General features: G+C 32.8%; 3 protein-coding genes, 1 long non-coding RNA gene and 1 pseudogene across 12 annotated transcripts; 1 reads left to right on the plus strand and 4 right to left on the minus strand.

Moving 5' to 3' along the window:
* The first annotated feature begins 16,233 nt into the window (after window positions 1-16,233).
* LOC141700921 (uncharacterized) lies at window positions 16,234-16,836 on the plus strand. The gene has a single exon (XM_074504571.1). It carries the CDS (start codon window positions 16,234-16,236, stop codon window positions 16,834-16,836), a length of 603 nt encoding a protein of 200 aa, XP_074360672.1.
* A 5,258-nt stretch (window positions 16,837-22,094) lies between these two features.
* On the minus strand, window positions 22,095-24,532 carry LOC141700922 (NADP-dependent malic enzyme-like). Its single transcript, XM_074504572.1, has 9 exons — window positions 24,506-24,532; window positions 24,095-24,187; window positions 23,890-24,009; window positions 23,158-23,247; window positions 22,963-23,040; window positions 22,771-22,845; window positions 22,581-22,671; window positions 22,262-22,390; window positions 22,095-22,180 (listed from the first exon to the last, which is right to left on the minus strand). The coding sequence occupies exons 1-9, from the start codon at window positions 24,530-24,532 to the stop codon at window positions 22,095-22,097; spliced, it is 789 nt and encodes a 262-aa protein (XP_074360673.1).
* A 310-nt stretch (window positions 24,533-24,842) lies between these two features.
* LOC141700923 (serine/threonine-protein phosphatase PP1 isozyme 4-like) lies at window positions 24,843-25,853 on the minus strand (annotated as a pseudogene).
* Window positions 25,854-29,799: 3,946 nt separating this feature from the next.
* On the minus strand, window positions 29,800-32,032 carry LOC141700925 (uncharacterized). Of its 2 annotated transcripts, XR_012566595.1 has the most exons (5): window positions 31,878-32,032; window positions 30,717-30,798; window positions 30,492-30,550; window positions 30,208-30,281; window positions 29,800-30,120 (listed from the first exon to the last, which is right to left on the minus strand). It is a non-coding gene; the product is annotated as an uncharacterized LOC141700925 (long non-coding RNA). The 2 variants fall into 2 exon arrangements; XR_012566594.1 differs by lacking the exon at window positions 30,492-30,550.
* Window positions 32,033-35,629: 3,597 nt separating this feature from the next.
* On the minus strand, window positions 35,630-39,600 carry LOC141700926 (uncharacterized). 8 transcript variants are annotated; one of them, XR_012566599.1, is made up of 8 exons: window positions 39,339-39,600; window positions 38,176-38,993; window positions 37,982-38,041; window positions 37,774-37,876; window positions 37,557-37,631; window positions 36,310-36,430; window positions 36,115-36,226; window positions 35,630-36,035 (listed from the first exon to the last, which is right to left on the minus strand). XR_012566599.1 is itself a non-coding variant. In XM_074504574.1 (6 exons), the coding sequence occupies exons 2-6, from the start codon at window positions 38,642-38,644 to the stop codon at window positions 36,412-36,414; spliced, it is 726 nt and encodes a 241-aa protein (XP_074360675.1). In that variant the 5' UTR covers window positions 38,645-38,993; window positions 39,339-39,600; the 3' UTR covers window positions 35,630-36,411. The 8 variants fall into 8 exon arrangements, 3 of the variants coding, with proteins under 3 accessions (XP_074360675.1, XP_074360676.1, XP_074360677.1); XR_012566598.1 differs by lacking the exon at window positions 36,115-36,226; XR_012566596.1 differs by having other exon boundaries at window positions 35,630-36,226.
* Window positions 39,601-72,089: the final 32,489 nt, after the last annotated feature.

A 72,089-nucleotide genomic window follows, 5' to 3' on the forward strand; every position in this document is an offset into this window, starting at 1 on the left:
ATGGATCTTGTTGTACGACTTTGGTGTCCTCTAACTTTAAATTTCTAGCTTCTATACCAATGTTACCTGCTAAAGCCATCAACGCTAACACTATTACAAACCCAAAACTTGCCATGGAAAGGAGTTTTTTATACGTATATGTGACTCGCTGAGGAATACATTGTTGGTCAGTCGGGTATTTATAGATAGAAATAATTTAGTAGATAATGAATCGATAGAGATTTTAAAAAAGCATTAAATTTATAGATAATCATTAACATTAATGTATTGTAATTACGAAGAGGGGTGTATTCAATGAAGATTTTAAAAGATTTTATTTGATTCTTAAAATCAAGAGTTATTCAACTGGGATTTTAAAAATTCGTTTAAAATCTGATGGTATTCGAAAGTCTGTGGATGTTTTTTTATTTGAAAATGTTGTGGATTTTGATGAATTTGCAAGTACATTTTTAATATTTTGATATATCTATAAAATATATGAGATTTTGAAGAATTTCTAAAAAAACTTCACAAAAATATCAAGACTCTGTAAGATTTTTCAATCAACTCCGTCAAAATCCAAGAACAATAATAATCAACGAAAATCTTTTAATTTCTATGGATTATTATCGATCCTTTAAATTTGAAATAAATACACCCCCCGTAATGGATTGGACCGACATTCTGAACTATATACATTTTTTCATTAGTTCATTCCATATATTATGAAAATCCAATTAAAATTTTATTTTATTTTTTTAAAGAATCTTGTTACATCGATTTGAGGATTGAAAATTCACAAGTAAATTATTGATAATATCTTGGAAAAAGATGTTATCTTGTCCAAGAAAGAGATTACTAAATAAAATATTCTATCTACATATCTAGATACGACAAATAATGGGTTCATTAGGGGTGAACAAAAAATCGACCAAACTGCAAAATCGACCCAACACGCCCACACCCCGAAGTTTCGGGCGAACGAGCTGAACTATCCAAAATCCGAAGTTTAATTAGGTAATTTGTTTAACCCAAATATAATGGACTGAGTTAGGATTTAACAAATTTTAACCATTTCCAAACCCAACCCAACCCAAACATGATTTATAAAATTGGCTAATTAATTATAGTTCGTACATTAGTTATGGCTTCATTACCATTTTAATATGTCCGCATCAAGATTTGAAATATGAGTTATCATATGGGGCTGCATCAATAGTCAATAACATGTGAAAGATTTTATATATAATCTTAACAGACACACGCTAAGATATTAGAGAGGGTTCATGCAGAAACAACTACATTTTTAGAGTCTAATTTCTATTTCATTTGGCCTTCATTTAGTATAAGTATTCCCGACAAGATATATTACCACAAGGTTAGGGACTGCAAAAGGGAGTTGTTTTATTAAGTCGTTACACTGAATCAGAAAATATAATTATCTTCTACATTTTAATGTTTAAAGTAGTTATCACGACTTTAATTGACCTGCTTAATATTTCAGTAAATTGTGCTTAGTAGTTCAGAAAAATTGTATGCCCTAAAGTGTTCCCAAATGTGGATCTTTGTAGCACTTTCAACGCCTTTTAACTCATTTTCCTGTTTTTTATTTTTGCTTAAATATTTTCCTTTATGTAATTTGTTATGTCTAAATATTCATAAAGCTTATATTAGACATGCATGTTTGGGGTAACCTATATGTCAGTCTCCATCATGATTCATATTTAGATTACATGTTTAAAGCCCCTAATAGGTAATGTTTACAAGGCACCGAAACACACAATAAAGACAACAATTAATGTTCTCGTATAATAATTATATTATGAATTATGATGTTATTGATGACCATAGGTTCCCTTAACGAATAGTTTTTTATATATAATTATTTAACCGGTTTAGACTGACCAAAACCAATCCAAACCGATGTATAACGGGTAAGGTTCAGTTACATATTTATTTTCATTAGTTGGGTTGAAGTTTCCAAACCGATTTAATCGGGTGAAGTTGTAAAAACACCTTTAACCGGATCAACCCGACCCATCAACAACCCTACCTTATATAGTTCCCTTGAAATTATAATTTTTTTTATACATTTTTTGTGGAATTTTGGTAAATAAAACAATTTGTTTTTGAATCTTTTACACTTATTTCAAACTCAGACTACCAGTACATGAGTATGAGGTGAGGTACATAATTCAAATCTATATCCATAGATCTCTATGTATCTATATATGTCTATATCTATTTATATCTACATAATTTCAATTTATATCTACATATGTATCTATACATCTATATCGAGGAAGATCACGTGTAGGCGGTGGTGGCCTCCTGTTTTAAGTTGTGCATGACAGATGTGACAGAAAATTCGATCAAACTGTCGATATAGCAACAACTAAATAAAACTAATTTAGAACTGTGCAACAAATTTCTTAAATATTACTTGATTCTTTAATTTTATATGAATTAAATTTTTTAGCATTAAATAAGTGATTTTAATTAATATAGAGTTTTAATTGAAAAAATTAATTGGTTAGTTTTTATAATTAAAACCAGTGTTCTAAAATTGGAAATCGACATTGTTCGGTGGAGTTACTTTTCAGTGATTAATCGAATAATCAGTGATTAATAGGACCAATTAATTGGAGCATTAATTAGAAATATCTTAATAAATTAATTAATAATGTATTTCTAATTAAATTTTATTAACCTTTCATAAAGGTTATGAAAAATAATATCACGTATCATTAGTTCATATTTGTTTTTTAAGTGCTTTATACATTTTTTGATAGTTCATTTATGCATCATAATTAATACTAAATATTTAGTAGTTTGAAAGTTAGTAATTGATATAAAATTCATCACATGTTAAAATTAGGATAAATAAGGGTAATTTAATTGTAGAAACTTGCCGAATTATTAGAGATTAAAATTTAGGGGCATACGATATTTAGGGGCATACAATAGTTAATATAAGTCAATATATTATTATTAAATATTAAATATTATTTTGGATTTCAAATTTTCTTAATTCTTTTTTTACTAATTTTCACCATTTGACCGAATTGACCGATTTTGACCCGAATTGACCAATTATTGACAAAATCAATCGAATTTTGACCTTTTTTTAGAAAAACGCACTTTCATCTAATTTAAAATTAATGAAGACGAAACCCAGCTGAACTCCGATTAATCGGCCGATTAATCGGTTAATCGGCTGATTTTTAGAACACTGATTACAACATTATTATCTTATTTTAGAAAATAGAATTGTTCTGTTATCTTTGAAAAGGAAGATATTTGTTTAGAAAATAGAATTTCCTTTCCTACACCACCATCTACAGCAAACAAGTATGTAAACTACTTTTATGTCTCTTAAAATACAATTGAAAAGATCTACATGTCTAGCGAATAACATGCACACTCCAATACCTTCGTGCCAATATATCTTTTGTTTTATTAATCATACACTTAATAGGTATTTGTCACGTTAGAGTTATAGAATAATATTTTTAATCATATTTTTCTTTTTATATAAGTTGATTTAGTTACCTATATATTTTAAAATATATTAAGTTACTACTAAAATTATAATACTAATTGATATTTTACATATATAATAACTATTTTACAAAAAGGATAGATGAGTTAACATATAACATGTATTTAATTAACGATGTAATACTTTTTTAAGTAAATGTTATACGGAGTATTATAATTTACGATATCACATATAAGAAATAATTAATAAAATCCAATGATCAAGAATACAATTATATGTAAACAAAATCAAATTTATATTATCTAATGATCATGTATACACTTATACGAAAAATAAAATATATAATACGTAATTTTTCAATATTAATACAATATTTTTGTTAAGTACTATTCGATTAAAATCACCAATACAAGACATAAATTATTGGTATGTATATGATATAAGATTATATATAATGATTAATTACTCAAATAAAAATATATTATATGTTACCCATAAAACATCATATATTCTTACATATAGATTACGATGGTGATATATATTCCCTCCATCCCGCTCAACTCTTTAAATTTCAAAGAGAGTGTCTAACACACATTTTAAGGGACGTATAAAGTATAGTTCCGTTACTCATTTTTTTATATAATTTTCCTTTTCTGAATAAAAATTTAATCATACAATTGTTATTTAAAAAAATTGTAAAAATAATTTAAGGAATAATAATTTATATGCACCTTAAAATGCGTGTCAGACACTCTTTCCGAAATGTAGAGAAATGAGAGGGACGTAAGGAGTATAAAAAACTTTTCAGGAAAAATAGCTTTAGAGTTGAATGCCTAGTTCTTGAGATGATAGCACTCTGGAACATACAATTAAGAAGTCACTGAAATAAGGGTGTTGGCACTTCGTGGGACAATTTTATTATATAAGGTCTCAAACAACATATATTGAAAATATAAACGTAACTTAAAGAGATGTTTAGAGAAATGTAATGGAGTGCGACATTTCTTCTTCCCGTAAACTCTTAATTTTAAAAAAAACCTACAAACACATGTTTAATTAGCATTTACACAAATTCTATGTCAATACTATACAAGGAATACGTACCGAACAACCATTTTCATATACACATAAGTTTAAATTACGTTGATTAATGACCGTACAAATTATATATATATATATACTTGTTAAGTAGTCACATCGTGAAATTTTGTAATGAATACCCACAAGGTACGTTAACAAAGCAACACACGATGATATATACACATTGAATTTGTTAACTACACGTCATTACAATGAATTTAACAAACTTGTACTGACATTTTACACGAGAATGCTGAAGTTAGACCGAGACATTATCCATTCCATATATAACAAGGTTCGATCAGCATATAAAAATAGATGGCAGTTCTATACAAATTACAATAAACATCGTATCTTTAGCTCAAAAATCATGTACAACCAAAATAGTTCCAGTCACCTGAATCATCAAAGTCTGCAAAAAAAAATTAAAAATATGACACAACATACCATCACTCAATAATATATACGATCATTGAGTATAACCGATATTTGCAAGCTGAATTTTTAAAAAATACAGACACTGTATGTTGAAACATTATTAAAAAATATCAAGTGCCTCGTACGGGTTATTTTATTATTTTAAAATAATGTTTTGGGTAGGAATCGAACTCGGTCTTGTAATTACTCTACAATACATCATACCACCAAGCCACCTAACCATATAGGTTGTTGATCATACATATATTAGATATATTTGTGTGTTTTTGAATTAATAAATGTTTCATATTATATATTTTGAGTCTAAGAAATAACTTTTAATCATCTTTTCATGTTTTTCTTATTATATTTGCTACCTTGTATTATATTGTTATATAGTATAAATTAGTACTGTATGATATGTAACTAGCCTACATATTTTTAAATCATTTAGCTTAGTGAAATGGTGTTAACAATAAATATTTGTTATATATAGAAAATTGTTATATTTTAATTAGATATTTAGAAATTTATGATGAAACAAAATTAAAATGGATACATATACAATAGAAAATAATTATAGAAATTATACTATTTGAAAGTATATGTAATTTAATTATAAGAGAATAAAATATTATGTTATACATGTTCTCATCGAACCAACAAACAAATATGCTTTATATTAACATACTTTATCAAAGCTACATAATTTACACTAACATTTTATCATGAGTACTATGCTTATAATTTTACCCCATCGTGTGACTAATAATAACCCAACATGGGGCTAATATGAGACATTTTAATTGGCGTGAAATGACAAATTTAGCCTCATATTTATTATTTATTAAAAAATATTGATAACGAGAATCGATATTTAGTCTACCGATTGGTTTGTGCAACTTCCTACCCTTGTGCCATTGAAGCACGTTTTTTTCAAGACACATAATATGTGACATTAATGGATGAATATGTGAAATTTGATAATTTAAACTTATTATTTTTTTCTCAAATTATTATTTTTACATTTACTAATTTTGATGATATTATATTGTATTATGAATTAGTGACATTTCATATATAATCTACTTATATATTTTTAAATTATCTAAATTAGTAAAATAATACAATACTAACACATTTTATTCACCTGTAAATTCATGATACATTTCAATCCGTGTAAACTGACAAATTTACCTTCATATTTTTTATTTATAAAAAAAAATATTGATCATGAGAGTTGAACTTGGGTCTACCAATTGGTTTTTGCAGTTTACTACTGCTGTGTTATTGAAGTATATATGTCTTTGTCGAGACACATATATGTGACATTAATGGATAAATATATGAAATATGATTATTGAAACTTAATAATTTTCTTATGAAATTTTTATTTTTACATTTAAAAATTTTGATGATATTATATTATTTTATGAATTTGTGATGTATCATATATAATCTATATTCACAATTTTTAATTATTTAATTTAGTGAAATAATACTAAATTAGTCTTTATAATATGTCACTGCCAGGATTAATGCTTGGTTCGGTAAAATTAGAAGCGATTTATTTATGGGTAAGTATTACGCATTTAACCAATTTTATTGCAACATCAATGACTTTTTGAGGTAAAACATACTTGTGGAAATGAGTACATGGGAATGTATAAAAATTTCTACCAAGAACTAATGCACCTTCAAGATAAAACAAGTAAGTCAGATTAGACTATAAAATATCACATATTAGCTGAAAGTACAACCTACATTTCCAAAACTGTTTAATCAGTAAAAATTATCATGGATGCATTAATACATGTACATAAGTGAAACCTTGATGGACATAATGAATCAACATCACTGGCTTAGTACTCCTCACCATATTCAAATACACATTTCTCCAGGGGTAAAATTTTGTAACTTAAAAGAAAACTTTGCTTATTAGAATTGGATACTAAAATTTTCTTTGCTTATAGTTGTGTCATTTTTCGTTAACGTACTATCGAGTTTAAATCTTATTCTTGATAAGTTAAAAATATGAATTCGTAAACAATGTCAAAAAATATAATTACACTGATTTACAAATATTGTACACAATCTCGTACACTAACATGCAACAAAAAGATTATATACAAAAAGAATGAATAAATCTTACACACCACAAATATTCAGTATCAAGATTACTCATTTGCTAACCAAAAATACCTGAATTATGTATAGCTTTTATCATTAATAAAGTAACTACATAGCTAAAGTACAACATTATAATCAGAAATGATGAACATCTAATATTTAAAATATTAGAAGATATACAAAACTTGACTTGTGCCTCGCACGGGGTTTCATACTAGTATATTACTAATATACAATCACTATGCTGAAGGTTTTACCGTAAAAATAAATATATATGACTAATATACGCACATTCTGAAAAGTAATTTTTAATCTTAATTGAATACCCTATGATTTACTAGGATTAATAATCTAAATTGAATACTGCAAATTTTAAATAGGATTGTTTAAAATCCATTATCAATAACTCTTTATTTCTAGAATCAATAAAAAACCATTAAAATCTCAAACCAATACACCTATATAAATAACAGATAAAGGCTACACATAAATGTAACATATTAATATATCAATAGGATTTGTTCAAATAGTATTAAGCCTTAAAATGAAAACTAGAAACTCATCTACACCCTTGGATACACCCTCCCATATATAATCTCAATTTTTCTCCTCCGTTCTTAATTTAATTTTTTTCGTAAAACGGTAATTTTTTTTAAAATTCGACTTCACTATATTCTTTTGCATCTCCAAATGATCGATTATTATAAGGGAGTTTCTACTGGAGTAGGACCCTATATTAATAATCGACGATATCCGGAAGGGTGATGTGTACAGGTTATTGATCATTGAACATCACCGATTAACAAACTATTAAAATGTAACTAATGACAAATTACGATTTGATGGTGATCCTGGTAGAGGTGGGTTAGTGATTAACCCGTGAGAAGGTCCAGCTGGACCCTGAGGATTATAATCACCTTTGGGGGTATCACTATAATAAAAATGGTCATTTTATACCAGCTGTTTGGTAGCGAATGTTCTATATTTGGTAGGAAAAAGGGTCAATTCTTTGAGAATTGCTACTTAATAGAAATTGATGGTTATTTTTTTTAATAGCCCCACTTCCAATTGGCTGCCCGTCCAGCGTGCCAAACGGCCAGCCACGTCATCTCTCATGTCATCTGCCACGCCACGTAAACGTTGACCCTAGTTGTTGAGTTGGTATGTGGGACTCACTCACGTGTCCAATCACGTGGCAGTTGACCCAGTCAAGGTCTATTTCCTACTATAATTGGTATCTTTCGATTGATTATTTCCTTCCAGAATTGGTAGGTTTTTATTAAGAAATGGTAGGTTTCATGCCAGAAGGTATAAAAATGGGTATTTTCTACAGACCATTCCATACCACCATTTAGCTTTAATGCGGTATGAAATAGCTTGAATCTGGTAGGAAATTTCCTGTATATGGTGGTAAATGCTGAACTGTTTTTTTTAATTTTTTTTTATATAATGTAGAAAAAATTGCATCTAAATTAATATCTATATGATAAGCATACAACAATGACTAAAATTAAAAATTTCATCTTTATTAAAAGTTAAATTTACATGTTCATAGTAATCGTCCAATGAGAAAACTAGGTGTGAGGGTATCGTCTGGAAAATTACCGGAGTTTAAGACATTTTAAAATATAAAATTTTAAGGGTAAATCTGTAAATATAAACACGACCCTCCTGTATTTACAAAAATACCCCAATGATACACTTAATTTCTTGTAACCTCATGCATGTCTCATGAGGTCATCCTCGAAACCAACAATCCCTTATTCAATATTAAAAATAATAATTCAATACAACAATTAATAGATGTTTTAAAGTTTAGACTAATCATCTCAAGTTCTTATCATCATTGAATCATTTGCCTTCATTCTTTGTAATTTCTTCATTTTCATCATTATTTTTTCCATTTTCTTGGCCTCAAGTCAATAAAATCTATATAAGAAGAGTAAATAAATTTTAATAGTCATTAACACACACAAACAATTAATACATGTAGTAAAAAACAAAAAATTAATTACATAAAATTACATAAACCAAAAAAGATTAAAAATATGTTAAGAACATTGAAATGCATACATGTATAAAAGATGGTTAAAATAAAGCAGATAAAGATATTTACGAAATGAGAGAAGAAGAATATCAAGGAAGTGTGATATGAAATTTTGGTAGAGTAGATGAAAATGAAAATGAAAAGAGTAAGATAGGAGTTTATAGGTTCAAGTCACATATTTCCTACCAATGTAGGTATGTTATGGGTTCGCCCGCATTTTTTAAATTTTTTGGTTTGGTTTTGGCTTCATATATGAAATTTTTATTTTTGGTTTTGGCAACATGTTTCAAATTTTTGTGAAATTATGGTTAATTTCCTACCAAAACTCGTAGGTTTTGAGTTGCGCCAAATATTTAAATTTTTTTATTTTGGCTCCATGGTTGAAAATTTTGGTATTGGCTTCATGTTTGAAATTTTCTTGAACTAAGTTTTATATCCTGCCAATATTAGTAGGTAATAGGGTTTAACGATTTTTAAATTTTTTTTTGTCAGTGCATATTTCAAAAATAAATATTAATATAATTTTCAGTGTGTGGCATTTTCCTACCATACTGGGCCCTTTTCCTACCAATGTTGGCAATATAAGGAAAATAACAACCATCTTTTTTTAGCATTACACACCAATACATGTAGGTACTGAACACATTTTATAAATTTATTAGAAAAACATAAGAGCTTTATTTTTAAAAAATATAATATATATGCCATGTTCATATACAAAATCAATATATCTAATCATCCATACTTGGATTATTGAAAAAAAAAATTAAAAAATGAAAATGTGTAACCCTAAAAAACCTTAAACTATAATGTAAAACCTAATCCAAACTTAGGAAAATGTCCCTCTTTTTTTGTGAACGATTTTACTTATTTTTAATGTATTTCTTATCCAAATTTTTTTGTTTGTTTCCTTTCACTACAAAATGGCATTTCAGTTTTTAAGTTATAATTTATGTGAAAGTTCTTATATTTATTTTTCTGTAATTATTATATTTTATATAAATAAAAGAATAACATGATAATGTAAATAAAAATCAACTACTTTATATCATACCCTACTAAAATGAATTGATATTTATGTTTACGGAGCTTGATCAAGTAATAAATGAATTTGTTAAAAAATAAAATTTAATTATTATTTTCCATGTGTATCCTCTTTAGAGATTTAGAAAAATTCCGAAACCTGAAATCCGATCAGGAAAAAAGCCTGAAAATCTCTATCCGGAAAAAAGTCCGACTCGGCCCGTGAGCCTTGAATGGGCCTCCATATTTCTCAAAAATCCGGTCAGACCCGAAGCCCGAAAAGGCCGGATCCAAAAAAGCCCAGATCTAAAATAACCCGGATAAAAGCCCGGTTTGGCCCAGATAAAAGTACGGGCTTCTTGAAAAGCCCGATTAGAAAAACCGTTTTTATATAAACTGTTAAAATATACAATACTTTTTATGATTTTAAAAATTTTATATTATAATTTTAGAAGAAATTAAGGTATATATGATTATTTATATATTATATTAAAAAATAATTATTTATTTCAGTGTCTAAACTACTCTATTTGATATATCAAAATATTATTTTCTCCGGTATTTAAACTATTCATATTTTGATTTATAAAATTTTAAAATATATTTTTAATATATAAATAAAAAAGCCTGGACAAAGCCCGGTTCGACACGTTCCGGTCCGGCCCGTGGGCCTAAAATGGCCTTATATTTCTTAGAAAACTCGACCCGATCCATTTTAAAAAAACGGGTTTTTTAAATTCCGGATAATTTCCGGCCCGATGGGCTTTTTGGGCAACTGTAATCCTTTTTCCTCCAATATTGGGCTCTTTTCCTATCAAATATGGTACGATATACCCTATTAAGAAATGGACAACCAACCTTATTTTTGGGTTTTTCCACCAATATTTGTACGAGTTGTGCATTTTTTTATAAATTTATTTTAAAAACATATATGATATTTCACTTACACATACAAAATCAATATATCTAACCATCTGTTCTGTTAAAAAATTAAAAGAATGAAACGTGTAACCCTAAAGAACCCCTAAACAATCCCTAGACTATGAGTATAAAACTTAATTCAAACTTCGAACAATGTCATTAATTCGTTTTCTGAATGATCGTACTTATTTAAAAATATTTTATTATCCAATTTTTTTTCCTTAGTTTCCTTCAATACAAAATGACATTTCACTTATTAAGTTATTATTTATTAAAAATTTCTTATATTTATTATTTTTTTCATATTAATTATAATTTATCTAAATGAAATGAAAACATGGGAATGTAATTATTAATCTACTAATTTTTATCGTATACTGCTAAAATGAATAGATCTTTACGCCCATGAAGTTTGATCAACAAAAATATAACAAGCAATCAATAGAAAACATGAAAACAAATATTTTTTTGTTTATTATCATTTTTCCTACCAATTTTGGTAGGTAGTAAGTGGGAGATGGTAGTTTTCACAACCCTAATGGTAGGAATTGAACATGCATGATATGTTTTGAGTGGCTAACAAATGTTATAAATATTTTAAATTAACTTTTAGACAATAAAAATATTTAATATATTAGAAAAAATATTGTTGCACTACACCATAGATTGGTTATAGAAATACTCACTTCAAAATCTGTCTGTAAATTGTTACTATATGTTAAGTAGTTTTGACAAATTTATAGCTACTGTAATTTTATATAAAATTGTTACAGAAAAGTACATTTTTGACAAAAAATCTAAAAGTTTGCAAGGACTTTGTAAAATCTTTACAATGAAATTCAAAAATTTGGATCCAAAATTTCCCGGGTATAAAGAAGCAAACTTTCCAATTATTTTACATGACTCCAAAACAAGCCCATACCTTAATTATTATAATAAGATTGTATCATCACATTATTTGAAGTAAAAAACACCAGCAATACAGTTTACGCTTGGAGGCGACAAACAAAGGCGACCACTCGAAGATTCAATCTTGGAGATTCAAGTTCGAAGATCAAAGATTTGAACTCGAAAAACACTCATGTTGGGACAGTATTCAAACTCGAAAGTAAAAATTTGAACTTTATAATCGATTTTTTTCCACAAATCGATTTTTATTTGTAAAAAGATTTGTTTCAATTTGGGTTTATTTTTTAATTAGTGGTGAAATTTAAAAACAATTTATAGGTTAATTAGGGATTTTCAAGTGAGATTCTAAATTAGGTATTTAAAATTTATGGCTTCGATTGTGATTTTGTCCAAATTTTAAAATTGAGAAATTATAAAATTAGGGCTTGATTGTGTTCCTAGTAATTAGGTCTTAGTTTGTATGATTGTGATTCTAAGCCTTAATTTTGAGTTTGTGTTCTTGTAAATTTTATATGTCGTGTTCGTATTTGGAATTTTTAAATTTATATGTTATACTCCTCTTTGCTGCATAACCTCCGTTATGATTTAAAAATTTTGAGTCTGATTGCGTTTGCTACATACTCTTTCAAGAATTTGTTAGACTCTGGACTGATTACCTTTCCAGACTTCTTCCACAACCTTTGTTGAGCTTCTCTCGTCAGCTTTATAGTCTTCTTCTCATGTTCTTATCGTATTTCTGTTTTTAGTTTTATGATTTTACTCATGAGTTATTGTTGAGCTTCTTTTTTGCAGCCTCAGCTGAAGCTAATTGATCTTTGAGCATCTTCAGCTCCTCTTGTGCTTGCTCCAATTGAGTTTCCGAACCTGCAATGCAGGTACCCAGTTTCTTTTAATTTACAGGAAGACGATCAGAGTGAGAACCTTTTGGGTGTTGGGTATAACTACACTATGCACAAGAATGGAAAAATTAAGAACAGGTAAGCAACTAATTAACGAAACAAAACACGAAGGAAGAAATAAGATATAATTAAAGACTGAATTAACAAAGAGAAGATAGAATCACTTAGCCTTTGAGAAGCATCGACTATTTTTGAAAAGATTATTACCCCACCTACGCTGCGTTGGGTTGTAGAAATATCACTTCTAAGATAAAACAACATAGAGCACTTCGTTCACAGTCATGCAATGCTCAACAACAACCATTACCTCAGTTCGCCCAGAAAACCTATGCAAAGATCGGTATAATATGAAGGAGAGAAAAAGAGAGAAGGTGCAACACTATTATTAATAAAATCACCCAAAACAGGTTCAATGTTTATAAAAAATAAACCATCAAACAAGTAACCCTTGCCAAAAATGTACCAGTGTGAGTAATCAATACTTTATTACATTTCTAAGAAAGTTCAAAGCCATTCTTAACTAAACAACTTTCAATTATTATATTATTACGAATAGAGGAAACTTGATGCACTCTAGTAAGAGATATAATCCACCCAAAATCAAACTTCAGGTTCACGATTCCTACTCCTAGCACTTGTGCAATATTTTCCATCGTCACTATCACTCCATGACTCTAATAATAAGATACAAACAAATTATTATCAGCATAAATATACACGGTAGCTCCATTATCAATCAACCATTCATGCGATAAATAAGTGAAAAGTAGTACAGGGTCGTAAGTAACATACCCATTATCGGTGTAAGAGGCAATAATCTCACCGACAACCATGTTAGCTATCTGCCCACTTGTGGTTCCATGTCCATGTATTTGCTTAAGCTACCACTCCAGCTTTCTTAGCTTTCTTAACATGACAGTCCTTGCTCCAATGACCAACCTGTCCACAAGACCAACATGGTTTGTTTGCCTTTGGTTTATTAGCCTTGGTTTTGTCAGCTTTAGTGTTAGCCTTCTTAGTGACTACCTTTCTTTTCTGTTCTACAGTCACTACATTCACCTCCGAGCTTCCATGTTCAATAGGCATAACATGTCCTTGTTTGGACTTGTGCTGCTTTTGCACATAGATGTTCAACATCAAGTTAGTCCATGTGATCTCTCCTCTCTATATTTTCAGGGAGAGATCAAACTCTTCCCAGGACTTGGGGTGCTTTTCAATCATTATCATTACTCGAAAATTTTCAGGGAAGACCATCCTAGACTCAGCCAAATCATAAACCAACATCTCAAACTCATGAACCTGCTCAATCATTGATTTTATATCCACCAACTTGAAGTTAAGAAACCTAGCCATATAATACTTCTCAAGACCTTGAGAATCAGTATTGTGGGTTTGGTTCAGCTTATCCCACAAGATTTTAACTGTATAGGCATTTGATGAGTAAACATCGAATAAGATGTTCGCCAAAGCTGCCAATATGGCTAACCTAGGCACTCCATCATTCTTATCCCATAAAGCATAAGTCTTAACAGATTTAGCATTCTCTTGATCCACAATAGTAGGATCATACTATACTACAGGCCATAGACCCTTTACCGTTACCCAGAGCTTTGACTTTTTTTATCAGCGAGAAAAAGAAGCTCCATCACTGAATATATCAGGCATACCCGATAAATCAATATGCTGGGAAAAATGGTACGTAGTCCAATCAATGGTGGAAACAGTACCACCTGAACCAGAACCAGTCTCAACAGTCTTAAAAAGCAGAAACAAGATATAATTAGAGACTGAATTGACAAAGAGATGATATATTCACTTATCTCTAACAGAAGCTTTAACAAATTATGAAAGAACTAATAACATTTGAGTCGCCTGACCTTCGAGAAGCCTAGACTATTCTTGAAAAGATTACTGCCCCACTTACGCTGTGCTGAGTTGCGGCAATATCGCTTCTAGGATAAAACAACATGGAGTACTTCATTCACAGTCACGTAATGCTCAATAGTGACCTGTACCTCAGTTCGCCCAAAAAACCGATGCAAAGATCTGTATAATACAGATGAGAGGAAAAAGAGGAATTGCATATAAGGTTTTCACAAGTTTATGAGTTGTGTATTTTCTATTTGTCTTATCAAATATTTTGTTTTGTATATTAAATAAAACTAAAACGTAAGTGCATATATTGTATTAATTAAAACAAATATTTTGACCTATTTAACATTTAATAGAATATATCAGAATCGTAACTCCCAGAATCAGAGTTTGTTAAACTCTGATCAGTGAGTTGTGTATTTTCTATATCTCTTATCAAACATTTTGTTTTTTATATTAAACAAAACTAAAATGTAATTGCATATATTACATTAACTAAAATAAATTTAATAGAATATATTAGAATTGTAACAGTTAGAAGCGAATGTGTGTGCGCGCGAGGCACACAATAACACCATGGACACCTATGTGCCTTAGCAGTTGTAATGGCACATGGTACTATATAAAGTACTCAACCTTACATTATCCTATCAATGTGGGATAAACCCATATAACCATTTTCAAGCTACAAAATTAATCTCAATTTCAGTATGGATTAGACTAAAAAATAACTTAGATCCAAACATGAAAGTTTAAGTTTTCATTACAACAAACAACTTCAAACATTTTGTTTTAGGTAATTACATCAAGAACAAACCTAAAATGTAGCTTAAACCTTCCCATTTTCTAACATTGAGGACCGATGATCCTTAAGCCTAGGGCTCCCACCAGAGGATAAAACTATGCTTTCACTTGATGAGATGGAACTTTGCAATCAGTCACTAGCGTTGGAATCTTTTGAGGAACGTCTGAAGGCATGTTATGCACAAAGATATCAGACAACATTTGTGTGAGTAATGCTAAAATTAACAAAAAGACATGCATTCTGGTGATGACTAAAGAGAAGAAGGCTATTAATTGTCAAGGGCAATGTAGACATTTTATGTTTGTAACTAAGGGTAGTTAAGACATTTCAATGTAATAGTTGGTTAGAAAGTTTGTTACAGAGTTTTGCTAGCTGGCTGTTTTCTATATCAGTTCAATCTGTACTCATTAACAGGGACTGGAAGAGTGACTCTAAGATCTAAATGTAGAAAACTTGTTGATTGAACAATCAATTGCTTTGCATTTCTTTATGGTATCAGAGCTATGATTGATTGTTCTTAAGATCAAAAGCTTTCACAACACAGATTTGTGTCATAGTTCATGAAAGTTTGACGATTGTGTAATCGATAAACGATTGTTGATTGAATCACGAATTGAGTGAGATTTCACAAATTCTGGTGATCACAGATATGGCATCGGGAAGCAGATTCTCGTTTGAAGATATGCAAAATCCGTTGTTTCTTCAACCGAGTGATGGACCGAACTCCATTAATGTCACGAAGCTTCAAGGTTCTAGTGATTATCGAGCGTGGAGACGATCTATGGAGATTCAGCTTGCATCGAAGCGAAAATTAGGCTTTGTTCAAGGAACAGAGGTTCGAAGCTTGACAGATGCAACAGAAGCAATCCAGTGGGAGACTTGCAATAATATGGTAATTTCTTGGTTACATAACAATATCTCCGATTCAATCAATAAATCAATACTGTTTGTTAATTCTGCAAGTGAAATCTGGAAAGTACTTGAAAAACGTTTTCAATTGAACAATGGATCTCGTAAATACAAGCTTGCTAGGGATTTATTTCATATTCAACAAGATCACAGATCATTAGTTGAATATTACACTGAAATAAGCACTGTATGGGAAGAATTGGAAGCTATGAACACTATGCCTGTTTTAACTAACATTACACCTGAAGTAGCTGCGTTTGTTAAGGCATTAGACACTCAGAAACAAGAAGCTAGATTATTTCAGTTTCTAAATGGTCTGGATGAAGATTATAATGCCCAATGAAGTCAGATTCTGATGATGTCTGTGTTGCCTAGTGTAGAAATGGCTTGTTCTGCTATTCAGCAAGAAGAGTCTCAGCGTGATAATTCACATGTGTTCAAACCTGAAATAGCAGCTATGTACTATAGAGGACCTACTTATAATAACACTAAGATTGGTGAGTGCTCAGAGTGTGGTAAGCGAGGTCATTCTAAGGAAAGGTGTTGGAGTATTATTGGATATCCAAAGTGGTACAATAAGAATAAACCTGCACAATCTCAGAAATTTACTAAGAATAACTTGCAGTCTGGTGTCAAGATGGCACACAGTGTGCAAGCTGCTGTGTGTGATTCTAATTCTGAAGATTTAAGAATTTCTGCCAAGCAACTTGAACAGCTCCTGAAAATGTTACCATCTATTCAGATCTCAAATCAGTCTAGTTCATCTAATGCATTAGATATGTCTGAAGAGGATAGTCCTTTCTCTGGAATGGTATATTGCAATACTGTACAAATGGATACAAGAGAGTGGATTGTGGACTCTGGAGCTACAGATCACATGACAAATTCTTTCACTATACTTAGTAATGTGATGCTAGCTCCATCACAATGTACTATCAAACTACCTACTGGTATTGTGGCAATTATAACTCACATTGGTGAAGTCTTGTTGAAGAATGGTTTGGTGCTGAAAGGTGTTCTGTATGTTCCTACATTCAATCGTAATTTACTGTCCATACACAAGTTAGCTAAAGATAATGATTGTGAAATTCAGTTTTCTCCAGATAAGTGTGTCATCAAATCTGGTAAAACTGGGGACATCAGAGGCATTGGAAAATTAAGAAATGGGCTGTATTTTCTAGAAGATACTGATGATCATGCTCAATCTATAGCAGTGAATAGTTCAAGCAAGGTGCCTGATAGTGTTCTCTGGCACAATAGGCTTGGTCATGCTCCATTGACTAAACTGGCTACTATTCCACAGATTAGGTCAGCTATAACAGTCTTACAATTACCTGAATGTGTTACTTGTCCACTTGCTAAATTCACAAAGTTGCCACTGTCTTTAAGCACTTCACATGCTAAAATATCTTTTGAGTTGATACATGCTGATACCTGGGGTCCCTATAAAACCTCAACCAGACAGAAGTTTAAATATTTCTTGACACTGGTGGATGATCATAGCAGAATGATTTGGGTTTATTTGCTACAGTTTAAATCTGATTTTTTGATTACTTTCAAGAGTTTTTGTCAATATGCAAATAACCATTTCAACTTGACTGTGAAAATATTGAGAACAGACAATGCTTTGGAGTTTCAAGATAAGAATTGTCAACTGTTCTATACTGCTACTGGGATTGTACATCAAACTACTTGTGTTTACAAACCACAACAAAATGCTCGTGTAGAAAGAAGGCACAGATATATCTTAGAAATGTCAAGAGCTCTAAAGTTTCAGTCTGGATTGGATGTTAAGTACTGGGGTGACTGTGTACTCACTTCTGTTTATATTATCAATAGGCTACCTTCTTCTGTGCATGCAACACAGTCTCTCTATGAATGTCTAAATAAAAGGCCACCAGCTTATGAGGATCTTAGAGCATTTGGATGTTTGGCTTATGCATCTAATACTGGATCTTCAGCAGACAAATTTGCAGCAAGGGGTATACCTTCTGTCTTTTTTGGTTATCCACCTCATATCAAAGGCTACAGGTTACTCAGTCTTCTTGATAACACTGTTTTCATTTCAAGAGATGTGATTTTTAAGGAACATATTTTTCCTTTGAATGTTAACTCAAAGATAGCTGTTCCATATATGTCTCCTTTGCCTGTGATCATGCCTGATACTAACATGTCAAAGGGATCTTGTAATGATGATCTTGACTTGTTTTACCCCATGTATCATACAACAACTTTTACTACTGATGAGGACAATTCTAATAACACAGGATCTGATAACATAGAGTCTGATTTAGTTGATAATGTTCCACTAAGACATTCAACCAGAATCAGAAAACCACCTCAATGGCTTTAAAATTATCAATCTTCTGTAGTTGCAACTGCTAATTCAGCTATTGCAGTAATTGATCAAGTCATAGATGGAAATTTTTCTTGTTTTCTTGCTGCTCTGGAAACTAACTCCGATCCGGTTAGCTTTAAACAAGCAGTAAAACATCACCATTAGGTAGATGCAATGAATACTGAATTGGAAGCTTTAGAAAGAAATGGTACCTGGGTTATTACAGATTTACCTCCAGCAAAACAGGCCATTGGATGCAAGTGGTTATACAAAACCAAGTTTAAGGCTGATGGTTCTGTAGACAGATTTAAAAGCAGACTTGTAATTCTAGGTTGCAAGCAGATCTTTGGAGTGGATTATGGAGAGACTTTTGCCCCTGTTGCCAAAATAGCTACTGTCAGGACTTTATTATCAGTTGCTGCTATTCAAGGCTGGAATGTTATTCAAATGGATGTGACTAATGCTTTTTTACATGGTGATTTGTCTGAGGAGCTTTATATGGAGTTTCCTCAAGGTTATACAGGATTTGGTTCAAGAATAGGCTATGCATCTCAGGGGGAGCAGTCTGTGACAAGGATGCAAGTGTCAACTCCTAAAACACTAGTTTGTAAACTCATTAAAAGTTTGTATGGACTCAAACAGGCTCCAAGATGCTGGTTCAACAAATTGTCAGTCACATTAAAGGAGGATGGTTATGAACAATCAAGAGCTGATTATAGCCTATTCACCAAGGTACTGGGATCAGTGATTACTGTAGTACTAGTATATGTTGATGATTTGCTGATTGCAGGAAATTCAGATGAAAATATCAATTTGCTGAAATCAGTATTATCCAACACATTTCATATGAAGGATTTGGGAGAAGTTAAATATTTTCTGGGTTTGGAGGTTAGTAGATCGGAAGCTGGATTTTTTGTCTCACAGAAGAAGTACGTACTTGATCTATTAAAGGAATATCACATTGGAACAACAGTAAGTAAAATTTCTATGGAAACTCATAATAAACTGCTGCCAGATAAAGGTGAACCTCTTCAGAATCCTCAACCTTATCAAAGGTTGCTTGGTAAGCTGATCTATCTAACAGTGACAAGACCAAATATAGTATTTGTTGTTCATATTCTTGCTCAGTTTATGCAAAAGCCTACATCTGATCATATGCAAGCTGCAAAGAAACTTCTGAAATATCTAGCCTTCAATCCTAGTCAGGGCATTCTACTAGCAAGTGCATCAGCAGCTTGCTTGACAGCTTACTGTGACTCAGATTGGGCTAGTTGTAGTTTTTCTAGAAGATCTACATCAGGTTACTGCATTATGCTGGGAAAATCTCCAATTTCTTGGAAAACAAAGAAGCAATCTGTAGTTGCCAGGTCTAGTGCAGAGGCTGAGTATAGAGCAATGGCATTGGCTTGTTGTGAAGTGACCTGGTTAATAGCATTACTCAGTGATATGGGAATTAAAAATATGCCTGCACTACAAGAAAAAAGTCCATAGACATCGCTTTTTGACCGATGTCTATGCTGTTTTCCAACTGATGTTGATGTCGGTGATGTCTATTCTAGACATCGGTGAATACCCGATATCTATACTCGATTAGACATCGATTTTAGTTAAAAAAACAGATGTCTATGTGTTGATTATTTACATAAAATGCTATAAATAAATTAATTAATAACTAAATTACACCTAATTAAACATGTTAAACATATCATGAGCTATCTTTTTTGTCACAAAACATCGATTTTCATGAAAAACACTGATATCTATGTGATGATTTTTTACAAAAAATGCTATAACAAAATTATTTAATAACTAAATTACAACTATTAAAATATATTAAACATATATTGAGCTATGTTTTTTATCACAAAAACATCGATAATTTTGATAGAGGTGATGTAAAATGACATATTAAACATCGGTTTCTTTAATGAAAGGTGATGTCTAATTTAGCGTATAGATATCAGTGTTTTCTAGAATGAAGTGATGTCTATGTATCATTTAGACTTGAACATGTTAGTCTTTAACATCAGTTGTTTGCCTAAAACTGATGTACATTGTGTTTTTTGACATCAGTTTTGTTTGGTTAAAAGTGATGTTTATAATGTTACTTGACATCAGTTTTATCTTAAACAAAGTGATTTCTATGTTTCATTTAGACTTGAACCTGGATTTCTTTGACATCGGTTTTTTACCTTAAAGTGATGTATATTATCTTTTTTGACATCAGCTTTTCTGAATTGAAAATGATGTGTAAGAAGTTTATAGACCAAATTGTGTAAAGTTTTACATCACTAATTGTGTAATTATTGTCTGAGAACGTCAACCAAAATAGTAAAACATATGATCTGAAATCTAAACTATTACATTCTCGCTTCTAAACATATGCAGCACGGAAGGTTGATAAAAGTTGTGGTTACTGCTGCCTAATTGAAGTTGGTGAAATCCTTGATAGCTTTGGGAGGAAGAATCGACATCTGGTATTTCTTGTTTACACCAGAGCCTTTGGTGATCAGCGTACGGGTAGTGCATAGTAATTGGAGACTTCGTTTACTGGAATGCGATAGTAGGCCAGTTAGTATGGTGGGAACCATAGCAGCAATGTCATACGCTTCTGCTGTTTCTTCCTGAGTGCCTATTAAATAGTCATGGTGAAAACTGAATGAGATCGTGAGAGAGTATTCTTAATTAGACCACACACACATTCTCCCTAATATAAATGCATTTCTGATAAGCATGATTCAATCAATACAGGGGATAAGAACTAAAGGATTATTATTCATGGAGCTCTAAACGATTGAAAGAATGCAACACACATGTAAAATTTCTTTATTACAAAATATTCTCCCTATTTATGCAACAACTTTTTAAATTCCAACAGTCTCCTCCTTAAAGAACACATATCTTAACTTACTACTTTGAGCAAAGAAAAGCACACGTTGTTCTGCTAAGAAAGGTCTTTATTACTGAATATTCTCTCCATTTACACCTTTTTAAATTCCTAAAGTTTCCTCATTAAACAACACATATATCAGCTTACTCTTTTGAGCAAAGGACCAATACAGATAGACAAAAAAAAGGCAAACCGTACCCGTTCTTTTGCTCAGGAAGGTCTTCTACAAATTCTTGCTTCCACGAACTAACATCCATTGATTATTCCAAATTCACAAACAGAAGCTCCCTTAACACAGAGGAAAACCAAACATCATGATCATGAGGAACTTTATTAGTTATAAGAGGCTAAGAGCCATAGGTTAATTGACAGTTCACCGGTAAATACGATAGTTGGGACTATACATGCAGCTTTCAGCAAACTTGACCAGATCTTCTGGAGGAAGACGTGTTGCCAAGCCTGTGAGACATCAAATTTGTTATGTTTTAGGATGACAAATAGATGTATAATAGATAAATCTATGATACAAAAGATACTAACCAAGATCATATGCTTTAGCAACAACTTTAGCTACAATGTTAGCGGATATTGTTCTGATATTAGAAAATGGTGGGAATGTCATTCCCTTATCATAGTGTTCATGTGTTACTTGACAGGCCAAAACTTCAGCTGTTTAAAAAAATTCACAGATAATAAGCTTTTACGCACTCAGCTGACATAGTATGCTTCTAGTTATCAAACAATTATGGTTCATACTTAGCAATTTATAGTTCAGTAGTCAGCATTATTAATAGGAAGAATTATGGTATATTTAGAACATGTAATTCCATGGTCCTATAAATGGAGTGTCAGTACTTACAAGCTGCAAGAAGCATTTCATCGTGCATGCGGATTGCACCAGACATAACCAAACCAAGTCCAAGTCCAGGAAAGATATATGCGTTATTTGCCTTTAAAACAAAGAGAACCCAAACATCTCAGTCATTTATGCTTATATAATTTTTTCTAACTAATACTGATATAAAATGTACAAGATAAATTTATAGAACCTGGCCAGGAATGAAAAGTTGGTCATTGTATTTCATAGGGTCAAATGGACTTCCACTGGCAAACACTGTGCGGCCCTGTATTAAGGAATAAGGTTTTGTTGGTTCAATGAGTTTCTTTGAAGTAAATAACATTAACTAATGTTGGATACATATCAATATATCATGGAGGGAAGAAAAACATCTTTTGTTTACCTCAGACCAGTTATAAGCTTCTTGAGCAGTGCACTCAGCTTGAGAGGTTAGGTTTGAGAGAGCCATAATAAGAGGTTTCTGCATTTCGTCGGCTCATAAACTTATATACATGTATATAAAAATATGTTATATTATTTAGCAAAAAAAAAAAAAAAATATGTTATATTGAGATACATTCCAAGGGGGAGGAAGGACCTTATTGAAAGAAGCCATAGCCTCTACAATTTCTTTAGTGAATGTCTTCCCCTGTCCTGATGTTCCAATCAAGACTGTTGGCTTAATAGCCTACAGTAACTCGAAACCAAATTAGAGATCAGAAATCAAACAAGAGACCAGGACGACAATCTTTGATAACTGACTGCAGGGAATACTACGAGTCTACTGTGTACAAGAACAGTTGAATTGTTATTTCAGTTTATTGAACTTCATTTATATGTGTGTTCATGGTTTTACTGGTTCTCATTTATTTATTGGTTCTTACTTGATCAAAACCCACCTTTTTAAATATTTTGCCTTTTCTGTGAGTAAGCAAATCAGGGCTCTAAAATCATTTTTAAGATTATTATCTTGAATCAGATTAGATTTAAGGAAAAAATAAGAAAACTAGATATAAGTAATTATAAAGAGGCCTAAGCGACAGATGTGTTAAAAAACAACAGTCAGCAAGATTGTTGTTTAACAACAGTCTTTTGTATGCTCACTATAAAATTTTAATAACCATCTTTTGTCTTGTTCTATTTACAAGTTATATTGCAACTCCTCTTCATTCTTTAACAACCAATTTACTGAATCTTCACATAAGATAGATAAGGAAGCTTTGCATTAACAACCATGCTAGATTAGCCAAACCTAAAGTCTACTAAAACTAATTTACACGTATGCAAGTAGACAAATAATTTAAAGGGAAGGGGCGAACCCACAACATACCAAAACTTTCATTACTTGTCGATCCCCTCCTTTAAGAGAATCAAGATACTGGAACCTCTCATATTTCCTGTTGATTACTGCCAAGCACCAATGTGCTTCTTTGTGGATAGGGACAAATATCTGAAATTAATAATGATGATAAGAAATATTGTCAGCATCCCAACTATAATAGGGTAACAATAATTAACACACACACACAAATTACTCTTTCACATTCAATGAGACTGTATCCCAACTTCCTTTGAGTAGTCCATCTTCTGACTGATTTATAATCATAGCCACTTCCCCCACCTATCAACTGAGATCACATATAAAAAAAATTATCAAAACAAATAGGACGCGTAGAGCAGAAAGAAAGATCCAACACCAAAAGAAAAATATATCAGTCAACTCTAGCAGGAACCTTAATTAAATAGGAAATAAAACAAGTAATATTTATATAGGAATAAATTAATAGTCATTATATAAAGAAGTAGCAATACTGCAATCAAGTCAATAAACTATGAGAATTTTGGCAGCATGACACCAACTTAGCCGTCTAAAACTTAAGTCTAACTGACTTTTACTAATTGTTGACGTTTGAAACACCAGGACAGGGGACTATATGTGTAAATACAATAGTCAGAATTCCATCGCTTCTCATTCGGATGATGGTTCTTGAAGAAAGACCCTTTATATAAATATAAAGAAGCAAAGCAAATACTACAAGAAGTGACAAATAAACTAAGTTAATAATAGTAGCAGGTCTTGCCAATTGTGGTAGTTGCAATACATTGAAGTTCAAATCATACTTAATAATCTAACTTGTTTTATAGTTTAAGATATGAATAGTACTTCTTTATAAGTTTTAAAGGTGAACCAGTCTAACCAACAAGGTCTAAACTACCACAAACCTGCTAATGGCAAATTGGCAATATACCCAGAAAGGAAAGGCAAGAAAAAGTATATACCAGTTACATTTTTGTGGACATTAAAAAATTATTCTTTTTTTCAGTTGGATTCAGTACTTGGAAAGAGCACATCATATTTCCATCAACGCTCATCATTGCACCAGCATTATCAAATTCACCGCAATAGTTGGGAGCGGAAAATATGGTAACAAGCTGTCTTTCAGCAAAGAATTCATAACCATCCTCCACAACCTGCACAAGCATAACGTCAAGTCATCAACTCCGGTGCAAATTAATTGTTGAAAAAGAGAAAATTATTGGTTTTACCTGATGAGCACGACAAACAAGGTCCAAGTCATGCTTCGCTAAGAACTCTGACATCTTATCAGGGCCAAAGGTGAATGATACTCCTCTATCATTCAATCCCCATCCCTTGACATCATTATTGGGATCTGACCAAAGTAAATCATAGAGCAAACCTGTGTCAGGTATAGCAGTTGGACGTGGCAAGTTTTTGATGTGATCCAAATTGTTAAGATCAGGGGACAGACCACCATACATGCACAATATCTTATCATCAACAACAGCAGCCACAGGAAGACAGTTGAAATAGTCAGTAAAGGTTTTCCATAGTTTAACATTGAATCGGCGCTTACATTCATCATAAAATTCATATATTCTATTGATAGAGGCGCATTCATGGTTTCCCCTAAGAAGAAAAAAGTTATTCGAATACTTAATTTTATAAGCAAGCAAGAGCCATATCGTTTCTAAACTTTATTTTCCACGGTCCACATAATCCCCTAAAAACAGATAATTTGATTGAGGAGGAAAGTCACCATATTCAAAGAGTCGTAACAAATCATTATACTGCCCATGGATGTCACCTGAAATGCAAACGAGTGTACATTATATATTTCAGCAAGCACAAATCTTAGTATTAAGTGAACCATAGCAGTCTTGTGTAGCAGAAAATTTAAAAAAATATAAACAAAAAAGCCAGACATTGAAGTGTAAAGTGTAAAAAGCTTCACCTTTTATCCAAATCAAAGGTACAAGCCTTAAATTGCACATATTACATATAACATTTTTACAGTTATTGCTACAATTCAATTTGATGTTGTAGAGCTAAATCAAGAGATGAAATCTATAACAAGCACCAAGCACCAAATCAAAACATTTAAAACCTATTCATATCCGTAATAAAATAATAGATCAACATTTATAACGAGCAAAATAAGATAAACAACACTAAATCAAATCACAAATCACAACTAAAGCAAAAAAAAAGAGGATTGAAGTTAAAAAATACCATGTAATCAGTAGAGATGAAACGATCGTTAACTTTACACAATTTACAAAAATAAAAAAAAAACAAAAATACAAATGAACAACCAAAAACACCCAAATTACCTAAAGCTCTAAATCTTTTTCTCAGATTAGGTCTTGTATATAACAAGAAGAAAAGTATGAGCAACAAGTTTAGACACTAAATTAATAAAAAAATAAGGGTTTCGAATTAGAAAAAACCCCAATTTACAAAATTAGGGTTTTGAATTCAAAAATCCTCAACTTTTAAAACTGGTCTTCATGCAGAGAAGACCAGTTCGATTCAAGTAGATACAACACTTACCGAAGTAGAGAGGTTAACTGAAAGAGGTTTAACGGAGAGATCGGGAGCGGAGAGAGGTTCAGAGAGAAAGAGGTTCCACAGACAGGTTCGAGACAGAGAGGTTCGAGAGAGAGAGAGGTTCGAGAGATTGTGATGGTGAGATGATGGCCGGAGTTCAGAGAGATTGTGAGGGGAGAGAGGTTTGATCGAGAGAGAGAGGTTCGAGAGAGAGGGAGGTTCGAGAGAGTGAGAGAGACTGCTTTTTAATTTTTAGTTTTGATTTTTTAGTTTTTTGTTTTGATTTTGTATCTGAAGATTAATTTGGTGGAACCAAAATTTGGTTAAGGGGGGAGAATTTTGGGATGGGGGGAATTTAGAACTAAAACTGAATGAAAATTTGACTAAGGGGGGAAAGAAAAGGTGGGCGTGAAATTATTTTTTTTTAGTGAATTTTAGACATCGGTTTAATTATAACCGATGTCTACAAAGAACAAAGATATCACAAAAATACGGGGTGATGTCAATATTTCTTTTAACATCAGTGGCAAAGTTAACCGATGTCTAATGTGTGATGTCTATTGACATTATTCTTGTAGTGCTGCTACTGTTCTTAACTGTGATAATCAAGCAGCTTTGGCTATTGCTGCAAATCCTGTGCTACATGAAAGGACCAAACATGTGGAGATTGACTGTCATCATGTGAAAGACAGAGTTGCATATGGGGAAATAGAAACTCATCATGTTCCGTCATATGCTCAAGTAGCAGATATGTTTACTAAACAACTATCAGCAAAACAACACTCTTATTTGTTGCACAAGCTTGGAGCTTCATCTATGAATCCCATCAAGCTTGAGGGGGAGTAAAGAGAAGAAGGCTGTTAACTGTCAAGGGCAATGTAGACATTTTATGTTTGTAACTAAGGGTAGTTAAGACATTTCAATGTAATAGTTGCTTAGAAAGTTTGTTACAGAGTTTTGCTAGCTGGCTGTTTTCTATATCAGTTCAATCTGTACTCATTAACAGGGACTGGAAGAGTGACTCTGAGATCTAAATATAGAAAACTTGTTGATTGAACAATCAATTGCTTTGCATTTCTTTACCTGGACCATGTTGAACATAGTTTAATAGGTCAATTCATGATCTTTTTATGTTGGTTGACTTTTGTTAATCTGTTAAGCTCTAGAATGACTTGCATGAAGATGGAAACTGATAAGAAAGAAGGTAGAGGAAGGCGATGCAACAAGGCGATGGAAACTGATAGTTTAGAATGATCTTTTGATGCTGCAGAAGGCGATGATGAAAAAGTCAAAAAGAAAGAAGAAGAATATAGTGCTAGTGGTGATTACCATCAGGTAGAGGAATGCTGGAGTGCACTTTTAAATAATTCAACAAGTGTATATATTGTGTATATACTTCTTGTACATGATTAATTTTTTAGAAAGTGGACTAATTTCTACGATCCTCTGCTTTTTAGAAAGCAAATAAAATTGTGCGATGCCAAGTGAAATCCAATAGTTCTGTCGTCTCAGCTGATAAACTTATTGTTCAGATAAATGTTATGTTGAATAAAGATTCTTTAGCAATTGGCATTACAGAAAAAAGGGAAAAAAGAAAAGTAGCAATTAGTAATTTTTTTGCAAAAATATATTTGCATTAAACTTTAGGTTCGTGTGAATAATTAATTGTTTATTGTTACAATATGACTGAACCTGACATCTATTTTTCTATTTAGAATGTTTCTTACATGCCTTGGGAGTTAACTTATGCAGTCAAATGTACAGGGGGAAGTTTGTGAGTTGAGTTCATTCATTGACTGCTTTTGCAGACTCCACTAGTGCTCACACCTCTAGTCGACAAGGTCCTTGATGCTCACATCATTGCCCAGCATTTGGCAATAAGGTATACATGATTTGATATCCAATTCCATGAACAAATCATTCGTTGGAATCTTAATACCATTAAAATAAGATTTCCCGCCATTAATTAAGAATTAAAAAAAATACAATCGCAGGTCAGGATAAAAGAAACTACTTCCGCTGCAGACCTATTCTCATAAGGTAGTTTTGTGTTCTTGTAGTCGGATAATAATTCTACAATATATTATTAGTTGTATAATAATTCGACAACATGTTGTAAAATATTGTAATTTTTGTTTTTATCCATGCTGTAATAGTCAGTTATGCTTGTTTGTGATATTGCAATTTTTTTAAGGATATAGTTTTCGGGGAACAGTATTTGAGCAGACTTGCAGATGCTACCCCGTATCCTTTATTGACAAGGTTGAGAGATATACTTGACTTGGTCTACTAAAGTACTTGATCTGAAAAAATTATAAAGTAAATCTAACACTGTGTTCAGTAGTATAAATATGATCCTCCTCCTTTTCTTTTTTATTGATACAATAAAAAAGTGATAAAAGTGAGTAAACAATCTATATCTTGTATTTTTCTCTCATGATTTATGTAATAGACTGACTATCTTTACTTTTTATTTCAGTTATAATGTATCCTTCAACTCTTGATCGCCTTGGTTAGTTGATTATTTTTATATTTGTTCAAGAATTATTTCTTTGCTGCTCTTTACTCTAAAAAATTGTATACTAATCTGCGTTAGGTTCTAATATGATCTGATGAATACTGTAGCATCTCTGCATATTGACTATCCAATGTTGTTTGAGTTGCGGAATGCTACAACTGGGAGAATTTTTCATTCGGGGTTTTGAAATTAAATTAGCCAGTTTGCAACAAATCCAATTCTCTATTTGAATGCCCACTCTCTCTGTACTCCAGCGCATTATCTGTTTCAAATGACGAGGTGCTAACATATGCAAGTTGGTGTTCTCATCTTTAAGAGAATGAAAAACATATTTCAAGTTGGAACTGAAGCACGTTCTATCAATGGCTTGTTGAGCTTTGGTTACTTTGAGTGCTAGGACGCTATATTTGAAGTCTCACTACACCATATAATGCATATAGCAACAACGAAAATATATTGCCTTAAAGGCTATTTATGTTGCAGTAGAATATATGGCAACAAATATGCAAAATTTTGGCGTTGCATCGGGTGGTGATGCAATAGAGGTCCTATAACAACATTTTAAGCCATGTATAGCAACACCAAAATATTATTGCAATAAATCATATATAGCAACATAACGTATTTTACACCAACGCAGTTAAATTATTGCAATAAATGTTTTTGTCGACTAAATAACCACCTTTGGTTCAATTGCAATGAAATTTAAGGTCAAATTTAACCAATATTGCAACAATTATGAACACAATTGCAACATTACTTTTTAAAAAAAATAGTAGGATCTAATTGTAAATAGACTAAGCCAGACATATTTTATGCCACAAAACCAAACATTAATGTCATTTATTAAATATTAGAATACACCATTTACAAAAATTCAAAAGTAACACAATGTCATCATTTAATACAAACTATAAAACAAATACAAAGTCAAGATAAAATGACCAAGTTCCCTGCCTAATTACTCGTAACAAACGTAAAGTACATCCTTTTAGCTATCTGCCAACAAGTACTGTGGCGATAACTCTATATTTAACAAACATAACTATCTTAGCTATACATTGACTTTTTCTTCAAAATTAAAGAAACTTATTATGCCGCCTATTTATTATTTCTTCTTCATATTGCTGCTTTTCACGCAATTTAGCTGCAAGAACATGAAAATGTGTTGGCCGGTTGGTTCCCTGTTAATGCTACAAAGTAGAAAAATAAGTCTGAGAATATCCTTCAATCTGCTACAAATGAACTTCATCCTATAACACTTAAAAATTTGAATTTACTTGAATGTCCGCATGGCTGCAGAGATAGAAGCTGAATTCAGTGAGATGACATAGTTTGCAATCAACCACAGCCCCTGTAATTTAGTATAAAAGAAAATAAAATCGAATTAATATCCTAAAATGCATAAATAAAATAGTCATCTCCTGGTGCATAAGTAATTGAAAAGGGATGCCTGTTTTTGTTCCATCAATATCGTTCATCAGAAAAAAGAATATTTTATGAAACAAATATGTGAATGAAAATATGTGAGTATTTAGCTGAATGATGATAGCGATTAACTTACCATTCATAGTTTGATAAATCGGGGCACTTAATTACAGCAAAACATGCAATTAGGCATAACTGTAAGTAAAAAGTACAAGTACCATTTAGCAAAAAAAAAAAAAGTACAAGTACCCATTGCAAACAAAAGCTATGATGAATAGAACAATATATAGTGGTAAAATGAATTAGTGCAAAATCACAACAGTGAAGACACTATGTTTAGTAGTATACACCAATGACCAACCTTATGCAGAACCATATCGAAAGGACCTTGTTCAAACAAAGGCCTGCTTTGGTCGAATGCAACAAATAATATACCCTTCTTCCTAAAAACAAGAAACAGACACTTATTTAGCAAACCTTATCTAAAAAATTAGATAGTTTAAATAAAAAATAAAAACGCTCTAAGTTCTTTTCGTTTTGCCAAAAGAAATGACCTAAGTTCAGACAGCTATTCAATCACAGGAATACAAAAAAAAATCATAACAGAAATGCAAAAGAGCAGTATAAATGACAGAACAGTATAACCCAATAAGATCCAACAAGTAAATGTTCAAATTCCATTAATTAGTTTAAAACTGTTCATTCCAAAGCAAAGAATCACAGAAGAGACAATTGACCCATGTGTCAGAAGCACATCCAAGACATCATATAACATCAAAGCAATCAGCGAGATATGTGTCAAGCACTATAATTTAGCATTATCCATGAACGAGAGAGAATCTACCATCTACAGAGGTTAGCTTGTAATAGCTTTAAGGATCACTAGCATATGCAAGGTTCCAGTTACTTTTCTCTTATTACGAATAGCAAAAAAATGATAACAACATATCTAGTAACCTCACTATTGAGATACAATATTTACAATCAGCATAACCTTCCCTTTGTACTAGCCAATATCCACATCATTTTATTTTGGCATCCAGGAACAATGTTTGTATGCAGAGACCCAGAGACCCGTAGTATATTTTGTAACACCCATAAGAAAACACTGATTATGATGACAATAATGACAATAACATAGTTCAGCAAACACAAATATATTACATAAAAAATTCCCATTCTTACAAACACAATCATACAAACAGAGCATATAAAATTACAAGCTTAGAAACACTAACAATAAAATTCCCAATTTAAAAGCTCAAATATAATCACAATTAAAGGCCTAATTTTAAAATTCGACTTAATCAAAATCGAAGCCTAAATTTTAAAACTTGACTTAAAGAAAATCTTCAATTAAAAGGTGTAATTAACATGTACGACCAGAAATGTAAATCTACAAATAGATTTAAAGTTCACCACTAATTAATAAAATAAACCTTAAATGAAACACCCCTTTGGATTTACCAACAAATAGAATCGATTTGAGAAAGAAACTCGATTCTCAATTTCAGATTTTTACCTTTAACCGTGATTATGCTTAGAGGAATCCCCGAGCTTAAATATTTAGATCCTGATTTAGCTTGAATCTTTTTACTCCATCTCTTTCTCCAGCATATTTTGTCTGTTGTGTGGTGCGTCTCTGGTGTGTTGTATATTTTTTTTATTTTTGTTTTTATTTTCTGATTGATGCTTAGCCCGGCAAAACTTTTAACTCAAATAATTGAAGCCCGCGAATATTTTTGGGCCCAAATTTTGGACGTACCGCAACGTCTTAAAATTTTCATTGCAATAGAATGCTATTTTTCAACTCACTCCATTTTTTGCCCTTATTTCCAACGTTTTTTAAAAGTCCTTGCAATACATGAAATATATACTCTCATTTGCAACGTTTTTTGACAGATTTTTAGAAATGTGGTTGCAATAGGCAATCTATGGTATAGTGTCAAAAAATTAAATTAGTGTATTAAACTATGCATTTTTAATGGATAATTTATGTATGTGACTTAGATTTAGTGTGTATGCGACTTAGATTTGAAATGCTTTGTAAGATTATATTGTCATGGTCGTGGTACAACTTTTGGCTTAATTGATACTTGATGAGAGTTGTTAATTATCAATTGAATTTCTGGCTTTTCTGCCTGGCTAGTGGTATTTATAGCAAGAATTTTTCAATTTTTTTTTAAAATAACTGTTTGCAATTTCATTGAATAATGTTGCTAAAAAGTTACAATATCATTATAATCTGTTTAAAATCATTGACATTGGTCTAATATGGTTACCTTAAAGTTACTAAAATGATACGAATTTAGGTTAATGTAATGTTATTTAGGCCTTGATATAGATTACAATCTATTGATATATTGATCTATTGCAATGAATTAAAGTGTTACTATAAGGTGCTATATTCATTACTAAATCTATGGTGTAGTGTTGGTCCAGTTTTTAAATCTAGACTGTTTCCTACCAATAAATATTTGTAGGAATAATTTTCACAATTGGTGGACCGTTTTTTACCAATATCGGTAGAAAAATATCCTGAATAAGTACATATTTTTAAACTTTGATAAATTGTTAATTATTTTGTATAACATGTGAGCTGATGATGTGGAAGGTGGGGTCGTATTAGTATAAAAATTCAGTTAAAACCTACTAATATTGGTGGGTTTTAATTTCCTGCAGAGTCTGGTAGGAAATGTTCCAAGAATAATGAAATTATTTCTTTTTCTAGAAAAAATGTTTATAAATTGAAATATAAGAGGGCTGATGATTAAGTTAGTGGGGCCATTTCGGGAATAAATTTCGGTCAAAACCTACTAATATCAGTAGGTTTTGCATTTCCTACCAATATTGGTAGTTTTTTTGTGCTTGCGTGTATAAAATATGGTCCCCGCATGGAGCAATTCCTACCAGATCGGGCGTTGATAGTGTATAAAATTTGGGCCTCACATGGAAAAATCCCTACCATATTGGGCATTGGTAGGAAATGGTTGAGCAATACGCGCAACAACGAGGCAGTTATATATATATCACAAATTAACAAGAACATGCAATTAAACCAAATAACGAAACATAACATGAAGGCAAAAGAACAAGATATATCAGTAACTGAATTGACAAAGATAGGAAAGAACACTTAGCTCACTACACCAAAAGTGGCCTTCTGCATCATTCCACAAACGTTGCAACAGGCCAAATAAATGTTGCAACAGACCAAAAAATTTCAACGACAACACTTTTGTGATGTTAGTATTTTTGGCGTTGCCTTAGGGTTCAAAGGCAACATTTTATTATCGAGTAATTGACAGTTTGTAACCCACTTTTATTTTCATTTTTGCGATTTGGGTCTACATTATTTTCTCTGTCAACATGCACCCTATAAAAATTAATTTCGCTTCTATTTGCACCCCAATGACGACTTTCCATCCAAGATAACCGTTAACTTTAACGGAAGCGGGGGCATTTCAGTAAATTACTAATTAAAACAAACAAAAATAAGAGTAATTGGCACTTTGTAACCCATTTCTTTGGAAGTTTTTTCAATTCGGGTATATATATTATGTTTCTTTGCAAGTTGCACCTTTAACTTTGAATTTCGCTTTGTTTTACATCCCTGGACCGTTTTTAACTTTTATATTAGGGGTAAAATCGGAAACTTTTGGTCTACAAGAACAAATCGCCGGATCTTTCGATTTCTCAATCCAAACCTACAAATAAATACATGAATCCATTGCAAATAACAAGCAAAAGCTACCTGTAATATCAAATTTTATGAAAAATTCGCGGAAATCAAATCCTCAATTCGAAATAAGAATCCTATTATCGAGTTTAATTTTTATTTTAGCGGATATGAATCGGCATATTAAAGATTCGATCCATAATTCGATCCGATAAAAAAATCTAATTATAAATGGAGCGAATATTTAATAGGTCGGTCCATATTCGCTAAAATAAAAAATTAAACTCGATTCTAGGATTCTTGTTTCGAATCGTGGGTTTGATTTTCGGGCATTTTTCATGAAATTTGATATTACAAATAACTTTTGCTTGTTATTTGCAAATGACACTGAGCATTCGGTCGGTTCGGTCCAAAACCGGACCGAACCAAATAGACCGAAAAACTGAATTATCATTTTTTCTTGGATCGAACCGGACCAAAATTTTATTATGAACCGGACCGGACCGTACCGAACCCAAATAATTCGATTCGGTCCTACCGATTTTTTTTTAATAAAAACTTTATTAAAAATTTCAAACCAAAAAATATGAAATCTAAAATATAATTAAAGTAAGGTGATATGTAGAGTTCTAAGAGTGTACGAGTATAATTACAAAATAAAAACTATGATTATAATTTTTAGATATATGTAAATATATAATATAAAATTATAATATTTATGAATTGGTCTATTCGGTCCGGACCGAAATATTTTTTTAAAGAATCGGACCAAACCGAATTTTATTTCAGTCTATTTGGTCCGTACCGAATATAACGAATTTTTGAAAAATCATGACCAAACTGAATTAGTACGGTTCGGTTCGGTTTTTCGGTTTCGGTTCGATTTGCTCAACCCTACAATCGATTCATGTATTTATTTGTTGGTTTGGACTGGGAAATCTAAGGATCCGGCGATTTGTTCTTGGAAACCAGAAATTTTTGATTTTACCCCTGATATAAAAGTTAAAAATCGCCCAGGGGGTGCAAAACAAAGCGAAATTCAAAGTTAAAAGTGCAACTTGTAAGGAAACATAATATAGACCCGAATTGAAAAAACGCCCAAAGAAATGGGTTACAAAGTGCCAAATACTCTTATTTTCTTCTGGTTTAATTAGTAATTTACTGAAATGCCCCCGATTCCGTTAAAGTTAACGGTCAACTTGGATGGAAAGTCGTCAATGGGGTGCAAATTGAAGCGAAATTAATTTTATGGGGTGTAAGTTGACAAAGAAAATAATGTAGACCCAAATCGCAAAAATGAAAATAAAAGTAGGTTACAAACTGCCAATTACTCTTTATTATCAAGGGCAACACCAAAAATTATGTTGCAAAAAACAATGACATGGCAAAAAAAGGGGGGTCAAAGTGACATGTGGACTGCCACGTGGCACTTTGACACATGATTTTTTGACACGTGGCAGTTGTAGGGCCCACTGATAGGTGGGGCAACTGACAAGTGGAGCCCACTAACATGAGGGTTCAGCTTGACATGTGGCACTTTTGCAATACTTTTTAGTACCTATTTGCAACATTTTTAATATCTATTGCAACACAATAACAATGGTCAAATTTTGAAATATACTTTCTGCATACATTAAAGCCCAGTTCTATATTAGAACTGTTTTCCCAATCAAAGTCATTGGAAAGATAATACAATATCACCAGTATGATGAACTACATTAGACAATTTCTAATTATCAAAAGATTACATTTGCAAATCTGATATTACTGGACAATTCCAAAGTACCAGAATTAATACAGCTACTACACACGTTCAGACTTGGAAATTACTACATAACTCTGCTTTACAAAATCAACAACTACTTCAGCAGATAAAATGGCATATCCTTGGCCTGGTGTCATGGCCATTATTTGACCACTATAATGAGGTAGTTCTTATAAAATCTGCCATCATGTGTGGTTTCAGACCAGAATCCTTTAACAGGCTCTTATCATCATAATCTGCACACAAAAAAACTCTAGTTAGTCAAGGGTATATCTTGTATACATACAAATCATGTATAGAGAAAAGAAAGGCCACCCCATTTGTGTGGCGAGCGTGGGACTTGGATATTGATCAACGTATTCGATTCCCAATATAGAAAATATCAAGAATCCTAAACACAAAATTGGACACGAGTACAGGGATAAACCTGCAAGGGTGACAGAGTAATCTAATTTGATAAAATCTTTCATTATTAAACAGTGTCTTTTTTCAATTAAAAAAAAGGATTACCAATAAAACTGTTCGATAAGGTGTAGCTCATCAATAGTTGCCATTGTACTCGCTTCCCATTTTCTAGTATAAGGTTTGATTTTTTCATGCTATAGTTCGTCTTTACCATCGATTGAGAGATCTGATTCATGGGTAACGTAATCATTTGTATTGTTAGAGGGTGTGTAAAGAAGAACCGAAAAGGAAGAAGAGTGTGTTCTCACATCCCCTTTCATTATACAAACATCAGTACAAATACTACTTCTTTCATAACAGATAGTCCCTGCACATTGTCACCAAAGTTCTATCAACAATTATGACACAGGGAAGTTATTCTACAACTGAATTATTATTGATTTTTTTTTTTGCAAATATTACACACAATTACATCTTAACTTTGTTATATTTAACTAAAACATATCATCTTGCATCTTGAGTATTAAATGATTGAGAAATAATGCTACCAAATATCTCTCTATATAGTATACCAGAACTGTTACATTGCTGGAATAGAGCTGAATGATTGTTAGTGAAATAATGCAACAAATAAATACAAATGAACAGCAGCTGTTATATTGACATTCAAGTGGACTAATGCAACAAATACAAAGCAAATAAAGACAGCACAATAAATTGATCAAGAACATATCAAATTACCAAGTCCCTACCAACTAAATGTTCCATTTGATAAACTGTAATTTACCAACACCAACTTAGCAATAAGTTATAGCAACTTACTGATGTAACAAACTGCAAAGTAGACACAGTCAACAATACAAATTAGACTACTGTTCCATTGATCCATCAAATTAAAGATCTAAACAAGAACTTTATTTTAGATTTATTCGAAAACATTAATGAACACGACAAGGATTTCGGTTATATCTACCATACCCTTATTACTGAACAAGAAAACAACTACATGGAAACACACAAATTGCAAAACTAATTAAAAAAATTACATTATAAAGTTACTTTGTTTTCAATATCATTTTTGAACTTTTTCCTTTGTTCTGACCACTGATGAGCATCTGAGTAAAGACAATCTGATTTAAATTTCGGAGTAAATAGGGAATTGGATTAATTCACAAATAGGATTCATGATTATGTATATGTGTATAGCATAAAAAATGGCAGTTCATGGCAGGTGCCAAGATCCAATGTGTGAAGTCCACTCACATGGTACATCGCAACTAAAACGTTATTACAACATAATTTGGGCATATTATTGTAACATGACTGAGAAGTTACTGATTCGCATGACTTACCGATGTCTGAGTGATCTGAAGAGAAAAGTTACGGCAAGATAAATAAGACCCACGTAGGAAAGTACTGTAATTAAGCTGTAAAAATGCAAAGAACAAAAAAAAATTACTCGTTAGTTCTACCTTGGAACAAAATAACAGTTAAACGTAACTAATTTTTTACATCTTTAAGGCAATAAACATATGGATTAGTGAATACTTTAGGCATTAATATTCTGACCTTATATTAAGATCTGTGGTGTAAGAAGATGACATTATGACAGAAGTTCCCATTCCAAAGATAAATGCTGATCTTGATTCATCTCTCCACATGACTAGATCAACTGAAAATCACATTCAAAGAATAATTTAATCTGTGCTCAAATTCTAAGTGTTTTAATAAATAAGAATAATACTAATTGGCTTTATTACTGAAAACAAAAGTTTACCTAAACTCTGCAGTTTGCTGTGTCTCTTGGGCACTGAACAATATCCATCTGCAACTGGAACTAAATGGCAAACAGAAAAGAACAATCAAGAATGATACCGAGCAAACCTATGACATTGAACTGTTGACTTTCAGAATAAGGACTGATAAGTAAAAATTAAAAAGAGGATTAGCAAAGCAGAAAAAATAACATACTTGGTTCAGTTTTTGTGGGTTTCGAGACAATTCTGGGATGGATCGCACCAGGAGTAGTCTGTTTCTTGACTGTTGTTGAAGTGGGAGCCGATTTTAAGTTATTTTCTTCAATTCTCTGTTCTTCCACCATAATCTTTTTGGCCTTCTGTTCTGGAATGCCAATTTCTGTCACAACTAAGCTTTCTTTTATTATTTCAGTCTCAATTTCCTCATCAGACTCTTCCTCCGATTCTTCATCCCAATCATCTTCATCCCAATGATCTTCATCATACTCAGATTTGATCGGACCGACATTACCTAGATTGCTTGTGATAGTCTTTTCTTCATACTCAATAAGTTCCTTACAATTACTTTTAGCAATACCTGCAGGGCTCTTCTTGATAGCTACAACAGACACATTAAGAACCTTTTTTGTCTGATCAAAATGCTCGTTGGACTCAGAACGTGATCCCTCTGATTCAATTGACATCCTCCTGATTTCATCAGCAAAGAGAATTCTACTAGAATCACCGACAATTTTATCCGAATTTGATTCAAATATGACCAACTGAGATGAAATCTCCTCGCTACCATTGGCAGGCACATTCGAGTCCTTACCAGCCTCTGATCTTGTCTTCCTCAGTCCATCATTACTCTCATTTCTCACACTAGACGCCTTACTGGATGTAGATTTCACCTTTCTCAACTGCAGTGAACTCCTATCGCTGGGAATGTCATCATCTTTGGACTTTTCATCTTTGGACTAGTACACTGACTTCTCCAAATAATCATACTCGTCAAACTCCATATTAGAGATTCAGAGAGTCAAAATCTGAACCCTGATTTTAAAATGAAAAAGTGTATTGGAAAATGATATATAAATATAAAAGGTAAGACTAGTAGAAATACTTGTTAAAGTAATATAAACAGTTTTAAGGCATGATTAGACCGGCTTATAACTTAATTTAAAGCATATTTCACTAGAATTCACTTGAATTAATTCAGTTGGATTAGGCTGTCAAGCATACAATATATCCATAAATGTAAATATTATGAATAATATGGACTTTTTGCATACTCTCACTCACCTTACACACAGAGAGACAAGCAGAGAGAGGGGAGAGACAGAGAGAGAGGGAGAGAGGGAGGGGGAGAGAGAGAGAGAGATTTTGAAGCAAAACTACCTTCTTCTCGAGTCCAGAGGCGAACTGCGAAGCAATTGGAAACTGAAGATTAGTTTACAAACCCTCACGGCGTTTCTTCAACAAAATTGAGCTTCTTCTCGGCCGGCTTCTTCTTGCTGCTTTGGAAGCCATCACACAAATCTAGGGTTTAAGAATTGATGGAAATAAAAAGAGAGAGATTGATTTGTGAATGTGTTTGTTCGTGAGAATTGAGAGAAATTCGAGATGTGTACAGGTTGGTTTGGAGAGAGATCTTTGGATGTGTGTTTGGGCTTTATTCGCACGGATCGATGAGTTGGCGTGTCTCAGAAGCGTTGGATTAGATTTCCTTCTGTAGGATTTTGGTTTTGCTGTTCAAGATCGAGTAGATATTACATATAGTCCCTCCGTCCCTCCCAAATGTTACATTTAGGTGGGGCGCGGAGTTTAAGAAAAATGATAAAGTAGTGGAGAAAAGTTGAAAAGTGAGTAAAGTAGTGGGACCGATTAATATTATATGTATAAAGTGGGTATAGTGGAGGAAAGTAGTGGATGTAGTTAATTTAAAAATTATAAAAACTTTACTATTTTTGGAAAATTTTGAAATGTAAACAATTGGAAGGGACGTCCCAAAAAGGAAAGTGTAAACAAATGGGAGGGATATAGGTAGTATTATTTAAGTAAGAAAAGAAAAGACGAAAGCTAATAAAAAATTTATTTATTTATTTATTTTTAATATTTTTAGAAATCCCTACTTATACATAAATAAAATAAAGATTTTTAATTTTTTATCATATTTTTTTTTAAAAGAATCGATACTTCATTTGGGATAATAGCGCATACATGGATTAACCTAATACTGATAGTACACCCCTAAAATTGATTGTTTTTCACATCCGTACGGACGAATCGTCGAAATTTTATTTTAAAAGTATCGATACTTCATTCGGGACAATACCGCAAACAAGGCTTTGTCTATTTTGACTACTTTGACTGATATAAAATCTCACAAAATAAATATAAAAAAAAACTAATAATGATGGTACACGCCTAAAATCGACTGTTTTTAACATCCGTACGGACGGATCATCGAAATTTAATTTTATAAGTATCGATACTTCACTCGGGACAGTAGCGCAAACAAGGCTTGGGTTATTTTGACTGCTTTGACTGATATAAAATCTTGAAAAATAAATATAAAAAATTTATAATAATGATGGTACACACCAAAAATCGATTATTTTTAACATCAGTAAGGACGGATCGTTCAAATTTTACTTTAAAAAAATTTAAAAGTTAAAAGAGCCTTTATGAACATTGTGTAATGAATTAAAAATAGAAATGAATTATTTCTATAAGGTTATATTTAAATAATGTGGAATAAAAAACATTGTGTAACTTGGTGTAGTGGTTTGCACTACACTTTATGAACTTTATGAAGTGGGAGGTCTTTGGTTCAAATCCTGGGTAGTGCAAAATTTCAGAAAAATTTTGATTTAATACTTCATCACTGTCACGCTAGCAGTGGACCCCTGCCACGTCATCAAAAAGTGGGGCCCACATGGGGGACCACCTGCCATGTCAACAGGGTCCCACTGCCACGTCAGCATGGTGGGGCCCACGTGTGACCCACCTGCCATGTTAGTAGGGCCCCTGCCACGTCAGTAGAGTGGGGCCCACATGGGGGGACCCACATGCCACGTCAGGTGGGTGGGACCCACATGGGGTGACTCGCCTGCCACGTAAGCAGGGACCACCTGCCACATCAACAGTGTGGGGACCCAGCTCTGCCACATCAACATTTATTTATTTATTTTTTTATAAAAAATTGAATATTTTTATTAATATATGTATTGGCAACACTTTACGAGATCTATGCTAACATAATTAAAATATGTTGCAGTATGGTACATTATTATATAGCTACTGCAACATTATCTACGGCAACGTCACGTAATTATGTGGTAGAAGGCCGTTTATGGCGTAGTGGCTCTAACAAAATGTTTAACAAATCTGAAAGAACTATGAACAGCTGGGGCGCCTAGCCTTCGAGAAGTCTTGACTATTCTTGAAGAGATCACTACCCCACTTATGCTATTTTGGGTTGCAACAATATCGCTTCCAGGATACAATAATATAGAGCAATTCGTCCACAGTTACGTAAAGCTCAACAACGACCGGACCTCAGTTCGCCCAGAAAACCTATGCTAATTTATATGTTATGGAGGAGAGAAAGAGAGAGAGATATCATCTTGGGTTTCACAAGTATATGATCGCAATATACCTTCCCAAATATTTTTGTTTCTGTATATAATACAAAACTAAAACATAATTGAAGATATTCATTAATTAAAATAAATATTCTGAATTAATATGCATTTAATAGAATATCCCAGAATAAAAAACATAACAGTCAATATTTACCACAACAAATCCTGATCCAGCCTAGGCCATCAGTATTTACCAGCCACAACAAATCCTAACCAGCGTCAGGACTTATCAGCCATAGCAAATCCTGATCCAGGGGCGTCAGGTTTTGTCACTCTCAGCAAATGCTGACCAGCGTCAGGATTTGTCATACCCAATAAATCCTAATCAGTATTTACAGCAAATCATAGTTTATAATTCTGATAAGCAATTACTGATATTCCCTGTTAACACAGATTAAATATTAATATTAAAATAATATAATAAGTCAGTAAATATTTTAATTAAAGAAGCAGTAAAGTTCCTCTCGCAAGTCACCTCACGCACACGAGACGCCGAGACATTCACACAAATCGCCATTGGACCCGGTCCGAGTCGAGTCGTGGCGTGGCGTGGCGAGGCGAGGCGGCGACACGCATGTTTGTGTGTGTGCGCGCGAGGCATATAATAACACCATACACACCCACATGCCTTAGTAGTTGGCATACTACTTTTGCACATGGTACTATATAAAGCACTAAACCCCTCTTTACTTAATCAATATGGGACAAAACCCATAAATCCATTTTAAACTACTAACTTCACCTCGAATTCTATATGGATTACAACAAGAAAATAACTTAGATCCAAACATGAAATTTCAAGTCCTCATTACAAGGAAGAACATCCAACAATTAGTTTTAGGAAATTACATCAAAAACAAGTCTTAAACATGACTCAAACTTTCCATTTTCTGACAGGAACTGCCCTTCCTTTCTTAGTGTATGATACAGAGTGGCTAAATCATCGGGCAATCGAGGCTAGGTTAGGATGGAGGAACAGGACCTTTAATGGCCATATGTGATCCTGATCCAATGCAGGGTATGCGATCGCAATAGTCGCACAAATTTCATGGGTCCAAAAAATTAATTCACTCCCTTTTATTTGTATAAAAGTTAATGCATATGTAAAATATTGAGATGAGTTTGTAATCTAATAATCCTAACATTTCTCGAAACTTACATTATTATTCAGCGATATATGAAAAACATTCATAAGTATTTAAGACTTTAATGCAACATTAGATGTTCTTTGCCTCTAAGTTAAAATGGATGAGATGTTCTTTTCTTCTGAATTAAAATGGATGATATATATCTTTCAAAGTGCTCTTAGATTATGTTAAGTGTTTAATTTAGTTTTACCACATAACACTATACCAAAAGGGCTCAAATGCAATACTTTTTGAATGTGGAAATAGGCCAAAAAAGCGTTGCATTAGACATTTTTTTCACATATGCATCAGAAATGGGCATTGAATTCACGAGCATTGGATTTGACCCCTAAAACAATGCTTTTTGGCCATCAACTACAACACCAAAAATTATTTCATTAGGGGCATACTGTAACACAATTAGCGTGTAATGTAACACAAATTAGAGTTGCATAAAGATTGAATAGACACATTAGTTGGGTGACTTGAAATGCCATGTCAGTATGGGTCCTCTGCCACGTAAGACTTGACACATCTTCTATTCTTTCTTTCTACAACTCCATTTTGTTGTGGAGTTCCAGGGGCAGAAAATTCTTGTTTGATTCCCTTGTATTTGCACAATTCTTCCATAGTATTGTTCCTGAATTCAGTTCCCCTATCACTTCTAAAGATCTTGAGTTTGTGAGATGATCCTTTTTCAAATTCCCTTACATAAGTAAGAAGAATGGATGGTGTTTCATCCTTGGTATGTATAAAATACACCCATGTGTATCTTGTAGACTCATCAACAATAACAAGTGCATACCACCTCTTTGCAATAGACATTATATTAACTGGTCCAAAAAAATCAATGTGCAGCAAATGATATGGTTCAAGAATTGAGGATTCAGTTTTACTCTTGAAAGATGTTTTCCTTAGTTTAGCTTTCTGGCATGAATTGCATAAGCCATCAGGAGTAAATACTGCAGTGGGAAATCCTCTCACGATATCTTTCTTCACAAGTTCATTAATGTTGTTGAAATTGAGATGAGAAAGTCTTTTATGCCAGTTCCAACTGTCTTCCACAATTGCTCTACTAAGTAGACATACTCTAGATTCATCAATATTTGTGAAGACCCTGGATTCATATAAGTTACCATGTTTAATACCAGTCATTGTAATTTTTTCATCAGATTTACTGACAATTTCACAATGTTTCTTATAAAAGTTCACATGGTAACTCTGTCACAGATTTGACTCACACTGATCAAATTATGCTTGAGTCCTGCGATCAGAGCTACATTTTCAATGATGACATTTCCATGCTTAATCTTGCCATAACCCAAAATCTTTCCTAAGTTGCATTTCCATAAGAAACATTTGAGCCAGCCTCTTCCTTAAACTTTGATAGCAGGGATTTTTTCAGTCATATGTCTTGAGCATCCACTATCCAAGACTAGAGAATTATTCATGATACCCTCAAATAAGATTTAACAATTAATTAGTGTTTTTAAGGACCCAAACTTGCTTGGATCCTTTGGCCTTTTTAAGTTTGTTAACATTTGCAGGAGATGACTTTGAATCAGAGTTTTTGCTAACATTATTAATATCAGAGTTTACACATGCAGAATCTACTTTAGATTTATTGAAAAAGTGTTTCAATTCATTATAATCATAACACAAACTGTGATACTCTTTATATGTGTAAATTGAATGCCAAATACTATCACAATGAAAACATGGATTCTGTGGTTTATATCTAACTGGTCTATTCCTAAACTCTGACTTAAGAGGAACATTATTTATCCCTTTATTCTTCCCGTAAACAACAACAAGATGATTAGTACTACCATAGTTAAAACAGACCTTTCTAGGTGTATTAGAGATGGGTTTATATTTGTTCTCCTTCAGCTTTTTAATAACATGATAGGTCTAGATTTCCACAAAAATGGACTGCTTAATCCCTAAAGTCATAAAGTATAGAAAAATACCTACTCTTCCTTTTGAACAATGTGCGTAAGACCACAGATGTGGTGAAGCACAAATGTCAATGGAAAGAACCCGTTTTCCCATAAGCTGATGCCATAACAGTGCACTGTGAAGATTATACTAAGCATAACACATTCTTAAAAAAGAATTCTTATTAATAATTTAGTATGGCGAACTAGCAAATAATTGATTACAACTTTTGTAACCAAAAGACTTGCCTAAAATAATCAGGGTTGGGTACAAATGTTGCTGTATTTAGAAGTCCATAGTTTCCACCAATCAAAGTCTGCCTGCAATACACCTGAAGGATGGGTTTATATTTGTTCTCTTTCTTTTCCATTCCTATTCTTTCTAGGTTAATTGTCCTTATTTTTCATTTTACATCCTTCAGCTTTTGCCTAAGTTATTTCTGAGTCATTAAACCAACATTTACTGATTTTGTATGTACAGGTTCATACTTGTCAGTTTTTAATTTTGACTTAGATGCTGATGTTGACTCTTGCTCATTAACTGACTTAACAACATCAGCACTTAAGTTAAACTTAATAGGTCTTAACTTAGACTGGTTCAGTTTTACTTTTTATCAGTATTTATTGGTTTAGCTTTCACAGCTACTTTTTATTTTTCTTATCTGAATTAGTCTTATCAGTATACCCTAATCCTGATCCCCAACATCCATTTTCTAGTATATCCTGAGTTCTTTTTCCTGAATTACTCGAAAGCTTAAGCACTGCTCTTTCTTTAGCTAATTCTTTTTTTAGATAAGCATGTTTTTCTAAACATTTTTCTTTAACATACAAAGCATCATCTCTCTCCTTTTTAGTTTCTAGCATTAAAATCAACTCAATTTTTAGGTAATCTTTTCTTTTCTTGAGATCAAGATTTTCACTCTTAATCCTAGCTTTCTCAAGTGTTTGATCCCTATAACTAACATACCAAGATTTAAGAAATATTCTTAACTCATAGATATTATCAATATCAAAAGAAAGTGTAGTTTGAGGTACCTTTAATTCAGCAGTGTTATCCTCAGTGTCAGCATTTTCCATGAGAGCATAGTTGACTTCATCATCTGATTCTGATGTATCATCCCAGTTTTTTTTCCTGGTGATCAAGGCTTGTTTCCTCTCAGCCCTAGGTTTTCTGTAGTCAGCTGTAAAGTGTCCTACTCCATCACAGGTATAGCACATTTCCTCTCCCTTTTATTATTCAGTGATACATGAAAAACATTCATAAGTATTTAAGACTTTAATGCAACATTAGATGTTCTTTGCTTCTAAGTTAAAATGGATGAGATGTTCTTAACTTCTGAATTAAAATGAATGATATATATCTTTCAAAGTGCTCTTAGACTATGTTAAGTGTTTAATTTAGTTTTACCACATAACACTATACCAAAAGGGCTCAAATGCAATACTTTTTGAATGTGGAAATAGGCCAAAAAAGCGTTGCATTAGACATTTTTTTTTCACATATGCATCTGAAATGGGCATTGAATTCACGAGCATTGTATTTGACCCCTAAAACAATGCTTTTTGGCCATCAACTATAACACCAAAAATTATTTCATTAGGGGCATACTGTAACACAATTAGCGTGTAATGTAACACAAATTAGAGTTGCATAAAGATTGAATAGACATATTAGTTGGGTGACTTGAAATGCCATGTCAGTTGCGGGTCCTCTGCCACGTAAGACTTGACACATCTTCTATTCTTTCTTTCTACAACTCCATTTTGCTGTGGAGTTCCAGGGGCAGAAAATTCTTGTTTGATTCCCTTGTATTTGCACAATTCTTCCATAGTTTTGTTCCTGAATTCAGTTCCCCTATCACTTCTAAAGATCTTCAGTTTGTGAGATGATCCTTTTTCCAATTCCCTTACATGAGTAAGAAAATGGATGGTGTTTCATCCTTGTTATTCATAAAATACACCCATATGTATCTTGTAGACTCATCAACAATAACAAGTGCATACCTCTTCTTTGCAATAGACATTACATTAACTAGTCCAAAAAAATCAATGTGTAGCAAATGATATGGTTCAATAACTGAGGATTCGGTTTTACTCTTGAATGATGTTTTCCTTAGTTTAGCTTTTTGGCATGAATCGCATAAGCCATCAGGAGTAAATACTGCATTGGGAAATCCTCTCACGAGATCTTTCTTCACAAGTTCATTAATGTTATTGAAATTGAGATGAGAAAGTCTTTTATGCCAATTCCAGCTGTCTTCCACAATTGCTCTACTAAGTAGACATACTCTAGAATCATCAATATTTGTGGAGACCCTGGATTCATATAAGTTACCATGTCTAATACCAGTCATTGTAATTTTTTCATCTGATTTACTGACAATTTCATAATGTTTCTCATAAAAGTTCATATGGTAACTCTGTCACAGATTTGACTCACACTGATCAAATTATGCTTGAGTCCTGCGATCAGAGCTACATTTTCAATGATGACATTTCCAAGCTTAATCTTGCCATAACCCAAAATCTTTCCTAAGTTGCCATTTCCATAAGAAACATTTGAGCCAGCCTCTTCCTCAAACTTTGATAGCAGGGATTTTTTCAGTCATATGTCTTGAGCATCCACTATCCAAGACTAGAGAATTCTTCATGATACCCTCAAATCAGATTTAACAATTAATTAGTGTTTTAAGGACCCAAACTTTCTTGGATCCTTTGGCCTTTTTAAGTTTGTTAACATTTGCAGGAGATGACTTTGAATCAGAGTTTTTGCTAACATTATTAATATCAGAGTTTACACATGCAGAATCTACTTTAGATTTATTCAAAGAGGGTTTTAGTTCATAATAATTGTAATACAAACCGTGATACTCTTTATATGTGTAAATTGAATGCCAAATACTATCACGATGAAACCATGGATTCTGTGGTTTATATCTAACTGGTCTATTCCTAAACTTTGACTTAAGAGGAACAGTATTTATCCCTTTATTCTTCCTGCAAATAATAACAAGATGATTAGTACTACCATAGTTAAAACAGACCTTTCTAGGTGCATTAGAGATGGGTTTATATTTGTTCTCCTTCAGCTTTTCAGTAACATGATAGGTCTAGATTTCCATAAAAATGGACTGCTTAATCCCTAAAGTCATAAAGTATAGAAAAATACTTACTCTTCCTTTTGAACAATGCGCGTAAGACCGTAGATGTGGTGAAGCATTAATGTCAATAGAAAGAACCCTTTTTCCCATAAGCTGATGCCATAACAGTGCACTGTGAAGATTATACTAAGCATAACACACTCTTAAAAAAGAATTCTTATTAATAATTTAGTATGGCGAACTAGCAAATAATTGATTAGAACTTTTGTAACCAAAAGACTTGCCTAAAATAATCAGGGTTGGGTACAAATGTTGCTGTATTTAGAAGTCCATAGTTTCCACCAGTCAAAGTCTGCCTGCAATACACCTGAAGGATGGGTTTATATTTGTTCTCCTTCTTTTCCATTCCTATTCTTTCTAGGTTAATTTTCCTTATTTTTTATTTTACATCCTTCAGCTTTTGCTTAAGTTATTTCTGAGTCATTAAAACAACATTTACTGATTTTGTATGTACAGGTTCATACTTGTCAGTTTTTAATTTTGACTTAGATGCTGATGTTGACTCTTGCTCATTAACTGACTTAACAACATCGGCACTTAAGTTAAACTTAATAGGTCTTAACTTAGACTGGTTCAGTTTTACTTTTGTATCCGTATTTATTGGTTTAGCTTTCTCAGCTACTTTTTATTTTTCTTATCAGAATTAGTTTTATGAGTATATCCTAATCCTGATCCCCAACATCCATTTTCTAGTATATCCTAAGTTCTTTTTCCTGAATTACTCGAAAGCTTAATCACTGCTCTCTCTTTACCTAATTCTTTTTTTAGATAAGCATGCTTTTTTAAACATTTTTCTTTAACATACAAAGCATCATCTATCTCCTTTTTAGTTTCTAGCATTAAAATCAACTCAGTTTTTAGGTAATCATTTCTTTTCTTGAGATCAAGATTTTCACTCTTAATCCTAGCTTTCTCAAGTGTTTGATCCCTATAACTAACATGCAAAGATTTAAGAAATAATCTTAACTCATAGATATTATTAATATCAAAAGAAAGTGTAGTTTGAGATACCTTTAATTTAGCAGTGTTATCCTGAGTGTCAGCATTTTCCATGAGAGCATAGTTGACTTCATTATCTGATTCTGATGTATCATCCCAGTTTTTTTTCTTGGTGATCAAGGCTTGTTTCCTCTCAGCCCTAGGTTTTCTGCAGTCAACTGCAAAGTGTCCTACTCCATCACAGTTATAGCATATTTCCTTTGGCTTGTCAAGCTTTCCAGATCTAGACTCCTTAATATAAGAATTTCTTTTATAATTCCTCTTCTCAGAGTTTGAGAAACTAGAGCCTTTTCTGGAGAATCTCTTGTTCTTGTTCTTGAATTTCTTGTAGACCATCTTCTTGAAGCTTTTAACCATCAGAGCTGCCATTTGCTCAATATTCATCATTGTCATGATCACTTTCAGTATCTGATTCACTATTAGAGTTTGAGTCATCATCATAGTTAGATGACTCAGTATCAGACTTTGCAATCATAGCATTTCCATTGGAGTGGCCTTTTCTCCTGCCTTTCTCCTTTGAATTCTCCTCAACTTTGATAGCAACCTATCTTGCTCTTGTTCATTTTCTCTTGGTCCTTTGCTCCATCTCCAGTTCATGAGTCTTCAATATGCCATAGATCTCATCTAAAGATACTTCATCCAATTCATAATTATCCCTGATTGATGTGACTTTCAAGTCCCACTTTTCTGGGAGAGCAAGAAGGAACTTCAAGTTAGAGTCTTCCTGGTCATATTCTTTGTCAACCATAGTCAAGTCATCGATCAGCTTTTGAAATCTGTCATAGATTTAAGTTATGGACTCATCAGTTTTTGAGTCGAAGTGCTCATACTCCTATGTCAGTATATTCCTTATGTTCTTCTTAATAGCAGTTGTTCCCTGACACTTGACTTCCAAATTGTCCCAAATTTCTTTGGCAGTTGTACATCCAATACCTCTATTAGCCATAACACTGTCAAGACTTCTGTGAAGAATGTGTCTCACTTTTGCATCTTTCATAATAGATAAAATATCTTCAGGAATATGGTCCTTCTTATCCTCATGAATCATCTTTTCTTCATCTCCAGCAACAACAACAACTACCTTCATTGGCCTATGTCTACCATCATATATCTTGTTCAGGTATTCAGGATCTGTTGCTTCCAGACACATGGCCATCTCCACCTTCCAGATTGGATATTCATGAATCTTCAGGATTGGAACCTTGATAGCCTCATATCTGCTCATATTGTTATTGATGGGTTGAATTGCTGGTGAAGGAGGTGGGGGATTTGGTTGAGCTTCTTTATCTGCCATTATAAATTGATTTTAGATCTTAAACTATTTTTATATCAACAACAAGATATGATACCAATTGTTAGGTCCTTAATATAACTGTAGAGGGGGTGAATATAGTTTATGAAGATAAATCAAATTGAGCACTCAATAGTATAAACAATTTTCTATAGATTGATAAAAACTTATTACAAACTAATCTCTCAAAGGATGAACAAATATCCATGAAAGCTGCTAGGTTACATGAAAGATATATCAATTACGTGACACATAAAGTGTTAACCTAATCTGTACTTATATACTGGACAACTACATAATCAAATAAGGAATCTTATTCTATTATAATAAGGAATCATAAAATATATACTTAATTTGATTGCTACTAGAAGTAAATTCCTTCACCGACTTGAATTTTGCAAATTGTTTCCATATTTAATATCTTTTGATATTTAGATATAGTGACTAAATACTGATGTCAGTTACTGATCAACAAATGCTGATAAAAAGGTGATAACAAATGCTGATGACGTCACCTTCCGCTAAAGTCTGATATCAAATTATGATAATAATCTCTGATAGCTTCTAACCACATATCATCAATTTCTTCTAGCATACAATACCACATTTAAGCTCAAGGGCCTAGGTGACTAACAAGAAGACTCACATTTTTTATGGAGCTCCAAAAAATACAATTAGAATATATAGTTTTATCTTAAGGGCAAGCATACGATTGGAGACTAAACTATAATTGATTATCTTTATACACAAATCAAGATGTAGCAAGCACTTATTATACATTAAGACGATCTTCATCTGCTCCTTTCTCCTACACACTGGCATCCTTTCTATGCATAATCGGATTATGTTATGGTGAAATTTCCTTCCTTTTTTCTGTATTTTTTGTTGCTTCTGGAGTTGTTGCGTGGTAATAGACTATTGCTTCACTGGTTTCTTAGCAGAATATGTAATAGTAATAATTAATATAAATATATAAAAGAAGAATCATAATTCATTTACACTCTCACACGCATGCATATAAATATCACACACTTCTGACATGTATATTACATAAACATATTTACCATGAATTATGTTTTTCCTTGGCCTTATAATAACATGTGATTGCATTTGTCTTTAAGGCTCAATTTCAATGTCAACAACGGTGTCAATGAAGAAGTCAGTTTCTTCTCCATCGTTGCAGCCCAGTACATATTCATTAGTATATTTGTCATCCAATAACATCTTCAAGTCACCCCTCTTTCCTTCACTAATGTAGTTTTCTCCAATTTCAGAGTAATGGAAGTTATCTATCATATACTCCATGAGCACAGAAAATGAGAATTCGTCATACTCTACATTTGGTACAGGTAGAAATTTTCCACCCACGTAACTTTTTCGCTGAAGCTGTCCAGCATAGTGTAATCTAATATTTAGAATTATATCTATCCTGTAAAAAATGCAGATGATAAATACATTAGTTCATATGCATATGACATCAAAAATCAATAAATTAAAGGCAAAAACATATAGATATGACAGATTTCAAATTAAATACAAATGAAAATAAGGAAAGACATTACATTGCATTATAATTGAAAGAGTGCCAAATACAAATCATGTTTTTCTTGGGAAGAAAGGACATATGGATCTGATTTGCGGCATAATTTATTGAAATTTACGTGAGTTACACCATACAAATCATGTTTTTCTTGGTACCAACAACACTTAAAAAGGACCACTCTAAAAGCTCCCCGGTAATTAAGTTCAAAATTTTCTTTGATTGATTCGTAGTAATTAACATTCCGTTCCATTTTATATCTTCTTGGATTTGCAATACCGTCCACAAAAGCTCGATGCTCCCTAAAATATATCAAGGTTAAATAATCTCAAAAACTTAGTTGTAGTTGTTCAATTTTATACTACTGACTAAAATAAAATTCGGAGTTCAAAACATACTCCATTAAAGTCTCTATTTCTTGATTGCCAGAATTGAACAATATGTAGCGATGTGTTGCCTTCCAATCTATATCTTTTAATGTGAATATATTTCCATCTTTATTCTTTTTTGTCCCAATATGATATTCCTCATTAGCTGGATATCTTCCAAAGTCAGTTACGGGATATTTTATTCCATCTTCAACGCTTAAAAACCTTGAACAAAATGTCACACACTCTTCAGCTAAATTACCTTCTATAATGGAACCCTCTGGTTTACTGCTATTTCGAACATAAGATTTCAACTTTTCTAGATAGCGCTCAATTGGAAACATGCATCTGAGGTGTACAGAACCACCGTATTTGACTTCTATGCATAAATGAACAGGCAGGTGGACCATTATATGGAAGAAAGCCTGCAGAAAAATCATTTCAAATTCACAAAGTATTTCAACAATTTATGTGTGTAACCTCTTTAGGTCAATTAAATCAATAACCTTGCTCCACAGACCTCTAAGGAATGCGCCAAATTTGATCATTGTTAAAGTAACTTGAGGTTTTAATGTTTTCTTCATAGGAAATTATAAAAAATAGTAAAGTATAAAATGATCATCATGGTTCTTATACCCCACAACATTTCTCTCTTTCAAGTTCACGTACCGACTAACATTTGAGGCACGACCTGCAGGGAAGTCTGGCATTCTTCAATATAGAGCAAAATAGTTATTTCTCCTTGTTTGTCATGTCAAATATTGCTGCTCTAATTTGAACATCGAACAATCGAACATCGCACCTAAATTATCTTGAAATTCCATTCCCGTTTCACAATCGATAAAGTCATCGGTATCTCCTAATTTCGTCTTTGAGACCTCACAAATCCATTCTTCATGCAACTTAGAAGGACTAGAGAAAATAAGATGATCATATATGGTCTTTTGATGATGCTAATAACATTCTGCGCCTTTTCTACATAGGCACTTCATTTTTTTGCCTCTTTTATAAATAAGAAATGCATTTTTTAGGAAATTCTTAATCCCTTTTACGTAATTTGAACTAAATCTTGGAAGGCCTATCCAAATATAATAATCGCCATCCATTTCCACAATCTATTCGTAGCCTAGTAAGACTAATATCGACACGACTACTAAACAAGACTAAACTAAATCCCTTTTACATAATTTGAACTAAATCTTGGAAGACCTATCCAAATAGTCTAAACATTTAATTTAAGCCCAATCCTATTATCTCTAGACTAAACTTATACTATCAATCCCTCCGTCATTTGTTCCATGTTCACAATTTTTGATCTTATATTACATTTTTACTTGTCTCGAAAATATCATCAAATCTCATCAAAATTAAAAACCCATGTGTAACGCCCTCCAAACCCGGGCCACAAGTTTTGGGTTTATAACACACAAACACAATATATAAACCTTTATATAAAATATTATATGCATTGACCCTTCTTTACACAACCACGGACCGCAACAGGTTAAAGTATGAAAACAAGCCACAACCTTAACTTTTATTACATCGTACCAATTTCTAACTAGTTCAACTTACAATTGATAATAATATCGTTCTTACAATCTTGTATAACTTATCTACAATATAAAGCTCCTGCTAGCTCGATCCAACTTAACCTGGAATCCTAGCTCGCACACTGGACTGGGAATCCTCATTACCAACAATTTCCTTTTCTACTGTTGAAAACATAAAAACATTTGCAACAGTGAGCTAAGTAGCTCAGCAAGTCATAATAGCAATAACGGAGGTTAAACAATAACCAATTGAAATGATTCAGAAGAATCAAGTTTCTGAATAATCAATGATTAGAATTGGATATTCACTTTTTATTTTAAAAATCAAGGTTAGGCTACTGATTAGTCACGCACTAACCCCGAGCAAGGATCCCAGCTTTGCCCTATATACTGGATCCAAGACACGCATTGGCCTATTATGACCACGAATCTGGTCCGACCACGAATTTGGTCCATACTTATAAAACCATCCAATTCCAAAATAATTCAATATGATAACCAATGAAATTCAATAAGCTGAATAATAAGCAACATTTATCTTGAAGCATAGGGTGATTCACAATACCATGAAGGTATAATAAGGAATTCAAAAAGTTTGTCTTTCAATCAAGGAAAGAATCAGAAAGTAGAAGACCGAGGGTTCAAGGGTTTCAAGGGTCGGTCTTCTGTTAAACAAGGAATAAGGGTTGATATGTCAAGCAATTCAATATCTGAAATCAGTATGTGGTACATATGTATTTGTGGAGTAGTATCGTATGTGTCTGGCTCGTATCTGAGAAATTCAATAATCAATGGTTTATGAAGAAAAAGGCTTATGGCTCAAGATTAATAAGAATCAGGGTTCAAGGTTGAATAGTTTAAAGCGCTTGCAATATAAAACATGAGTTATTTTGAATAATAGCGACATGTTATGAGACAGTTCGAAAATATTTGCAATATATCTTGAAGAAGGTTCAGAAATACTTGCCTTATCACCGATGATTTCCAACTTTACTTGTACCCATTTAACAGTTTTACTTTCCCATCAATTTCCTTCTTTTTCTATGCCTTGCCTTAATTCATCAATCACTTGCTTTCTTTTTCTACACTACAGTTCTATTTACTGATCACTGACCTTCTTTTCTATACCTCGCTTACTCTGCTAGGCATCACAAGTATCTATCAATACTCAATCTCATATCATTCTAATCGTCACATAGATGTCATAAATATTTATCTACCCTTCGTTTCACCCAAATCCGATTTACGGATTAAAAGTTATAGTAAAAACAGTCAAACAATGCATGTACAGTCATATTATACAACAATTAGATCACATATAGCACATAGCACGTAAGATATTCAATCCAAATAATTTTTCAAAGAAGAGTCAGGGTTAAAATGATTTTCCAGGTTTTTAATACTATGTTTTGAACATTTTTTCGGGATTAAAATGGGCCTCCAAATCATTTTATAATTAAATAATAGGGCTCGAACCCCCGAATCTGACTTTAAAATAATTTTATAATAATTATCGAGCCTTGAAAATAATTTAAAATAATATTTTAAAACTCGAAACTATTTTTCAGAAATTTTAAATCAAAAATAAATAATTAAATCTAATTATTAAATTAATTAAAATTAATTAATAATTAATCAAATTAATTAATCAATTAATATTAATATAATCGATTAATTAAAATAATTAAAAACTAACTAAAATTAATTAATAAAATAAATCAGATTTAATTTGAAGTAAATAAACAGTTTTTTTTCTGAGTTTTAGAATAATAAAAATATCATTTATAAAATAAAGTAAAAAATAATCCAGTTTTTGTAAAGATTCTACAACTTTAGTGACTAAAGTGTAGAAACATGTTTTAAGAATTTGTTTTGGGAAAAATTGGATCAACACCGGGTTAAATCTCGGGTAAAAGATCGACATGCCCGGGTCAATCAAGAACAACAATAACCGGCCGGAAAACACAGATTCCGACGAGCTTAATTTGGGCAAAATACGAACTCTTTGATGAGGATTTTGCTGCAAAACAATTATGCACTCCTTCAGCAACATATACATGCCAGTAATTAAAAGAAACAATCTCCCGATCGGATTTTCCGATGAAACCTCCATTAATGCCGACGAAGCTTCGAGCTTCTCCGGTGATACGTTCCAGGCGTCCAACAATGCATATATTTACATGAATTAACTCGTTTTGATTCGATCTATCGATTAATGCAACTCAAACATACGCAGAATCAACGAATTTAAAAGCCCCAAATTTGATTAAGAACATTGAAACGATTTAAACCCTAATTTAACATTCTGAGAATCAAACACACATTTCTACATGTTATTAAACTCGGGTTTTGACATATAATATACCAAAATGACCAGGAAGAAAAGCTCTACATGATTCTAGCATCAAGTCACACAAACAATATCAAGATCAAAAATTCATATTTTAATCATCAAATAATTCGAATTAAATTAACTAAATGAGAAAATCACCTTGATATTTGCATCAAAATAGATGGTGGATTCAGAAAGGTATTTTCGAGAGCTTCGTTTTGATATATTGCACGCCCGAATCGGAGTTCGATAACGCCTTCGTTTGTGCGTTTGATTATGAAAAGCACATCATTTTTCGGGTTTTTCTCTGTATTTTCTGTATTTTTACTGGTCGATTATGATTATACGAGTAAAATGAAATAATAAAAGGGCTATATATATTTGTGGCATATTGGATCATGTTGGATCATTTTGGATCGATAAATTAGTTACTTAGCCGCTAGGTAACTGCAAAAATGATCCGATTTGGTACCCGTATTGGATAATTATCCAAATCGGGCTTTTTATTAAAAACTTTATACGAAAATAATGTAATAATATCCCATCTTTCGAGCATACGGGTTTTGTTGATTCATGGAAATGATGATCGTATCGAAAATCTTGCGCAGGGCCACGCACGGGTTAAACCGTAATCCGGATTGAAAAAGTCAAAACACGGAAAATGTCCGGAATTATCAGATTAGGTTAGGAAGGAGTTTTCGGAAGAATTTTGGGTTGTAAAAACGTAAAAACGGTTGAGGTTGGACGATTCCCGGCTTTATAAAATAATTTTGTAATTATTCAGAAAATAATTAATAAATTCATAAATCAATATAAAATCATATAACAGCCCAAAAATTACCAGAAAAATACCGTAATTATCTATATTTTATTCTGCTCATAATAAAATTAACATACTTATACTTTACCACATATAAGTATCCACATATCCACACCGATCATCAGATAATTCACCAAAAATAACATAATAATCACATAAAAATCATTTATTGATAAAAATAATTACACGCGATATCCCGGATATTACATCCTCCCCCCTTAAAAGGATTATGTCCCAAGAATCGCACTAAGGATCAGATAATGATACGTTCAAGTAACTCACTTTTATGTTCTCAGGTTGATTCCTCAACCTTACAACTTTTTATAAACTTTTACTCGTAGCATCATTCATTACTTAACAACCTCTCACTGACATCATATTCTATCTGTTGCTCATATAACTCAATTCAAGTCTCCATTTTATATATAATGGAGCTAAATTACTCTTCCTGAGTATACACATATAAATACCTTGTGAATTTGCTAAACGTGTGGCGGTGAAGCCAACTCGCTTATACTTTTCTTGCCTATTTTACTATTTCAAAAAGGACCAGCATAATACCTATTAATTATCCTTTCTTTCTAACTCTAATAATTCGTGTTCACGAACATTTGCAATAGTTATTGGTGGTTGAACCTCATTCCCACATGTTTATCTACTCAATTCACTTAGTTCAAAATCGCTTCCAATCGCATTTGAGGCTCTTTAACCGTTCCCTTAATATTCTCGTCCATCTATAATGATATACTGCAACCATGGCGTATTCAATTTCTAACATTCTTGAAATTACTCAAGAATTAAGAATTAACGAGAAAACCTTGACTGGATATGATTGTCGCACAAACTTATAACCATATCTTATTTTCCTTGAATCACAATCGAGTATATTTATTGAGTGAAAATCTCTTACTAATTAGAAGAAAATATACTAATTTGGAGGCATCACCCGCATAATCTAACCCATATCATTAATTATTTTAGATCTAAAATGTTCTCATAAGAAACTGACTGCAATGCTTTCTTTGACGTCTAGTCACATATAACATTTATTCTTTCTTTGTGCCATACTATCAGAAAGTCTTCTTTGATATCTATGTCTTGTATCATATTCTTGGCGTAGCTTGAATCCCTTGAGTTATCGTAGCCAAATTACTATCTTTTAGTTCCGCCTTACATAATGCTCGTTCATCTAGGAGTGATATATACTATTCTGGTTCGACATAATTCATCGTATTTAGAATAATCCTATCAAATCTCAAATCAAACAATATTGATCATTTATAATAAATTTCTGGATCTGATGATGTACCACCATTTCTTTAAGCAGCAACTAACCCACTTATTGGACGAACTGTTTATTAAATAAAGAGAATGATTATGTTTGGATAACCTATCGATAATGATGCAATTAATGCTTTCCTCACCTTTAGTTCTCAGGTGATTTCACTACGACGTCTCCTGGAGAAAAGTATCCATCTAGCCTTTGATGTCCCGCCTTAATTCTTGGGTAGGTATAACATTTATTTATGTTTTCCCCCACTTTCTCCTCACATCTGGTCACTAGAGATTTCCCTTTAGCCTTCGGTACTTGATCGTATTCCTGGGATGCATTCCCTATCTCAATTTATAAATATTTCCTAAATTTTTCACCTTACTTCTGTCTTTCATTACCCATATCTTACCTATATCCTGGCATCTTATAAAGTTTCTTTATTACCCTTTGATTTCATTTCCTCTCCTATTTCCGTTCTTCATTCTCATAGCTCATTCAAACAGAACTCTTGACCTTAATACTCATTGTGATGTGATATCATATTAGATATCAATACGAACTTTGATGCTCACCACATCCCATTTTGAAGTAAACATCAATCATCTATATTAATACCACTTTCGATATTTAACAACAACTTAAGTATCAACATCAATCAGAAACTGAATTAAAACTGTATCTCACATTTTATCTAAACCAAAATTACTTGATAAATCATTTATTGTATGATTATTAAAAGAATTTGGACACACGAGGCCCTTTAATAAACTTTATTACAGATGATAAAATCTCTTTGATCGTCTAATGAAATCCGTATTGGTGTAGTTATTAATCTTTTCTTTATCCCACCTCCCTTCTTCATTTCCTTCCTTCCTTCTCTTTGCTCTATCTTAAATCTTTAGTTCTTGAAAACATTCTTCTCACTTGTCCATATAGATAACTTTTTATTTCTTTTATCCATTATAAAGGGCATATTCATCCAAGTAAAGTCTCACACACTTGCAGCAATTTCTGAATTCTAATGGTGTCCTTACTTTCTCCAGATTCCTCATTGCCTTGATTTCGGATTTTAAAGTCACATCAAAATTTTACATAATCTAATTGGGATCGATTTCCATCTAACTGACCATTAATTGGTAAAATTAACCAATTAACTCACTTAATTGATCAATTACATCAAGTGATGACTAGCTAAATGAAATCAAAGGCCAATTATATATAGTCGGATTGGCTGTAACAACCTTCTTCAAGAACCGAGATCACAATTATTTGGAGTATCATCATGAATATCAATAACACAAGGAACTATACTCTCTATTTTTAAAAGTAGGGTATTTTCCGAAAATTTGGGCAGCATCTCCTTTATATTGTTGACTACCAGTCGAACTCAAGCCGACACCAACAATCAATCACACGACCAACAATCAATCATACGACCAACAATCAACCCAGAAGTAGACCAATCAACTTCCACCTTCTAAACTTACCAGTTCACCAGCACATACCAGTTGGTATAACCCACAGTTTAATTCAACTTAAGATTATAGCGAATAATTCTTATTATACCATACATTTTCTCATATCTTCTGATTATAACCGACTATCACTACTGAGTTCAATTATAAATTATTTTAGAATTCTTCTAGTTCGTGTTTCAATTCAAGCTCTCTAATTAATAATTTATCCATCCTTGGAAACGTACACTTATTCTTATTAGTCAACTTGTTCAACTTCTGATAACCAACACCTGGTCTCAACCAACACTCTTATAATCTTGTGAAAGAATTCCTTTGGTTTTAAAGCATCACTTCTTAAAAATTGTTGCAGTCAAACCATCATACTTTCATCTCCCCTTATGTATTTCCATACTGAACCTTCTTTGCTGACCCAGTTATAAGCATCAAATTTACCATAACTCACTTACTTGAGTGGGAAAGCCCAACCATCATTTGCAATCCTTGATGAACACACTCAAAGTTTATTCGTAACTAGTATTTCTTTGATCTTAAATCTTCATGAAAAATATCTCCCACATGATTGAGGTATGCTTCATCTTCATAATGTATTAATCGAGTATCTGGTTATTATTAAGAATTTCTTCATTCGTTTCCATTGTTCAATCAATCATTTGCCTTATCCGATATACATAGCTTTACTTTCTTATTCCTCTAGTTAATTTACCTCATACGGCTTTCTAACTACTTCAATTCACGCCAAGATCTCAGACTCGAAATGTATCATGCATATAGATTTCTGCCTATGATTTGATGTCCTCGTACAACCACATCATTGGCATAATGATTCTTCTCTGTACGTGTATGTCCGTTATTTATTGGCTTGCAATTGTCCACATAATTCCTTATGCTATACAGGTTCATTTCACTTCCTTTTAAGATATTCAAAGAATAGATCTTACACAAGAAGGAATTTGTTTATATTATTCTGATTGGGAACTTTTTGGTAAGGGATAAGAGTACAAGGAAATAATCGGAAAGATTTATGAATGAATAAATCTTGATTGAAGAAGAAAGAATGAACAATGATTTAGATAGGAATGAGACAACCATGTTTGTACTCAAGATGACCAGTCTTTCATACTATATGGCACACAACACATGGTTAGGTGGCGTCTCACCAGACTCTTTGTCATTTCGACAAAGTGACACACCATAACACTGCTTGTCCCAATCAGAAAACAATATTTTGAAGAAGGAATTATTTGAAAGGGATGCAACAATCACCTTATAGAGCTGATCATGAAATAAGTTCATACTTTACTCTAAATTTGTAAGGATTATAGGAAAGAATGATATCATTGGTTGTCATTCACATTTCATCTGTTTATAGATTCAACGCTTGTTCAATCAATAGATCAAATTCCGAGTCATATATCAACTTTAGAAAGTTCTCAAAAATGCTTTCTTGAATCGATCATTACAATAATTTCCCATTTATTTGGTCTTGTATCTTTAGCGTCACGCTTCCACATTCGATATTTCTATAATTCGACCCTATTTGTATTCTTTACGAGATTTACAATTATAACTTCAATTCCACTTACACTACTGATTATTCAACATATCCACTCCTTTGTCAATAACATTCTTCCTTTAGAAAGTGTGGAGATTTCCTTAATCTTCTTTACTCGTACTCGGCTTCTCGTTAATCAACGTATTCTTCGTACTCTAATCGTCTCATAAATTGGATGAACAGTTTCTCCGTACATTGGTTCTGTCATTAAATTTATCAAGCAAGATTTGCACTCTCCTGTTAGAAACAATTAAATCTTTTCTCTAATAGCGGGTCCACTTGGCTTTCTAAATGAACCATACTAACTTCTAGAACTAGTATTCTTCTAGGTAATCCAAATCTTATAACAATCGAGAAACTCAAGTAGTAATTGGACAACCAAGTTTTTAAAACTTGTTTTGTTCAAAGGATTTTTAGAAAAATTCTGTTAAGAAAATCTCTTATGAAAACTGGTTTAAAATTTTGAAAATCATACACCTGGTCGTCATTACTATATGAGTTGGTTATCGTTCTTTTCAACCCGTACAAATTATCAAATTGGGAACACAATCAGATAAAAGCTCATTCATTTCTGTATATCCTCTATCCCTCGTTGGGTCTACTTTAACTTCATCGGTTGACAAAATTCTAATTACCGTTGCGTATTATTTTAATCGTAATTTCACTTCTAGTCTTTCATACCGGTAACACTCCCATCATCATTTCTTACGATTACTCGGTATAACAAGTTTATCAAGTAATCATTAAATTCATTTTATAAAACAAGGTTGACTAATATCACATCACAGTACTACTATATGTATCATGATTGATCATAACATCATCATCAATTCCAGGAAGACTCTCAATATCCAACCTTCTCAAATTCCCTTAAAATCCATCTAGCTCACTTCACAAGATAATCATGGGTGACATACTTACTAGTAGTTCCATATAACTTGGTAGCGGCTATCTTCCAGAACACACGTTTCCTCACTCTAGGTTCTTTCTCATATTTCTTAATACCTCGTAAACTGGCCATATGCTGTAGTTCTCAAATCCATCCTTATATGTGATGTTACTTCATAAGACGAGTTTTAAACAGATGTTATAGAACAGGGTGTGGAGTAGACAAAAAAGATGTACTCACAGCCGAACATCCAGGAACTAGAATCAACATGTGGGGGATTCTCGAATTGATAGCTTCGCATAAGGGGATGAGATAATAGCTTAAAAAGGTGCAACTGTCGCAACAGGAGGTAATATAGGTAACACCGGTGGAAAAGCAAGGCGTGATTCCGATGATAGTCCTCCGAATGAAGGCTCCGAATGATTAAACGATCCGAGAATAAAAGAATCTGCCATCGCAGCTATCAAAAAATCGCGTCACTAGATAAGCATCTCGAATCTAATCGCGAATCATACCCAAACCTATTGTACAGTCGCATTCAACCTCTCGATGTTCTATCTTTCTATTTCCTAATCCTAATCCTAACCCTTTATCCATTCCCGACAATTTAGGATTGTTTTAGTGATTTATAACCTGTGGCTCTGATGCTAATCTGTAATGCCCTCCAAACCCGGGTCAGAAGTTTGGGGTTTACAACACACAAACATAATATATAAAACTTTATATAAAATATTATATGTATTGACCCTTCTTTACACAACCACGGACCGCAACAGGTTAAAGTATGAAAACAAGCCATAACCTTAACTTTTATTACATCATACCAAATCCCAACTAGTTCAACATATAATTGATAATAATATCATTCTTACAATCTTGCATAACTCATCTACAATATAAAGCTCCTGCTAGCTCGATCCAACTTAACCTGGAATCCTAGCTCGCACACTGGACTCAGAATCCTCGTTACCAATAATTTCATTTTCAACTGTTGAAAACATAAAAATATTTGCAAGAGTGAGCTAACTAGCTCAGCAAGTCGTAATAGCAATAACGGAGGTTAAATAATAACCAATTGAAATGATTTAGAAGAATCAAGTTTCTGAATAAACAATGATTAGAATTGGATATTCACTTTTTATTTTAAAAACCAAGGTTAGGCTGCTGATCAGTCACACACTAACCCCGAGCAAGGCTCCCATCTTTGCTCTATATACTGGATCCAAGGCACACATTGGCCTATTATGACTATGAATCTGGTCCGACTGCGAATCTGGTCCATATTTATAAAACCATCCAATTCTAAAACAATTTAATATGATAACCAATGAAATTCAATAAGCTGAATAATAAGCAACATTTATCTTGAATCATAGGGTGATTCACAATACCATGAAGGTATAACAAGGAATTCAAAAAGTTTGGCTTTCAATCAAGGAAAGAATCAGAAAGTAGAAGACCAAGTATTCAAGGGTTTCAAGGATTGGTCTTCTGTTACACAAGGAATAAGGGTTGGTATGTGAAGTAATTCAATATCAGAAATCAGTATGTGATAGATATGTATTTGTGGAGTAGTATCGTATGTGTCTGGCTCGTATCTGAGAAATTCAACAATCAATGGTTTATGAAGAAAAAGGCTTATGGCTCAAGATTAATAAGAATCAGGGTTCAAGGTTGAATAGTTTAAAGCGCTTGCAATATAAAACATGAGTTATTTTGAATAATAGCGATATGTTATGAGATAGTTTGAAAATATTTGTAATATATCTTGAAGAAGGTTCAGAAGTACTTGCCTTATCACCGATGATTTCCAACTTTACTTGTACCCATTTAACAGTTTTACTTTCCCATCAATTTCCTTCTTTTTCTATGCATTACCTTAACTCATCAATCACTTGAGTTCTTTTTCTACACTTCAGTTCTATTTACTGATCACTGGCCTTCTTTTCTATGCCTTGCTTACTCTGCTAGGCATCAAAAGTATCTATCAATCATGAATCTCATATCATTCTAATCGTCCCATAGACGTCATAAATCTTTATCTACCCTTCGTTTCACCCAAATCCGATTTACGGATTAAAAAGAACAGTAAAAACAGTCAAACAATGCACGTACAGTCATATTATACAACAATCAGATCACATATAGCACATAGCATGTAAGGTATTCAATTCAAATAATTTTTCAAAGAAGAGTCGGGGTTAAAATGATTTTCCATGTATTTCATACTATTTTTTGAATATTTTTTCGGGATTAAAATGGGCCTCCAAATCATTTTATAATTAAATAATAAGGTTCGAACACCCGAATCTGAATTTAAAATAATTTTATAATAATTATCGAGTCTTGAAAATAATTTAAAATAATATTTTAAAGCTCGAAACTATTTTTCAGAATTTTTGAATCAAAAATAAATAATTTAATCTAATTATTAAATCAATTAGAATCAATTAATAATGAATTAAATTAATTAATCAATTAATGTTAAATTAATCGATTAATTAAAATAATTAAAAACTAATAAAAATTAATTAATAAAATAAATCAGATTTAATTTTAAGTAAATAGATAATTCAAAAAATTTTCTGCATTTAAAATAATTAAATAAACAATTTTTTTCTAATTTTTAGAATAATAAAAATATCATTTATAAAATGAAGTAAACAGTAATCCAGTTTTTTTGTAAAAATTCTACAATTTTAGTGGCTAAAGTGTAGAAACAGGTTTTATGAATTTGTTTTGGGAAAAATTGGATCAACAACGGGTTAAATCCCGGGTCAAAGATCGACATGACCGGGTCAATCAAGAACAACAATAACCTGCCGGAAAACGCAGATTCCGACGAGCTTAATTTGGGCAAAATACGAACCGTTTCATTAGGATTTTGATGCAAAACCATTCTACACTCCTTCAGCAACATATACATGCCAGTAACTAACAGAAACAATCTCCCGATCGGATTTTCCGATGAAACCTCCATTAATGCCGGTGAAGCTTCGAGCTTCTCTAGTGATACATTCCAGGTGTCCAACAGTGCATATATTTACATGAATTAACTCATTTTGATACGATCTATCGATTAATGCAACTCAAACATACCCAGATTAAACGAATTTAAAAGCCCCAAATTTGATTAAGAACATTCAAACGATTTAAACCCTAATTTAATATTCCGAAAATCAAACACACATTACTACATGTTATTGAACTCCATTTTTGACATATGATATACCAAAATGACCAGGAAGAAAAGCTCTACATGATTCCAGCATCAAATCACACAAACAACATCAAGAACAAATATTCATATTTTAATCATCAAATTAATTAAATAAGAAAATCACCTTAATTTCTGCATCAAAATAGATGATGGATTCAGAAATCATTTATTAATCGTAACTTTGATGGTGGATTTCTGAATCAATAAATAATCACATAAAAATAATTTATTGATAAAAATAATTATACGCGATATCCCGTATATTACACCATGACCTCACCACTTGCTTTTCCCACCATTTCTAATTCTAGTATCAAGCTCTTGTTTGTTGAGACGGGTGTTGGCTACGATCAACACACACTACATCATATATGGCCTCTAGCAACACCCAAAAAATTGTAAAATGGCCAAAAAGTGTTACCTAAACCAAAAAATAGGGCTATGATTAAACTTTTTGAAAATTTGTTGGTGTTGGATTTGCTTGTGCTATAATAGGGGTCTATTGTAACGGTTTTTGAACTTTTGATAGCATATGTAGAAATGTAACAATTGACATCCTATGGTTACACTTTCAGTATATATGGTAAGACCAAGAAGGTGTAACCACAATTCTATTGCAACACCTCTAAACCTTTAGTGACATCAAAAAATATGTTACAATAAACTCTTCTACAATATCATTTTTGCTATTGTAACACAATATTATAAAGCAATTAAATTATTTTGATAACATGTTTTTAGCTTATTGTAACACTTTCTTTATAAACACTCTTGTATTTATTGTAACAATTTTTCTAGTTTTTGCCAACATAAAAATATCAATCAGTTATACTTGTTAATTTTTAAATTGTAATAAAATCTAAATCAACTTGCAATAATAAGACTTGAATACATATCATTGAACTTGAGAACTATTAAAAAAAATTCATCCAACAAATACAAAGTTCCAAGCAAACCAAAATAACCAAACTTCCAAATTCCAAAAGAAAGTCCTTTAGTCTGCGGACCATTAGTAGGTTCTGATTTGGATGATGGTTCTTGACAAGTTAACTTTGAGGACTTACTCCTATTTGTAACTTCTACCATTAAGATTAAAGGCTTCGAAAGGTCAGCTTTCCCCTCCTTTCTGCTAGCACCATCCTCTATTCCTATATTTGGTGTAGAATATGGTTCAGCATTTGAAAATTTTTGTACATAATATGCATAATGTTAAAAAACACCAAGAGAGAAGCATATGTTCTACCACTTTTAGAGCTCGAGAAGTAAAACTCTTATAGTATAAGAACCAGAAAAATAGGTCATACTTCTAACCTGCCATATGGTCTGTGAAAGCTTGGTCAATCAAGATATATAAGTGGTAAATTACTCTCTACATGCTAGAACAGAACTGTCTTAGACTTCTGGAAATTATGATCTTTTCTCTAAACGGTTTCTTCAACCTGCAAAAATAGTAATCCGCAGATTCATGTCAAAACACACATCAATATATTTACGGTTATATATATATATATATATATATACGCGTCTAACTATATTAAAGATTACAATTACAATTGTCTAAACAGAGACCCAAAGACTTAAAGAGCAGGTACAATCTTATTAAAAAGGAATGTAAATAAAATTGGTAAGTACTACCTTGGACTTACTTTTTTTAAAATAGAGATTTTTCGCATCAGTGAGCGTATTGCGCTTAACAACGCATAGAATCTTCGAAGCTATTACCTTATTTACTAGGCAAGTAGACTTATAGTTAAACTAGCAAGGAAATAAAAAGGTAACTGAATACAAGCACATATACTTCCAATTAAATGGTTCCAGATTCTGTAGCTTGTACCCCCGCAGGAGATGTGGGGGATGTGCAAGCCACTAAAATATATCTGTTCATATGTTAACATGTCTCGAGCTTACTTAGGAGGGCTTCCAACATAACTTACATTAAAACTTCTTTTAATTAATTATTGTAGAGGCTGTTCAATGTATATTGAAAGATAAATCAGTGTTGGTTGTTTGCTTTTAATGTCTTCTTGAACATGCCATATTTATTATTCTCAGCTATAAAACCTAGGGTTAGACAAATATTGGTTATCAATTTCGGTAAAGTATCAACTTGTATAGTGGATATTCCTTAGTAGAAACTTATTGGTAAAGTTGATTCTCTTACACTAATAAACATTTCTCTTACAGCAAATGCAAAAACAAAATCCAAAATCTAACCATGTATGCCACAGAAAGAAACAATTTTAGCAGATACTGTATGAGATAGAAACTTCTTACTAGAAACACTAGAAAAACAAAAAACAACATCTAGCCAACATAAAGATACAATATTTTTTATGATAGAAAAATAGGTAATATACCTCTCATTGCGATTAAGGCGAGCGCCAAAATAGTAAGCAATAGAAACCAACGCCAACCAATCTCTCTGGTTCATCCCATCACCGTCAAAATTAATCCCTAGAGCTAGTTCAGGCAACTCGGGTGGGACTTCCACAGCAGGCAAAGTGACTTTCCAAGACTCATTAAAATGCCCATATAAACACAAATTCTCCTTGTCTAGCAACCCATTTCATATCAAACACAAACAATTATAACCCAATTCCATAAATAAAAAAACACACATAAAAACATATAGAGATATAAACACACCTGGATCAGATAGGGAGTAAAATTCATCAACATCTGAAAATCATTTAAGCACTGTTATTTTCTGCATTCTGGCAGCTCCGGTCAGTCTCCATGTGGTGCTTTTAACTCTTTTCAGGTTTGATATATTAATCTGATTCCTTTTTCTGAGTAAAGTAGGAATTCAGTTTTAAGACACATCCGAAAATCACGGTATAATATCAATTTTTTAATTTACGACAAATTTTTAAAGTTAGCCCTGCAGCATTTTCTAGAACAACATGTTATACCCTTAGTAATTCACTTATAACGCACAATTTGCAAATCTGGTAAATGTAATATTTTACAGGCCTCATTTCGAGACAAATACCTATAACTTTCATTTTCTGACCCTCAAGCAATAATGTACATACGGCTTTTAAAAGACAACGTCAAAATAAACCAAAGTTTCTGAATTTTGTAGAATTTCTGAATCTCTATAGATTCTAAGTTGAATATCTCACTAGTGACCTTAAGAAGACTACCATGTGATACCAGGTCATGAATGGTATCCTTTTGGACACTTTGAAAGCTTATAGTGATCAATTATGAGCTTATTGTGATCAATGATGAGCTAGTGGAAATTGAGTTCTCAAGAAGGGTTATTATCTATCCAGTTACGTCTAAGCAAATAAAATAACATATAGCATATACACCATATCAAAATTCTTAATTTTAAACTGTAAAATTTCAGAATGAATTAAAATAAGTCAAATACAAATTCACTTCCTCTAATAAACATACCTAAACCCAAAGCTGCAACATATGTGGCAGTCATTAAGGACTTTTTCCACCTTAAACTCTGACAGAACATCACATCTATCTGAAGCGGCCGAGTAATATGATTGCAGCCTCTCTTAGTATCCATGAAAATTAAAATCTTAATAATTCGACCACTACAACAAGGGTGAGACAAAAATTCATATGTTTAGGTTGAACATAAATACGAACATAAATCATAGAAGATAAATATGAATAGAACATATATAAATATGAGAACAAATAAGAGACCAGATAAGAGTAAACAAATAACAAATATACTCACAAACATGAGCACACAAGAAGATATACACATAAATCAAATGTTGCAAAATAATCTGAAACCTGTCTTAGTGTTCTGTTTGTTTTAGGCGTAGGTGTGTGTGTGTTTTGTGTTTACACGACTCGGTCGTGCAAGGTCGTGCAAGTAATTCCGTCTTAGTAGGATCATGCTGAATAAACGTTGTTAACGTTGTGATGTAGTCAGTTTAGTGGAGTCCTAGTTTTTAGCTTTCTGTTTTTCTGTTTTCAAGTCATTCTATTTATTAGGTAATATCATTATCAGAAGGAAAAGTTATTTTTGACAAGCAAACTTTGTGTGCTTATTTTTCTCAGCTTTATATCAAACAGTTAATATATATATATATATATATATATTGAGTATAATCGTATTAACAAGAATTGGTATCAGAGCTTGGAATTCGTGAATGTCAAAGACTCGGGCGACGATGGATTCGAACAAGAACAAGGTAGGGTCGATAGACCTGTGTTAACCAATGTTAACCAGGAGTAATTACACTGCATGGGCTTTAAAGATGAAAGTGTTTATACAAGCCCAGGGTGTGTGGACTGCTATTGAACCCAGTGATGCTAAGACACCAGTTGACGAGAAATCGGACAAGGTGGCATTGGCTATGATTTATCAAGGGATATCGGAGGATATTCTTTTATCACTTACTGACAAGAAAACCGCCAAGGAGGCTTGTGACGCCATTAAGACTTTGTGTCAAGGAGCTGATCGTGTTAAACAAGCGAAAATTCAAACTCTGAAAACTGAATTTGAATCCATGACTATGAAAGAGAACGAGTCCATTGATGATTTCAGCATGAAACTAAATGGCTTGGTGACAAACATTAAGGCACTAGGAGAGAGCATGAATGAAGCATATGTCGTGAAAAAACTATTGCGAGCTGTGCCCATAAAATTTCTGCAGATCACCTCCACCCTCGAGCAATTTAGTGACCTTGAAACAATGACAGTTGAAGAGGCTGTTGGCTCACTCAAGGCACACGAAGAAAGGGTAAAAGGGAAGGTGGAAACGAATGAAGGACAACTGTTGTTAACGGAAGAAGAATGGAAGAAAAGGGAAAATGATGATGGAAAGCTACTGTTTACTCGTGAGGAATGGCTGAAACGACAGAACAAGGGTGGTTTTCGAGGATGAGATAAGAGTAAGGTTCGATGTTACAACTGTCAGATATATGGCCACTATGCTGCTGATTGCAGAAAACCAAAGCGAACTAAGGAACCAAGACATGAGGCAAATATAGCTCAAGTGAAAGACGACGAGCCAGCATTACTTCTGGCCAAACATGACAAGGAGGAATCAGGCCAAATGATGCTCAATGAAACAGGGGTGATGTCACTACAGCTGTCCAGGAATACTGAACAAGGAAGTGAAACTAATTTGTGGTATCTCGACAATGGTGCGAGTAATCACATGACGGGTTTTAAGTCAAAATTTGTTGAAATTGATGAAGGGATATCAGGATTGGCACGCTTTGGAGATGGGTCTACGGTCAAAATCGAAGGTAAGGGATCAATTGCTCTCAAGTGTAAAACAGGAGAGGAACGCATACTCAAGGATGTTTATTATATCCCAACCCTTCGAAATAACATTATAAGCCTTGGCCAAATGTCTGAAGAAGAAAATAAGGTAATCCTACGAGGTCAGTTCCTGTGGGTATATGACAGACATGACATGCTTCTCATGAAGGTGAAAAGATCTCCAAATAGATTGTATAAACTGATTATTGAGTCTAGCAAAGGGTCGTGTCTGATGACGAAAGCTGTAGAGGATGCAAAGTTGTGGCACTCTCGATTCAGACATGTTAACTATCAGGCTTTAGAATTGATGTGCAAATATGAGATGGTGACTGGTATGCCAAGAATTACACAGCCTAAAGATGTGTGCACTGGTTGTTTATTGTCAAAATAAACGCGAAAACCGTTTCCCTCTCAGGCCAAGTACCATGCGAGCAAGGTGTTGGAATTAGTTCATGGAGACCTGTGTGGCCCCATCACTCCCGAGACAGCTACAGTTAAGAAGTATTTCTTTTTATTAGTGGATGATTACAGTAGAGTAATGTGGGTATATTTTCTGAAAACTAAAGACGAAGCATTGAGTGCTTTTAAAAAATTTAGAGCTCTTGTCGAAAGTGGTCCAGAGAAAAAAGTGAAAGTTTTTCATACCGATAGGGGTGGGGAGTTTAACTCTAATGAATTCAAGAGGTACTGTGAAGCTGAAGGTATAGAAAGGCACCTCACTACGCCTTATACTCCAAAACAAAATGGCGTAGTTGAACGACGCAACAGAATAGTCGTCGAGATGGCTAGGAGTTGTCTAAAAGAAATGAAGCTACCTGCAAGGTTATGGGGAGAGGCAGTCAGGCACTCAATTTACTTATTGAATAGACTCCCTACACGTGCCTTGTCTGGCATCACGCCTTATGAAGCTTGGTCTCGAAAGAAACCAGAAGTGGGTCACATAAAGGTTTTCGGTTGCTTGGCTCATGTAAAAGTACCAGGGAATTTAATCACGAAGCTTGATGATCGAAGTAGGAGAATGATCAATTTGGGAAAGGAACCAGGGACGAAGGGTTACAGACTTTATGTTCCTAAAAATAACAAGGTTCACGTCAGTAGGGATGTGATTTTTGAGGAGACAAAACCTTGGGAATGGGAGAAAGTAACAGATGAGACAGAGGAACTATAATCCTTATTTGATGTTCATGATACAGATTGGGAAGAGAATGGTCAGCAAACGACAAATGAAATCGAGCAAGTTGATGCAGATGTAGATTCTCGAAGTGCTACGCCTGTTGCAACACCACCTGTGCCACGACTCAATCCAGACGACTATGATGATAGTGCAGAGCCAAAACGAATCAGGTCGATTGCTGAAATTTATGAAAACACGGAGGAAATTGAAGCAGATGAGGAGTTATTATTTGCAGGAGCTGAAGAGCCTAACAACTACAAGCAGGCTATGACAGACAAGAGTTGGAGGTTGGCAATGGAAAGGGAAATCAAGTCGATCAAGAAAAATGGTACTTGGAAGCTAACGACTCCTCCTGTTGATAAGAAAATAATTGGCTTAAAGTGGATTTTTAAATTAAAGAAGGATGCAGATGGGAAAATAGTCAACTACAAGGCGAGGTTGGTGGCCAAAGGATATGTCCAGGATCACGGGGTTGACTTTGATGAATTATTCGCACTCGTCACAAGAATTGAAATTGTAAGGCTGCTGTTAGCGCTGGCT

The sequence above is a fragment of the Apium graveolens genome, unplaced genomic scaffold (assembly GCF_009905375.1).
Source record: "Apium graveolens cultivar Ventura unplaced genomic scaffold, ASM990537v1 ctg3098, whole genome shotgun sequence".
In the NCBI taxonomy this organism is placed as follows: Eukaryota; Viridiplantae; Streptophyta; class Magnoliopsida; order Apiales; family Apiaceae; genus Apium; species Apium graveolens.

Coding starts and splice junctions, on each gene's coding strand:
- LOC141700926 (XM_074504574.1), bottom strand. CDS start 38,644: ATGTCAATTGAATCAGAGGGATCACGTTCTGAGTCCAACGAGCATTTT. Junction 38,042..38,175: donor ACCCACAAAAACTGAACCAA/GTATGTTATTTT, acceptor TTTGCCATTTAG/TTCCAGTTGCAGATGGATAT. Junction 37,632..37,773: donor ACCACAGATCTTAATATAAG/GTCAGAATATTA, acceptor GCATTTTTACAG/CTTAATTACAGTACTTTCCT.
- LOC141700921 (XM_074504571.1), top strand. CDS start 16,234: ATGGCATCGGGAAGCAGATTCTCGTTTGAAGATATGCAAAATCCGTTG.
- LOC141700922 (XM_074504572.1), bottom strand. CDS start 24,532: ATGAGAAGCGATGGAATTCTGACTATT. Junction 24,188..24,505: donor GCGATGGAATTCTGACTATT/GTATTTACACAT, acceptor ATGTGATCTCAG/TTGATAGGTGGGGGAAGTGG. Junction 22,846..22,962: donor AAGCTTATAACTGGTCTGAG/GTAAACAAAAGA, acceptor TCCTTAATACAG/GGCCGCACAGTGTTTGCCAG.